This window comes from Capsicum annuum, chromosome 8 (assembly GCF_002878395.1).
Source record: "Capsicum annuum cultivar UCD-10X-F1 chromosome 8, UCD10Xv1.1, whole genome shotgun sequence".
Lineage (NCBI taxonomy): Eukaryota > Viridiplantae > Streptophyta > Magnoliopsida > Solanales > Solanaceae > Capsicum > Capsicum annuum.
The window spans coordinates 132,351,459-132,423,547 of NC_061118.1; the positions used below are offsets into that span (position 1 = coordinate 132,351,459).

At 33.9% G+C, this 72,089-nt stretch overlaps 2 protein-coding genes across 5 annotated transcripts; one reads left to right on the forward strand and one right to left on the reverse strand.

Moving 5' to 3' along the window:
* The first annotated feature begins 17,576 nt into the window (after positions 1 to 17,576).
* On the forward strand, positions 17,577 to 23,869 carry LOC107839088 (probable E3 ubiquitin-protein ligase RZFP34). 4 transcript variants are annotated; one of them, XM_016682440.2, is made up of 12 exons: positions 17,577 to 17,849; positions 20,608 to 20,832; positions 21,024 to 21,111; positions 21,552 to 21,611; positions 21,806 to 21,838; positions 22,039 to 22,116; positions 22,265 to 22,308; positions 22,595 to 22,635; positions 22,749 to 22,831; positions 22,944 to 23,035; positions 23,123 to 23,234; positions 23,322 to 23,869. In XM_016682440.2, exons 2-12 carry the CDS (start codon positions 20,642 to 20,644, stop codon positions 23,433 to 23,435), a joined length of 936 nt encoding a protein of 311 aa, XP_016537926.1. In that variant the 5' UTR covers positions 17,577 to 17,849; positions 20,608 to 20,641; the 3' UTR covers positions 23,436 to 23,869. The 4 variants fall into 4 exon arrangements, with proteins under 4 accessions (XP_016537926.1, XP_016537924.1, XP_047250400.1 ...); XM_016682438.2 differs by having other exon boundaries at positions 17,635 to 17,849; positions 21,024 to 21,123; XM_047394444.1 differs by having other exon boundaries at positions 17,637 to 17,849; positions 20,245 to 20,832; positions 21,024 to 21,123.
* A 1,751-nt stretch (positions 23,870 to 25,620) lies between these two features.
* Positions 25,621 to 28,064, reverse strand: LOC107839089 (FCS-Like Zinc finger 10). Its single transcript, XM_016682443.2, has 3 exons — positions 28,008 to 28,064; positions 26,298 to 27,399; positions 25,621 to 26,215 (listed from the first exon to the last, which is right to left on the reverse strand). The coding sequence occupies exons 2-3, from the start codon at positions 27,359 to 27,361 to the stop codon at positions 26,065 to 26,067; spliced, it is 1,215 nt and encodes a 404-aa protein (XP_016537929.2). The 5' UTR covers positions 27,362 to 27,399; positions 28,008 to 28,064; the 3' UTR covers positions 25,621 to 26,064.
* Between the last annotated feature and the right edge of the window lie 44,025 nt (positions 28,065 to 72,089).

Here is a 72,089-nt window from a genome sequence, read left to right on the forward strand (position 1 = left end):
TTTTCTCCATTTTAAAATAGTTGGTAGGTTTACATTTTGCATAATTCTTAAGAAAAAATAAGTTAGGAGCGTGACTTGACTAATATATTTCATATTAATTTTTTTTAATCTTTATCTATTTACATGCTTCTTAATTCTAGAATAATTAATATTACGGATAAAGTAGAAAAAGAATAATTAATGTTCGTTTGATCTTTTAATCTGATATTTTCTCCGTCTTATTTTAGCTAGTCATCTTACTAAAATTAAATATCACATATTAGTTGATCACTTACTAAATCAGGATAAAATTAATTTATTTTTCTCATTTACCCCTACAATTAATAGTATATGATACTCAAGAGGGATAGGGTGAATTGAGTTTCTTTTTCAAATTTGTTTAACTGCAGTTGACTAAACTGGTGTTTTAGTCGACTTACTTGCAGAACAAGGCTAGTACAACAAATAATAAGACAAGAATAATAAAGTAAAAGCGCAAAGTTTTGACACAATGATTTATACTGATTTGTAATACTCGTGTAGTGCTTACTTTCAATTTTCTTGGATTAGAAGGATTCTGTTTAAAGCAAATTTGATGAAGTAAAGTACATCGAGTAGGTCGATGTTTTGTCCTTAAACTGAAACAAACTTCAGTTCTCTCTCTGGTCACAAACCCAACTTTTTACACTATCTATCCTTTTTTTTTTCACTCGTACCAAATTTTTTATCCATGATTACACTGAATTTGAAAAGACAAGAAGTACTTAGACTATTTACTCAAGTGAAGATGTGCATTGATACTAAAACAGAAAAATCTATAAATAGTCTTATAAGGAGGTCAAAAAGAGTTTCGTTGATTCTTGATTGATTGCTCTACAGGGTAACCCAAGGGATCTAGCTCAACCACACTTAAATTTGATTTGAGTGATATGAGCTAAGATCTTCATAGATTTTGTTGATTGATTGATTGGAGTCTTCACAAAAGGAAGGCGTCTAGCTGGATGATAGAAGTATTGATTCCTTCTTTTTTTTTTTATTGTTAAGAATCTTTCAGGGAATATATGGAGAGACTGATTGAATATTCTTTTTATATGCAACTTTTACCTTTTAAGTATTTCTTGTACAACATTAGTCTTGATTGATCTTTCCTTGTAAGTCTTGATTCTATTCTTGATCTTTCCTCCTTATGTGTTCTGTTGATGTGTTGTTTTCTTGCAATACAAGGAACATTTTTAGAATCATCACTAAAAAAGGTTTTCGATCTAGTGATCTTCTCCTTTTTATGATGACACCAAAATGAGGTTTTAAAAGTGATGAATGCTTCTTGTCTATTTTGATATCTTATGCTAATTTTTACTCTCGTTGGTTTGTTGCTCCCTCTTACTATTAGCTAGATGTTGCATTTTTGAATTTGAATAACTCTGAGATTCCCATTAAATTACAACAATAATTTACTTACAAGTAACATGAGTATACTATATGCAACACATATACAACAGTAAAAAATTATAAAGAAGGAAAATACAATAAAATGCCATAGCATCAAAGTCACTTAGTTAATTATAGTTAAAAAAGACTAACACATAGCTGCAGCATCCCACACTAACATAAAAAGATAAAAAACCAGCAGCATACCATAAAAATATAAAGAGAATATAAGACCACATGGCATCATTCTCCCCTTTCATCATCAAAATAATCTAGAAGAGGGATAGCAAAAAAAGGGACAACAAATTTAACGATTAATAAATAAATATTTTAAAGTATTGACCATTGCTTCAGAAAAGCGATAATAAGATTTTTTCAGTACGTTTTGACAAGGATGAGTAGGATTTTTGAATGGCAACAACAAATTCATTCTGGGATACTTCACTAACGGCAGAGCGATGCCAACTTGATCTAGAACTGCGTTGATGGACTAGACTCATTCTTTCTTCAGTTGTTCTATGTGGATCAACAACTCCCCATCTAATTACATTAGAGTGAGATTTTACCTTCAACATAGTGTCCTGAATTACATCTATCCTTTCCACAATGGTATTAAGGGTTCCTTTTCCTGAATTACATCTAGCCTTTCCACAATGATATTAAGGGTTCCTTTCAATTGTAACTTCTCTTCAATTAAAGAGTCTCTCGATGCCTGCAAACTAGTAATACAAGGGAGTTCATGATACAAGATCAATGGGATCCACTCCTTTGAGATCGGTGTTTCAAGAATTACTTCTACGGATTCAAGACTTGATCATTTTAGGAGGTCAAATACGTGACTGAAGGATATTTTGGAAAAAAGATATATTTGATGATATCCTCCATGAATGAAATGGGTGACAGCACATTTGGATGATAGATTGGGCTTTGAGAGAGTATAGACGTCCAATCCATTATTTTGGGCTTTGGGTCACTTTTAGGCCTAATAGCTTTTAGGGTCACTTTTGACCCATTGTGTAATAAATAGCCCATGGCTATAAATAGCTAGTTTTCTTTCATTTTTAGGCAGTTGTTTAATGATCTGTTGAATACACTTGAGAGTGTTTTGTAGAAACTTGTTGGGAGTTTCTTGATTCGTAAGAAACGTGGGTGCTCGGGAATCCGTTCTCATTTGTGTCCTCATAAGAGGTTGATGTTGTCGGTGATTGATACGAAGGTCTAGGGTTTAGTATACCCTTGATTGTCCTCTCGTTATCGATTTATGTCAATCTATCTATCTTTACCTTATTGTCTTATTTTCCTTTGTTGTCCTTGTTTTCGTATTATTTCCAATTTTGTCTTTTACTTTATCGTTTTATTTCTTTATTTTCTTATTTTTGTGATTTTGTATTTAGTGTATTTCCTTTTTTGTGTGTCGTTTCTATTTTTGTAGTTACGTCTCGTATCAATTTGGGAAGATCCTTCTCCAAATGAAGCAATTTTGGGATGAGACGCAGATTTTCAATTTTTTTTCTATCATACAAAATATATCCCATGCACGAGAATGCCTAGGTATCATAGGTAGAGGAAACACGATATCTGCAGATATTAACACTAATATCCTTCAAAATTGGAATGATTATCATCCTATATGAAAAACTAACAGAGGGGTTAGAATCTTGAGCACTTTCATACATATAATCAATCATCCATTCAGCTCAATTTATCTAAATTTTTGCAGCAGGCCATAAATTACAAATATATCACGAATAGAGAGACGGTTGAGAGAACACTTACATGGCAGTAGATTAGTGATCATGTTGTCAGCTAAAATGTGATGTTCAAAGCACATAGTCGAGGGACCTATGTCATGAGGATTTGATCCTTCTTCAGCAATCACTTGTTTTTTCTCTTCAAGGTTCACTTCAAATTCTTCAGGCCATCTTTCAGAAAAGAACGGAACACAATTAGAAAATTTTGTATCAAATACTTTTTCAAAAAGATATTGACTTACCACAATTCAATTTTCTAAGACTAAGGTTTCTAGTTTATTGTCGTCTTTTGACATGCAAAAGTTACTAAAAAAATATCTTGACAGGAATTTCAATCATCTCATTATCATGGAACAAGAAAAGTAGTTGTAATTTTTAGAAACCAAGGTAAAAATCCACAAAATATTTGCAATCAGTTAGTTAACTGAGATTCTCGATTCTTCTAGCAGCAATAATTCCATCCTGAAATGCGAAGAAACGAGCTTTTTCAGTGGGGCTCCAGAATGACTATATGTCTTTGGGAGCAAATTTTTCAAATTGATCTACTTTAGGTTTCTTGGAGCAGAAAGAGAATTTATCCTTGATTTCAGACAGGGCTGGAGCAATGTTCCTAGAGGAGTCAGAGATTTCTATAGGTACAAAGGGAAAGAAAGGGTTTTTTTTTTTGCTAGTTTGATGAAGGTTTTGAGGAGAGAAAGAGGAAAGATGAATGGTTTTACTAAAAAATGGCTGATTGGTGTGAAGAGTCAGAAAATGAAAAGAAAATATTTATAAAAATGAGATGACACAGTATTTTTGACAATACAAATTAAGAGCCATGGTTAATATATGAAAAGAAAACAATCATGCAAATTTTAAGGAAAGACTCGCACGTAAGAATAAACGGTTTCATATTCGAAGACTATTTATCAACAATTTGAAAAGAAATTATAGAGCAAAAATATCACGAAAAAAATTAAAAAGAATTGCATACCCCAAGATAGTTTCTTAGAAAATAAAATCTTTCTTTTAGCGGGAATTTTGTGAAAATATCAACAAGTTGATTTTTGATATCTATGAATTCAAGAGCAAAATCACCACATTCAACATGATCTCTAATAAAGTGATGTTTGATAACAATATGGTTAGCTCTAGAATGATGCACAGTGTATTTGAAAAGACTAATAATACTCGTATTATCACATAAGATAGGCATATTATCAAAAGTCAGATCATAATCGAGTAATTGGTGTTTGATTTAGAGTAATCGAGTTCCACAATTTCCAAGAGCTAGATATTCAGCCTTAATTGTTGAGAGATTAATGAAAGATTATTTCTTGCTATGCCAAAAAATAAGATATTCACCAAGGATTTGACAAGTCCCGTTGGTACTCTTTCGGTCTGATTTATAACCTGCATAATCAGCATTTGAATAACCATGATATCAAAATTATTAGCATGAGAATACCATACGACGAGTTCCTAAGTCTCTATGAGATATCAAATAATTTTCTTTATTGTAGTAAGATGAGATTCCTTGGGAAAGACCTGGAATCTTGCACATTTGCATATGCTAAACATGATATTGGGGCGACTAGCTGTAAGATAGAGAAGTAAATCAATCATCCTTCGATATAGTTTTTTAAAATCAATCATCCTTCGATATAGTTTTTTATCAACTTCTTTTCCCGCAACATCAATTTTCAAGTATGTTGAGGGGCCCATTGGAGTTCCATAAGCCTTATCTTTCTCCATTTTTTATGATCTCCTTGATGCACTTAATCTGATTGATAAAGGTTCTATCAGTTGACTACTTTATTTAAAGCTCTAGGAAGAATGTGAGTTCTCTCATCATGCTTGTTTTGAATTCTCCCTTCACTAGTTCAACAAAATTCTCACAAAGATAATGTCATCAATATATATTTGGATAATTAGGTAGTCTAAAGAAGATCATTGAAAAATAAAGTATTATAAATTTTACCTCTTTAAAAATTATTTTTAATCAGAAAAGAACTTAGGCACTCATACTAAGCTTTAGGGGCTTTGTTTAAGTCCATACAAGATTTTTGATAATTTGAAAACATAATAAAGACAATAGGAATTTTCAATATCTGGAGGTTGTTTTACAAAAATTCCTTTTTTAATAAAATTATTTAGAAAAATACTTTTAACATCTATTTGAAAAAGTTTGAAATGCTTAAAAAATGCATAAGTTAATAAGATTCGAATCGATTCTGACTTTGATGTCGGAGCAAAGATTTCATCGTAGTCAAAATCTTCTTGTTGAGAGTAGCCTTGAGCAACTAATCTTGCCTTATTTTGTACTACTTTACTATCTTGGTTCAGCTTGTTTCTGAAAATATATTTAGTACCACTTACAGAGATATTTTTGAAACGTTGAACAACGGAATATACCTGACTTTTCTCAAACTGAACCAGTTCTTCTTGCATAACCTTTATCATGATTCATTTTTCAACACCTCATCAATTCTTTTAGATTCAATTTGAGATATGAGAGCAACTAATGCTTGTCTTTCTGAGAGGCTCTAGCCTACATTTTTGCTTTAGGATTTTCAATGATAAATTCATTTGAAAAATTTGTTTTATTTCTTCATTCTCGAGGAATATTTGCAAGTCTAGTAGATTGTTCAACAATTTACTTTTCAACGTTAGTTGACTGTATTAACTCTTTGGTTGAGATTGCCTCATTTTGTGATGAGGTGAAAGGTATGATAATGTCATCTCGGTCATCGCCTGCATCAATATCAGAATTGCTAGTAACTAGATTTACGGGATTAGAGTCATTGACAGAACATGAATAGATTCTTCAATAGACAAGGTTCGTTTTTTAAAAACTCTATAAGATCTACTGGAGGAATAGCCCATAAATATACCTTCATCACTTTGAGGATCAAATTTTTTGAGATTATTCTTATCATTGTTGTGAATAAAACACTTATAACCAAAGAGATGGAGATAGCCTAGATTAGGCTTTTTACCATTCCAAAGTTCATACAGAGTCTTTTTACCATTGCTTTAAATCAAATTTTTCAAACCTTCTTTTCATTAACAAGTTTGTTATACTCATCAATTATTTTCTGAAGATCATCAATAACTAAATCTAGAGAGGTTTGCAAATCTTGGCATTGTGTGCAATTTTAAGTACTTACCTTGCCTGATTCTCCAATGGTCATAAAGCATATGTTGACAGCTTTTCCTGGTTCGTCATCTGAAACATCTTCATCACTCCTGCTTGCATGGACTTTGAATTGGTCTGTCTTTTGGAACTTTTTCTTTTTATACTGAGACAATTTATTTTTAAATGGACCAATTTGCCACAATGATAGCATTTATCGTCAATTTTTGAACTTTTATTGCTCATGTAGCCTTGATGGGATCATTGTTTTCACTGCCTCAAGATATGTCTGACTCCACGATTTATCCAGGCATATTCTTTTTCTTCCTTTTCAGCTTTTTGTTCCTTATTTTCATAATTTGAGACTGCAATATCTCACATTTTTGGGCTAGTCTATGAACCGTCGTTCTTACATGTATAAGCTATAATCCAAGTGATTCGCATGTGAATACAAGTGTCAAAATTTTTATCCTCATGTTTGATTTTCTTTTGAGGTTAAAAATGTTCATAGGAATCACTTAGAGCCAAGTTGAGCTAAGATCATTTGATTCGTCCAAAATTTGATATTCGATTCTATAAGAGTCTACTTTAAATGTGTATAACTTTTTATATACATGGAATTTTATAGCTCAAGACCCATCAAATTATAGATAATAGAATTAGCTTTCCAACGATACCAATTTTGCCAAAATTTGATACCCGAGTAAAAAGTTATGGCATTTTTGATGTGAGGCAGTAAGCCGACGCGATCTCGATGAGTCGCATCGACTGCGCCCCGACACGAAAAACTGAAGCGGATCCAAAGCTGTTTTACATGTTAATTTAGTTCCTAAAAGGTCTAGGGACACTTTGGTCAATTTCCCTCACCCAAATACGACCCTAACACTTAATTGCAACCCCAAAAATATTAGATACATTATTAATCATCTTTTTCTCTCCAACAAAACCCTAGCCTCCTCAAGAACTCCATGAAATTTTCTTTAAGAAAAGAATCAAGAATCAAGTTTCCTAATTCAAGAATGCTTTCAAGATTGTGTTACTCCTTTAAGATTAAAGCTTTAAGGTATATGAGAGTTCATCCATGGGTCGTCTTCCACCCATGGAGCCCAAAAACTCAAATTTCAAGTTTAAAGTTATAATTTTTACATGTTCCCATGAATTTTGTTTATAAATTTTTATGAATCTCAAACTTTAATCATGTTTCCATAAAATTGTGGGTGATATTAAACCTTACATGTTTGAATGGTATTGTTTGTCAAATTTAAACTCTAATCAATGATTTTGGAGGTGAAATCATGCTATTACTACTATTTTTAACTACTCCCGTGCTTAGCCTAAACCATGAATTACAAGTGTTTGATAAAATGCCTGCAAAAATAATTTTGAACAAAAGGCTTACATATCATGTCCTTAGAATTTTAGTTGGATTCCATAGTGGATCCTATATTCAAGATAATTATAAATAATTCCTTATTTTAAGGTCATGTTTTCCACATACTTGATTCTTACATGTTGTGATGAAATACCCATGTCCTATTTCAAGTGAATTTCATATAATTTCCCCAATTTACGGTGTTGGTTATGAAACCATGCTATGCTTCCATGTTTTTAAGATATTTCCATGTCCAAGTATTAATCTCCATGTACTTGATAGAATGCCCATGTGAATTGAATAGGGTAATCATGACATGTTACCATGTGTTCTCATCCATGTACAAGTCCATAACCTCCAAGTGTTTGACAAAATGTCTAAATAAAAGCATTGTTGACAATTGACTATTATTATGCTATTATGATCATTCCATGCTTTACTTTCATGCTATCGAGTCCTGAAGGTATTTAATACCCGATAATTTAGCTGTTTACCTAGAGCCAGTGTTAGTTACAGAATAGTATCAGTCACGTCACGATTAGTAGTACTATAAGTCAATTACAAAACTCAGTAGAACTCAATCAGTTACGGACCTTAGGAAAATCTCAGTAATCTAAGTATTAGTCCAGTTCAGTTCAGACCTCAGTAGTATTTAGTATTCAGTTCAGACCTCAGTCGTTTTCAGTATTCAGTATTCAGTTCAGACCTCAGTAGTATTCAGTATTCAATTCAGACCTCAGTAGTATTTAGTATTTAGTTTAGACCTCTATAGTATTCAATTAGTTAACAGAATTCATTAGTATTTCCATCAGTCGACGAAACTCAGTGAACATAGATCAATTCAGTTAAAAAGTATAAATAGTAATAGTTCAGGAAAGCCTAGTACGAACTAGGAAATCAATTCAGTGTCTATTCAGTTGGGAGTAGGATTCAGCACTGAGTGAATCCAAGGATGAGGGCATATACTGACAGTAGAGGGTGTGACCCTGAGAAGCAATCCTTGTGTTCTAGAACTATATAGCCAGCATAGGATGAGACATCAACATTGACAGTTGAGGGTTGATGAGGTGGATTAACACTGTCAGATGAGGGTCCCACCATTCTTCTTTGGGGACACTGCCATATGAGGGTAATTCACAGCTTGTCCTTACCCATGGCACGGTATTGACACCCTTCTAACTGGGGTTACAGGTTGGACCCCGAACTCAATTAGAAAAGGGACATGTCGGTTAGATGATTACCTTCCACAATCTCAGTTTTAGATCCAGTCTTCAAAATAGAACTCAGATAGTTCTACAGATTCAGGACTGTCAGACACAGTCACTCAGCTCAGTATGAAACTCAGCTAGTTCTACAAGATTAAGACTGTCAAAAATAGTCACTCAGTTAACAATATATCAATCATCAGTAACCCAGTTATCAGTATCTTAGTTATTAGTAATTGCAGCTATCAGTTACTCAGTAATCAAAACTCAGTATTTAGTTCCAGAACAGTCTCAGTGCAGAAATCAGCTCAGTAACTCAGTTCAGATTTAGGTTTGCTTGACCATCGCGTATATTTATCAGTTTTTCAGTTATCAGTATTTTTCTACCTCTATTTGCAGACTATTTCAAAATTATATTATGCGTTTGGTCTTACAACCTAAGATAATACAGTCTTCACGAATTCATGCTCTGTTACCTCATGTTACTCAGTTATTCCCCTTCTCATATGTATAATACTCTACAGTTTTAGTCCAGTTATTCAGACCAAGTACAGTTCAGTTCTACATGCCCAGTATTCAGTTTCAGTTATACTTATATTATTAAAGTAAGTTTTATAGAAACTAAGTGTAGACATTCACCTGCTTATCAGATCATGTTTATTACTCATGTTTTAAAATGTTTTCAGCTTTTAGTTTATTCCAGCCTATTGGTAAGTCTACTTATACTTAGCATAAATATTTTATGATTACGTATGAAATCATTTTTACTTATTGCATTCACCCCTGCATATTCAGTATATTCCATAAGTACTGATCTACATATACGTCTGTGTTGCTATATTTCTCATAATATAGGTACCAATTATAACCCGCACATCACGATCAGACAGTTACAGATTCCAGCTAGTAGGTGATGAGTTCTCCTACTTCGGAAACTCCAGACAATTTATTTTATGTATAATTCATTTACTTTTATGTGTATTGATTGATTAGTGGTAGTTTGAGGCATGCCCCAACTATCTATAGTAGTATAGTAGAGGCTTCACAAATGTCAGTCAGAGTCAGTTATGTAAATTTCAGTTTCATCCTTTAGATTTATCAGATTGTAAAACTTCATCGGTATTGTATCTATTTTAGATCTTTAGTATGACTATGTTTCCGCATAGTAAATAATTATTTATTATGCCATAATTCAGTTGCTTAACAGTATGCCAGTTTATGGGTTAGCTTGGGATCACTTGTGGTTCCAAGCGTCGTGTGACGTTTCGAAATAGGTTTTTAGGGCGGTTACAAACTTGGTATCAGAGCACAGAGTTCAAGTGTCCTAGGGTGTCTATGAAGCCGTGTCTAGTAGAGTCTTGCAAAATGGCACGAAGACATCTGTACTTTTCTTTGAGAGACTATAAGGCATTTAGGAAATATTTCCCTTCTTTCAAGTCTTAGATCGTGCAGTAGAAGTATTATCTAAGAAATTTATGCAGATCCTCATCTTTCTTTATTCACGCTAACTCTACCTTAGTTTTAAGGCGACAGAAATAGTGAAGCTTAAGTCGTTACAGACAGTGTTTCCTCAGCCAATCCTTACGAATAATTTTGGGATTGAATGTTAGCTCAGAAAGTATCCCAGCAGTGCCCTTATGTCCTAAAATTTGAAATATTTCATTCATGTTCATAAAAATTATGCATTAAGCCAAAGTCAGATGTGCTTTCAGATTTCTTCTCAGAATTCCTTTTCAATAGGTGATCTAGAATTAGAATCACGAACCCAGGTGTTTAGCAGTAGTAGGGGTCGGATAGTGTTATTCAGATTAAGCAGATTATTTATTCAAGTGTCTAGTTGTACGAAAGGTGAACCAGTAGGCTTGAACAGTGTATGCAAGAATGAGATTAAGTATGATGGTGTGGATGGGTTTATCATTGATGTGTATTATTATACCCTAGATTCTAGAGTAAAGTGATTGTAGTTCGGTTTAGAGTCTAGTAACATAGCCACAGACTTGAGATAATGGCTTAAAGCTAAGGGGGAGATGATAGAACAAGTAACCAAGTCAGGCCCTCAGATTCTAGTAGTAGTGCCAACGGTGATTCCCAACCTATTCTTATCTCAGTGCGAAGTTTTTCATCCATCACATTATCTGCTCATGCCTAATATGTCAACTCCTTCATCATAGCTCATATTCATACACTTTATAGAAAAACCATGTACGCTTTTAGTTTATAGTATGAGGAGTTCCAATTTTCTAAGCAGTATAAATTATGTTCCATGAAATCATGAACTCCAAACTCAGGTCATGCAGCTTATGATTCACGTACTCATGTTTTATAGTATGATCAGATCCAGATACTCATGCTTCACTTATATGATCAATGAAATTTTGTTTATGTCATGTGTGTCCTCAGTTCAAACCTCTCTGACGAATTCATGTCATTGATACTTCAGTTGAGTATCAAAGTTATTCCTTCATGCTTCAGGTCCTTATGTTCTAACTTTTAGTGACCTCTTCTTATGTCATGATTAGTTAAGATTCTATGTGTATTTTCTTGGGCTAGTGTATGAAAGTTTTAGGGATAGAGGTTTAGAGAAAATAAGAAAGATGCTTTTGTGGTTGTTTGACTACAAGTTCATATGTGGTTATGAAGATAGGCTTGAATGTCATGTTGGTGTACAAGTAAAATATATAGTTCAGTATAAGATTTCAGTATAATTCAGTCCGTGTAGCCAGTAATCCAGTCTAGCAGTCCGACAAATAAGTTCCTATGGTTTTCCATCTTTTCTATTCATGAGGTAATTCATTCATGACCATGCAAGTCATAAATTTAGTTCAGTTCATGCATCAGTTTGAAATGCCAGATATTCATTCATATTTCAGTCTGTAAGTTTTTTTGTGTATTATCTCAGTCTTTCTTTAGTATTTTAGCCAAGTCAGTATCATTCGGGAGACGAAGTATCCGAAGACGGAGATGTAATACCCCAAGTATTCATGTCTTGAATTAGTGTATTATCTTAGTTATTCAGTTATTAGTATTTATGTACCTCTATTTACAAACTATTCAGAATCATATTATGCGCTTGGTGTTGTAACCTAAGATAACACAGTTTTCACAAATTCATGCTCAGTTACCTCATGTTACTCAGTCATTCCTTTTTTCATATGCATAATACTCTACAGTTTCAGTCCAGTTATTCAGACTAAGTACAGTCCAGTTCTACATGCCCAATATTCAGTTTCAGTTATACTTATATCATTAAAGTAAGTTTTATAGAAACTAAGTGTAGAGATTCACCAGATTATTAGATCATGTTTATTACTCATGTTTTAAGATGTTTTCAGCTTTTAGTTTATTCCAGCCTATTGGTGAGTTTACTTACACTTAGCATGCATATTTTACAATTACGTATGAAATTAGTTTTACTTATTGCATTCACTCCTGCATACTCAGTACATTCCAGAAGTACTGATCCACATATACGTTTGTGTGGCTACATTTCTCATAATATAGGTACCAGTTGTAGCCCGTACATCACGATCAGACAATTACAGATTCCAGTTAGCAGGTGATGAGTTCTCCTACTTTGGAAACTCCAGACAATTTAGTTCATATACAATTCATTTACTTTCATGTGTATTGATTAGTGGTAGTTAGAAACATGTCCCAACTATCTATAGTCAGTATAGTAGAGGCTTCATAAATGTCAGTCAGAGTCAGTTATGTAAATTTCAGTTTCATTCTTCAAATTTATCAGATTGTAAAGCTTCATCAGTATTATATATATTTTAGATCTTTAGTATGACTATGTTTTCAAATAGTAAACAGTTATTTATTATTCCATAATTCAGTTGCTTAACAGTATGCCAGTTCATGGGTTAGCTTGGGATCACTTGTGGTTTCAAGCGCCGTGTGACGTCTTGGGACAGATTTTCGGGGCATTACAAAGACATTGAAGGCCACTATTTTTTTATGCTCCTTGACATGCCTTTTTAATGTGATTTTATTCATAAGCCATGAGGTTTTCACGTAACTCACATAAGTTATTTTATCTAGATCTTTATCATCTAGAATGGTAGCTTTAGTCTCCCAGACTTTAGGTAAGCTTTTGAGAAGTTTTCTTACTTACAGCCTATTTGGATAAACCACTCCCAATGATTTAAGTTTAGCAATAATTTTTCTAAATCAATAAAATATTGATTCAATGTTTTCTTCTTCAGTCATTCAAAATAATTTGAACCGTTCACCAAGGCGTTGATTCTGTCTTCCTTAACCTTCGAGGTTCCCTCATATGTGATTTTTAGCTTGTCCCACATTTCCTTTGCAGTTTCACATATTGACATTTTGTTGTATTCAGATCCACTGACTTCACAATAAACAAACTAATAGCTCTTGCATTAGCTTATATTATCTCCCGTTGTTCTTTGGTAATATCAAAGATTTCCAAATCAATCTTATTGCTAGTTGAATCCTTGCTAGTTAAATCTCTTGAAGTGATTTTAGGGATGGATTGTGGTCCTTTCTTAATGATCACCCAAGCTTGAAAGTCATTGGACTAAATGAAGATTTTGAACCTTTCCTTCCAATGAAAGTAATGTTGTTCTATTGAAATATGAAGGTCGATTTGATGAATGTCTGTCTTGCAAGATTCCTCCAGGTATTTATTAGTTAGCCATGAAATCTTTGTCTCACGTGTTATTAGGCGATCGATGGGTGAGGCCTCACTCTGATATCAACTGATACTCAAGAGATGGGGGGTGAATTGAGTCCCTTTTTGAAATCTGTTTAAGTGCAGTCGACTGAATTGGTGTTTTAGTCGACTTACCTGCAAAACAAGGTTAGTGCAACAAATAATAAGACAAGAAAGATAAAGTCAAATTGCAAAGTATTGACACAGTGATTTATACTGATTTGAAATACCTTTGTGGTGCCTAGTTTTGGTTTTCTTAGGTTGCAAGGGTTCCCTTTAGAACAAATTTGATGAATTAAAGTACAGTGAATAGCTTGATGTTTTGTCCTTGAACTGAAACAAACTTCAGTTCTCTCTTTGGTCACAACCTCAACTTGTAACACCATCTATTTCTTCTCTTTTTTTCTTTCACTTGTAGCAAAATTGTTATCTATGATTTCAGTGAATTTGCACTGATAAGAAATACTTAGACTATTTGTTCAAGTGAAGATATATATTGATACTAAAATAGAAGAGCAATCTAAGAGAGAGGTCAAGAATCATTCCTTTGATTCTTAATTGATTGCTCTATAAGGTAACCCAAGGTATTTGGCTCAATAACTCTTGAATTTGATTTGAGTTAGATGAGTTGAGATCTCCATAGATCTTATTGATTGATTGATTGAGGTATTCACAACAGAAAAATGTCTAGCTAGATGATATAAGTGTTGATTCCTTTTTTTTTCTTGTAATTGTTAAGAAACTTTTAGGGATTATATGAAGACACTGATTTGATATTCATTTATATGCAACTTTGGCCTCTTAAGTTTTCCTTGTATGACATTAGTCTTATTTGGTGATTTCTTGTAAGTCTTGATTTTATCCTTGATATTTCTTTCTTGTGTGCTTTGATGATGTGTTATTTTATGCAATAGAAGAAACATTTTTAGAGTCACCGTTAAAACAATTTCGAGCTAACAGTATACATTAAATGTGAATAATTACAATTTCAATGTTTATTCCTACAACCCATGAATATCATTAATATGAGTAAATGATAAAATAATAACATTTATCATTCAATTTATGATTTTTAAGCACTGTGTAAAATAAAATGTGTCCAACTAAAATAAAACAGAGAAAGTAATTATTTTAAGATAAATAGTTTTAGTAAATATAACAACTATTTTGAGATGAAGGAAGTAAGTCATAGTTAAATAAAAGAGTACGATAGTAGGAGCATTACTATTAATATTACTAATAGGAAAACTAATTAAACAATGTCCAACTACTTACTAATCTTCGATCATAATCTTTGATCTTATCTAGGGTTATATCCTCTATCGATAAGGTGTGGATGTATCATCTCTTGTCTAATCACTTCTCCCAATACTTCTTTTACGTACCTTCACCTCTCCTAAAATCAACCATAGACAATCTCTCATATCTTCTCACTGATGAGGCACACATGCATCTTCTCAATTTCGTCTCTCTTGTCTTGTCTATGATGGAGACATTCTCATATTATCATGTATATATTTTTTTGCATCTCTCTTAATGTGCCAAACACGCCCACCTCAACATCCTCCACACACAAAAAAGGCTTTAACATATGTGCTCCTTTAAACTTATTAAGATATTTTATTTAGATATTCGATCTAAGTTACGGTTTCATTGAACACCTCAATTTTGTGTTTCAATTATAAACTTTCAATTTAATTTTGAAAAAGAAATTGTGTGTATTTTCATTCGCTTGTTAACAATTTAAGTAACCACATACTTAAATATAGCATCTCCATTAATTATATACATCAATTTTAAGTAAAAAAATAAATGAGATTTTATAGCTTATTGAGACGAATATTTGTAATTATGAAAAATGATGTTTTATGTGGTTAAATTGACACGTCTTATATACACATAATTTTTTTAAAAAATTGAATAAAAAATATCTCATTAAAACAATACTTAGGAATTAACGAGTTCAATTGAAACAATCCAGTTTGAAGGTTAATTGTCAAAATGAAATATTTTGACAAGTATAAAAGCGAGTTATATATTACTTTCTTCGTCCATTTTTGTTTGTCCACTATTAACGTGTCACATGTCTTAAAAATAACAAAGAACACGATTAATTTTACTATTATATTACTTTAAAATATATAAATTTGCCTAAATTTAATACTCTATAGAGAATTTTTTTTTTTTTGAATATATTTATATTTTACTATATATAAGAGAGAGTATCAATTTTTGGTAGTTCTCACAAGGCTATTATATTAATTTAATTAATTTCTTAATTGTATGATATTGTGACATTTGGTCGATATAGATGAAGTTACTTCGTCTTCTTTCTTGCTATAATATATGGACCTTTGCACTTGGGGCATGTGTCATAATATGAGAAACTATTATTAAGTTTTTTTCTTGTAATTTTAATTGTTTGATTGACTTTTTTAACAAAAAAAATTGGGGGCAGAACTGGAAAAGGTATGAAAGAGATTACAAAGCGAAAAACAAACATTTGCCAACAAAGTGAAGTTTAGATAGCCAATCAACTAAACTATTCAAATTTTCATATTATTTAACTAATCGATAAATGATTTTTAGAATCTTCCATTATAACGATTTGTTTCTTATACTTTCATATTATTAGTTAAGTCAGTTGCAAAATATAAACATCAAATATCTTATAATTACTTTTATTTATTAAATGACTTGTATTGCATGTTTTATGAAGTAAAGATCAATACTTTAATTTCTTTCTTTACTATTCACAAGACCAAAAAACTTTAATTTGACTATCTTTTATTATTTTTTAATCAAAATTAATTATTTAACTAATTTTTGTAAATGAAAATAGACTTTATAAAATTAATATTTTATATAAGCTTTTATTTAAAGTAGCTTAAGAAAAAAATATATATTTTAATCGTAGAGAACTTTCTTCTGCGACATGAATAGTCCTACTCATAAGACCAAAAAGCCTAAATTTGACTATCTTTTGTTATTTTCTAATCCAAATTAATTATTTAATTAAAATTTATAAATGAAAATGGCCTTAATGAAGTTAATATTTTATATGAGCTTTTATTTAAAGTAGCTTAAGAAAAAAAATATTTTGACCATAGAGAGCTTTCTTGCATGAATAACTCATCACTTTTTTCTTCTTTCTTAGTATTTATATTTAATAATTTATTTTTCATAAGAAAGAATTTTGTACAGATACTGTGGAGATGAAGAAGAGGAAAAAAATGAGGGGGTTAAAATTAATTATTGGATGAGGTTATATTTTATTTTTATCAAATCGAATATAATTTTGATGTAGTATTTCTTAATTATTTTTTATGCATTGAATAAAATTTTTTGTGGACAATTTTATCCATTGTTTTTGAAAATATCAAACATACTTCATATACTAAAAACTAAAATGATTGATAAAGTAAAAAATTAAATAATGAAATAAATAAAGATCAAATATTTTTTAAAATATCTTTTTGATCAATTGAGAATCAATATTTTGAAGCTTAAACTATAGAGAGAATCAACTGATTCTCGATGTTTATTTCAGTGCGTGAGTCTAATTTTTTTTTCTTAATTTAATATAAAATTATGCTTAAAGCATCACATTTAACTAGCATAAATTCTTCGCACACAAAATTATAAATAAAATTATGCATGTTCCATAACACATAAAAAGACTTGAGCAAAATAATCAATTCATTTGATGACTTTCCCGTTCACTTCCAGATGAACTTGGATTGAATTAAGAAATTAGAAAAAAAAATTAATTATATATTCATAAATTAATTTAATTATATTTTTAAATTTTTATAATTTTATAAGTTATAATTATTTTATATATTTTAAATTATATTATTTATAAAATATTAAATTATTTGAATTTGAATCCAAGATTAACACGGATCTTACAAAATTAGTTGAATAGAATTATGACGGACGAAATAGAATATGTCAAAAATAAAAATATAAAGAAAGAGAGAGAGTGCAGTGGATAGATATTTTGAGACGTGTATAGGGGTGAAATGGTTATTAGCAGAATTGAAAAGGATAGGTGAATGGCCAGCTTTCACAGATCTCTCTCACCACGTCATTCCGCACCACAGCTTTCAAGTTGTTCGAAGTCTCTGGATAACCCACCCCTCGCCCACCTACAAAAACAACTACCATTCAAAGCCTTACCAGAAACAAAATACGTACTCCATATTTTCTTCTGCATAAATCTCTCTGCTTGCATTTGTCTGCATACATATTCGGACTTACCATTTGCAGGTCGGAGAATTTGATCGGAGCAAGTTGCGATCGACGATCCGAGTTGAAAGTTCGTTATCCTAAGTGTCCTGTGTTAGCTTTCTTTTATATTCCCTTTTGGTTTTTGCTCCATAATCCCCCCCCCCCCCCCTCCCTATTGAATTTCCTTATTATAGGTATGCAGGTCATATGAATTTTCGCGCTATTGTATAGTATTATATTGGAAGTATTGTCAGGCCTATACTGGCGCCTTTCCATATTGATTTGTGTTTTTTTTCCTACTTTTAGAACTTGAGTTACTATTCGTTGCATTTCGTTCTCTATTGTCTCAAATGATTGTGTCGGTGCATTTATAGGTTTTGTGTGCTTAGATGAATTAGGATGGATTTGCCTTTGTTTGTATGAGGAGAGATACTTTTTGCGGAGTTTATAGAAATTGTGTTGGTTGTGCTCTGATCTAGGTTCCATTTTCGGTGGAATCTATAAGAATTGTGCTTATTGTGCTATTGAGAATTTGAAATTGTCTTTGTGCCTTAAGATCATGGATGATTGGTTTTTGTGTTGTTGTGTTACAACTGGTTGCCTTCCAAATGGCTCTGGTGAATTTGTTGTTTATGTAGTGTATAGATCCTTGTGGAATGCTGTGTTATGAGATGTTGATGAGCTTTCCAGCTTTGTGGTTACATTAACCGTATCTGCAATTTTTGATTCATTGAGTATGGATAATCCTCAATTTCGGGCATTTGTCTCTGTTGATGGATTGGCTGAGATGTTCGTTTTTGAGTGTTTGAGCAGAAGATCTCCGTAGGAACGATTCACAATCAATTTAGCTTCCTTTGGATGTTGAGGAAATTAAAGATCTCCGTCGGAACGATTCACAACCAATTTAGCTTCCTTTGGATGTTGAGGAAATTATCTAATTTTACTCGTGGCCTTGGCAAAATTATTGTTAAATATATTGGTGCCCATAGTTTTGAGATATGGGGTACCTTGAACTTGTGTCTTGAGTGTTTGAGCAGAAGATCTCCGTAGGAACGATTCACAACCAATTTAGCTTCCTTTGGATGTTGAGGAAATTATCTAATTTTACTCGTGGCCTTGGCAAAATTATTGTTAAATATATTGGTGCCCACAGTTTTGAGATATGGGGTACCTTGAACTTGTGTCCGAGTGGTTTAGTTAAGAATGGAGGCCGGCGTTGGAAAGTGTTTCAACTTTCAATTGTATACGATGGTTAATTTCGTGAACACCTGCCTAGATGGGAAGAAGTTGGGCTTGTACTGAATGTGATCAGAACAGCTGGGAGGCTGTTTTAGCACAACTTTAGCTGGCTTGTAGGTCTTTAGATCTGCTCTGCTTATTATGTGCGATTTTAGTACATACGATCAGCTGGGAGGCTGTTTTAGCACAACTTTAGCTGGCTTGTAGGTCTTTAGATCTGCTCTGCTTATTATGTGTGATTTTAGTACATACGATCATTGATGTTTTGTGACAGTATGTAAATTGCAGCTATCAATTAAAATTCCAATGAGAAATTAAGTGTTTGGAATTGTAAGATCACGTGGAAAAAATTGATGAAGAATTTCTTTCTTGCACTGTTCCTTTTGTCCTGAAGACTGGGACAATAAACACAAGCATTTCTAAGTATGTATCTGGTTAATCTGAAGTTGCAAAGCCGGTGTTTGAATCAAATGGAAGTAGTAGTCGTGAATCCTTCTCTTTGGACATCTATCTCAATCTTCTGTTCAGTTTGTTAATCACTCTGTTTCCTTTTTCTATTTTGCGTTCAACTTTTGATACTGGTATCCGTTGAGGCTATTGGTATTTGTAGTTTTCACTTTTCCTTTAGTAGGCTGACTTAGGATTGTGAGTTTCAACTTTCAAGTGCCTTCCAGGCCTTCTGGTTTGTTTTATCTTCCAACCGATCTAATCTTGGTCTCCTGAAGGAGATCATCTAGTATGTGTGGTGGTAGCTGTTCTTGACTGATGGTAATGATGTTGTACACTTTACCCATTTCCGTATGAGAGGTAGATTGTTGGACCGTGGAAAATAAGATATTGTGGCACGTCGCTTTTTATTTGCAACTTCAGTTTTTGTGAATTTTAGTAAAATGTTAGGCATGTGCAATGATGAGGCCTTTCATTAACAAAGATAAGCCTCAGGGCAAAAAGCTGAATTAAAACAAAGGGAAAAGAAAGACCAGAGAGTATGGACCACTTGGATGTTTTGACCCAATGGATAACATTTTCCTTTCTAACTATGAAAGAATCTAACTAACTGTTAGGAATGTATAAAATTCTTCTTCAGGGTAAGATTCCCTTGTTGAAGTGGCATGTGCAGAATCTCAGACAGAGGTAGGGTTGTCTGTGATGGACAACAAATAATTCATCCCTGCAGTCCCACACTTTTCCCAATATTTTTCTCTCAGGACGGGTTTGATTGTTGTCCATTGCTTTTACGTTAGGTTGGACTATCCTTCATCAGTATCTCTTTAAATGGAGTTCTCCAAGAATGAAGTCATCATGCAATCATTATTATCTACTGCTGGACGCTTTGGAGCTCCACAATGCTTCACGATAGTTCTAGTTTGGGTTCCTTTTGAACCTACTTGTGGATTCTTGTAGATCAACTTATTTTGATGAATTCTCATGGTGGAGTTTGCTGATTGGAGCTCTCAGCCTTTGTTGGAATTTGTTGTTGCTGGTTTCAATTGGTGTTCATGTGCGACAACACAACATTGTCTGGGGTGTTTTGCCCATTCGGAGGGGCAAGTAGACCTGCCTTTGTAGGTTTAGGATTTTTCCCTTAAACTGTTTCCTGAATGCAGGGCTTGTAGTTGTTAAATTCATCCATAAGGCTCAATGGGAGACGTAGTAATTGAGCATTCAGGGACGCCACGTTGTGAGGCCTTAAACTTGCAAAATTTTACAACATCTGAGAATGATGCTGATCTGGTTCAGAGTTTCCATGGGGGCTACTTGCCTGAGGATGGTACATGTGTAGAAAAATCCACTTCTACTGAAGCCCTTGACAGAGGATACTTGGAATATGGGTATGTTCTCCGACTCTTTCATGATGGTAAACTTATGTCTATTTTGTACAATCATTCTTGGTTGATCTTTGATCACGTATTCTGTTGTAATACTGAAGGTGTAGATACATATCATAATATATGTTTGCTACACCTCATACATAGTGGATGTTATGATCATCAATTAATCTCTGATGTGTTTTTTTCCCCAGCTGTTCACACTATCGGCGTAGATGTCGCATTAGAGCCCCATGCTGCAATGAGATATTTGACTGCAGGCATTGTCATAATGAAGCTAAGGTAAGACCTGAGGTAAATACATTATCTCATCACAAAAAAATAAAAAGGAAGGATGAGGGGGTAAGAGCTGATAAATGATGGGAGTCATAATTTGGGCAATAGACAAGCTAATTGGTGATGGAAGCTTACACTTACGAATAAGTATAATATGTCTTGTCTGTGGCTAAAGAGGTGCATAATATGCTACATAAGTAAGATTCCAGTTAATAAGATGCCTGCATCCAGTGGTATATGCAAAATTGTTTGAATGTGTGCAATTCTTTTCTTTAACCTTTTGATTGCAAGGCACCTTGGTTTACACCTCATAGAATCCATTGTGGGCAGCTACGGGTCATTTAGATTTTACCTTATCAGCAAAGATTCTAATTTTGTTCGCAATGATTACTCATCTTCCATGCTTGGCTGTTAAAAACTTTACTGCCATATTTGCTTGTCTACAGAACAATATCAGCCTTGATCAGAAACTACGACATGAGATTCCTCGTCACAAGGTGGAAAGGGTAATGCTCCTGACTGGGACTGTTGTACTACTTTGCAGATAACTTTTCCCTATATAGGGTTCTCTTCCATTCCCTCATTTTCATCAGCTAGCTTCACCTTCTCTTCACTTAATTTTGTATGGAATCTGAACATGATGCATCTGAACATGATGCGTAAGAAAATATATATTCTCATTCGTTGTGGTTCTTTGCAGGTTATATGCGCACTTTGTGATACTGAACAAGAGGTGAGTGGTGGTTATGTCATTCCTTCTTTACACACTTTTATATGGTCATGATCTAAAGTATTTTTGCAATTGAGCAACACAAGACTCTTGCTTGAGCATGTTACACTTCATTGGGCAAGAACTGAGTTCTCTTGGTTTTGAAGTTTTCTATTCTAGCTATAAGCAGTTTGCGTTCTGACCAGTTATCACTCCTCTACCAGGTTCGTCAAGTTTGTATTAATTGCGGCGTGTGCATGGGGAGATATTTCTGTGAAACCTGTAAGCTATTTGATGATGATGTAAGTTGAAACTCTACTCACTTTAGTTTTTCACGTGAGGATGGTTGATACATACATTGAATTCAAGGAGTGGATAGTAACAGGAAATGCAGCTGTAAGTAAAATATTTAATGTGCTGACCAACCTCTGCCCATTTTTCATGTTGCAGATATCCAAGAGACAGTATCACTGCAATGGTTGTGGCATTTGCAGGTATTGTTACTTTGCTGAAATTCCACTGCCTTCCCCATTCTGCTTATCCTTTTGTCGTCCTTCCTCTTTCTCTTTGTCTGTCATTTCTGTTGAGGCTCTGGTAGAGAGAGAAAGCAACTTAAGAAAAGGAAATGACACCATAACACCTTTGCTAACAGCTTCCACTTGCAATAAGCATTCAGTTCCAATTCATCTGAACATTCATTCTTGCCCTGTATGTTTGATGTCTAAGCTCTGCATGAATTTTGATGTTGGTGTTTTATTTTGATTATTTTCTTATTTCTAGGATTGGTGGAGCGGAGAACTTCTTCCACTGTTCCAAATGCAGTAAGTCTCAGTCGTCCCTTTGTTTATCATATACTCCCATCCTATGCATGCCGTACACTCCATTCGGTTTAGGAATTTCTTCTCTCTTACTGGCTGATGGTTGTGGGGTACAGGATGTTGTTATTCAGTTCTCTTGAAGAATGGTCACCCCTGTGTTGAGGGGGCAATGCATCATGACTGTCCTGTTTGTTTTGAGGTATGCATTGCGCATAAAACTTCTCTTCAGTTTCTTTTACCCTCATTTAAACCTTTACTGTGATCAGCATTTTGTTCCAACCGAATGAATTGAGAATGGTGGTTATATGCAGTATCTCTTTGAGTCAGTAAATGATGTAACAGTCCTGCCCTGTGGACACACTATTCACAAGAACTGCTTGAAGGAGATGCAGGAACACTACCAGTAAGTTAGTGTTATTTTTAATTGTTCTTTAGTTTCCACATGTGAGGGTTGCCCATACGACTGAACTGAGCTTTATCTTTGCAACAGATATGCTTGTCCACTCTGCTCTAAGTCGGTATGTGATATGTCAAAGGTGTGGGAGAAATTTGACCTGGAGATTGCCTCAACACCGATGCCCGAATCCTATCAAGACAAGAAGGTGAGTACATTTTCTGAACTGCTCTTAGTGCTGCGTCAATGTGCCGTACGAGCGTTAAAAAGTAACTGAAATTTGTGATAATTGCAGGTTTGGATCCTTTGTAATGATTGTGGAATTACCTCAGAAGTGCAATTTCACTTTGTGGCCCAGAAGTGTTCATGTTGCAGATCTTACAACACCCGCCAAACAAGAGGCAGATAGAGGGATCAAATATCAAAAGTCGGTCTGGCTTTTATGTGAAAATGATCCCACAGCCGAAGTGGGTGGAGTGGTAATTCAGAGTGGGAAGACATTGAGCTTTTTAAAGCTAAGCTTGCAGAAGAAACACTGGAAGGAGAAAGGGTTCTAATACGATCTTGCTTGTAGCTCTTGTGGGGTTATTTTGTGTTCGCGTTCTTCATTTTATTCACACTGTTGTATGTGTGGCTAGCCTAGGTGTTTTGGCTCAGTGTTTTGTTGGCATGTCTGATGTCTGTAGCTTGCTTGTAAAAATGTTGCAAGTCAGGTGGCTGAGAGAGACTTGATGAGTTGTGTGATATTGTAATGTTAAGGGTCATTCTTAATAATAGTGTCATTCTTAATAATAGTATCATTCTTAATAATAGCATCTAAGGCATAGATGGGGTTGGCTTTCATATCTTGGTTCTTCAACTTCTCTTTCGCTGGATTTAACACTCCTTGGTCCCTACTTTCTTTAAGAGTAGTTTGTTTTTGTTTCTCCAGCTGTTTGGTATAGCTATAGGCCAAGTAATGCAAACGTACTTTTTCACCTTACTCTTCGTTTGTTAAAACCTATTTTGGCTTGTATCCGTCTCGGAAAGGGGCATCCTTGATTTATCAGCAGAGAAGAGTGCAAAAATTCTCATGAACTTTCCCCTATAGCTCACTTGATAAAAGCATCGCTATCACAAACTCTAGTCACTTACTATCCTTACGCTGGAAAATTAACAGACAATCCTAGTGTTGATTGTAACAATATGGGTTAGTGGGTATTGGGTGAAATATGGATCATAAAAAATAAAATAAAAATCAAAAGGAAAAAGTTTCTTCCGTTAAGTTTTTAAACTTTTTCGGACTTCCAGTTAGTTTGGAATACTTTGCACAGGTTAATGACATTGTTGTCCCAAAAAAAATTCCAAATGACTTTAGTGGGATATTTGTAATAGTTGAATGATAATTTGAGTTTTGCTCTAGGTATTTGCATTAAAACGAAATACCTTAACAAAACATTTGAAGCTACTCCAGAGTAAAAATTATGAAGGGCACCTCGTCTAAATTACCCCATGTATTCTTAGATAGCAAGATATTAAAAGAGGGAGAAAAACGGTAGTGCCTTTCAATTTTCTAACGTGCTGTACATTCTTTCTTCATGTTTTTGGACTAAAGTGACAGATGAAAAGAACACTTGACTGACGAGAGGAGCGACCCTTATCTGCGCTTACTTTCACCCAACCCAAGTTACTTAAATTGGTAACATCACAAAAAGGTAAAAGGGAAAAGGAAACATAGACAAGATACAGCAAGAAGAAACCAGGTATAAAGGGGCCTGGTGACTTACTTCACATACACTACAGTATAGCACATGGCCTCAACATTCTCTCAATCTCCCAAACAGTGTTCTCATGGTAACAATATTAAACCCAAAGGGGCCTCTCAAAAGTGAGGGTGTTTCGAGTAGTTAAGAGTACTGGAACACGTGTGTGCTTATGGCTATATAGTGTCAGTGTTGTTTGCAAGTCACATCAGCGCAGACGCAACATTGTGTCATGGTAGTGTTAGCTATGGGAGACTTTGAGCAATGCATCTATGTGAAAGATCGACATCTGATCATGTAACACGAGAACATACCATGTCCTGAACAGAAGCACAACTGGGGTAGTTCAACCTAAAGAAAAGGAATGGATCTACAAAGCACTACAATTTTAACTATGCCTCAAACCCAAACAAGTCAAGATCTACTCCATGAATCTTCACTATTGACATTGCTCCATTTAAGCTCATCTTAAATAGAAAAGAAAACTAGAAGGTATTAGAAGTTTTGTATTTTCTACTGGTGAATCTTTACAAAACAACAAGATTCCTAGAAACCATAGGGTCTAGATTCAAGAAAAAGATGGGCATTTGAGGATCAAAGAAATGAGCTAGGATGAAACAATTAGTTGAGTTTGAAGAACAATAAAAGCAGAAACCTCAAGAATCTATGCTATCTTCACCTGACTTTAAAAGACCAAATCAACATTTACTAGCATAGGCGAAGCCTGAATCACAATCAAGAAAGCTTGTGACCAACACATTTTACATAAGCAGACAGCCACATTCTGATAGCAGCAAGAAATGAGAACACATGTAATGCATATTGTGATACTGGGATAAGTTGCTCGTCATATAAACCATAGTTACAAAATATTTTTATTCATCCCAACACCGGTGTCTTGGTCTACACCTGTAGAAGTCATGAAACATTTATATTCATCAACTTCGCCAGGTAATATTAGCAGGTGAGAAACCAAAAATGGGGGAGCCACTAGGATGCGCTACAACCCTTTTACTTTAGGTTTTTTTTTTTTTTTGAGATTATTCTCCGCTATTACATATCAAATTCAGAACTATGTAAAGCAAATTTTGCTGTTTGTGACCATTAACCACTAAGACCATGAGAAAGGAAAGACAGTTCACACAAGTAGCAATACATGCTCTGATCATCCATGGCTGCACAAAGATGCACAAAAACAGCTCTTAGGAAACAGATGACCAGGTGTCTCGTTGTTAACCAGTATGGTGGTTTCGTCAATCATGGGCTTAGTAGCTACAGCAGTGCAATTCCGGCATCCTATGTAGCAATGAACAAGCCGGTGTCCAAAACTTCATCACTGCTGTTTGGCTCAATAGTGCTTTCAGAACCATTATTGACTTTCTCCATTTCCTCATCAATTAAAATCTCCTCGGAACGACAATCCAAGCTGCAAAAAGCTTTCTCACCTCTGCAAAACATAATACGAGTTTTTAATATTAAAATCATCGAAGTCATTAAACTAGTTATTAATGCAGTGAATCTTAACAGACCTGTACATGTAAATATCCTCTCCATCGAGCTTCTTCTTGCAAGAGTAACAGAAGCGCAAAAAATCACTTGAAGGAAATGAAGTGACGACCTCTGAGCTCTCCGCCGCCTCAGGCAACACAGTTCTCTCATTCTCATTAGCATTCTTACAAAAATTGGGCAACTCATTGTTGTGACATTCTAAAATGCAGTCACAAAAAATATGAGTTACTTTGGCGTTGGGTCCATGGGTTCTCACACAGGTATAATCCTCAGAAAGTTCAATATCACTTGCCGAAATAGAACCAACTAAGCTAGTGTTAGAGCCAACAGATGTTGGTATATCACTCAATTTAGCACCACCTGCTGGATTGCCCAATTTTGAGCAACCTCTAACACATTTAGTACGTGAAACCACCGAACTTATTCCATTTTCAAAACCAACAGTTGCAGTACGGTTCGCCAAGCTTGGGAAACGTGAACTACACCTTCCAGAGTCAAGAGAACAAGAACGAAAATTTCTCGATAACTCATGATCCGACAGGGCTTCTCCAATTCCAAACACAACATCAGAATTACCCTTTTCAAGATTCGAGCTTTTAGCCAAAGTATGAGGATAAACCGATATATCCTTAGGGAGTGACTTAGGTTCCTCAAGAGAACCAACAACACAGCTTTTAAAATCATGTGTTTTGTTCCTCATTTGTGTACCAAAAATAATAGTTTTACTGTCTGATGATCGAAGAACTTTCCCAGATTGTTTCATTTCATCATCAAGAGAATCTACAATGCCAAGGCCTACTTTAGTAGTACAACCCCAAGTTTTGTTAACCCCCTCACTCCTTAAGGGGTTGCCTAAATTTGAAAAGACTCTAAAATCCAGTGGAGAAGTAGGACTTCTCACTGAATCAGATTCTGAACCCTTGGGATTAAGCCCAACAAACACACCAGGAACATTGAAAAAGGAACAATTTTTATGTTTCCTAACCAAAACATCAGATTGAAAATAGGAATCTGAGATACCATCAGATGTCAAATGCCCCATGTGTTGAACTTTCTGGTGTGATCTGGACCTCTTCCTCAACATTATCCTTAAACCCTCAGCCCCTAAAGATCCACCAACACCTGCATCAAGATTAGATATTTTTTCTTAATAAAAAAACAATTTAAAATTCAAGAATGTAAAATTTATATATCTAAAAAGAAAAGAAACAACCCCAACTGAGAAAATCCATCATACATCTAAAGAACATCTACATTAAAGCTCGCATTATCAAGAATCCACAAGACCCAAAATAAATTATTAAAGAGATTTTTTTTTCCAGAGAAAATAAATAGTCAGAAATAAGAAAAATGAGTCAAAATCAAAGAACACCAAAGAGTCAACAGGAGAAAGACCTCAAAATGTAGATTAGGGCCAGAATAAAAGTTATTTTTTTTAAAAAAAAAAAAAAGGAGAAAAAATTATAAAAACATTTGAACTACAATAAATAAATATCCAAAAGCAAGAAATAAAAATCAACATTGACATCTCTAATCAACTACAAAACAAGAAAAATGATTGAATCCACATAAACCCCATTTCAGGATTCAAAAACTTTGGGTCATGCAAAGCACAAAAATCATCAAAAATGAAAGTGGGGTTTTATTTTTCTTGATGGGTTTTCATTTTTGTTTAAAAAAAAAATCCTTTTTTACTTTCAAGGGGATACACACATAAGAGGGAAAACCACCTGGTAGATTAGTTTCCAGAAGCTTCAAAAATGGAGAGAAGAAAGAAAGAAAGAAGAACTATAAATGCAAAGAGCTCTCTCCCTTTCTCTCACAGTTGTGTGTGTGTGTGTGTTGGCTTCTTCAGTACATCTTTTTCTCTCTCCTTTTTTCTCTTTCTGTTTCTCTCACATTGCATCAAAATCAGCAACAGAGAGAGCTTCTCAAATACACTTCCATTTTCTCTTTCTGTGTAGAAAAATGTTTTGGAAATACAGAATACAACACAAATGCCTGTATAAATACAGTGGATGTAGTGTGAATGGATATATGTACTAGTGTGAAATGTATTCCCTACATTTTTCCAGCCAAATTCATTGTTTTCATTATTTTGGGGGATAGCAAAATATTTTTTTAATTAAAAAATATCTCAAATTAATTGTAGTTTTTAATTATTTTCAAGATATTTATGATTACTTTGGTTAAAAATAAGCTATTTAAAGATCATAATAATCAAAATATGTCAAATGAATTATTTTTTTTGACTAATATCAAGATATTTATGATTTTTTTAGCTGAAATAAATTATCTAAAGATTATAATAATTGAAATATTTGTAAAGAATATGTCAAATTAATTATAGTCTTTGGTTAAATATCAGAATATTTATGATTCATTTGGTTGGAAATAGTTATTCGGAGATAGTAATGATCGGAATGCTTAAGAAGAACATATAAAATTAATTGTAATATTTTAGTTAATATGAATACGTTTATAATTAGTTTGGTTGGAAACAAGTTATCTAAAGATCATACTGATAGCATTATAATATATAATTAAATAATGATGAATTAAATTAAGTAAAAATAATATAATGTAAATATGTAGTATTTTTATTGTTTGACCTCTACAAGTAAGAGAACTTTTTACACAAATGTTTATAAAACTAGAGGTGTGTGGCTCGTGTTATCACGAGTCCAACGTAAAAAAATGTATTAAGTATATTTATTTTCTATTACATAAAAATAGGTGATTTCGACCCCTTATATAATTATAAAAAAAAATTCATCTACTTTCACTTAATTACATACCATGCTTCAATATATAATGATTCCATTATTTCATCATAGTGGTTTAAATATTTAATATCTATTAATTTATATTAATTAACTATAACTACATATTGGAAGTAATTTTTTTTATTTATTTAATTGGATATCATGTTCAAAACTAATTTGTTACCACAAATTACAATAATTAATAATTTAAAATATTTAAAAGACATAAAAATTTAATTGACTTTCATTATTTTAACAATGCCACATAAATTGAGATAAAAGAAAAAATACTGCAAATCATAATAATTAACAACCTAAAATATTTAAAAGATATATAAAAATTTTAGTTGACTTTGAAAACTGTATCGAAGCCACATAAATTGAAACACAAGGAGTAAATATATTATTTGATAATTATGTAAAAATTATTATAAATTACGATAATTAACAAGTTAAAATTTTTTTTAAAAATAGATAAAAGTTTTATTCAACTCTCAAAATTTTATCGGTGCCGCATAAATCATGACAAAATAAAAAATTATCTTAATTAATTGCAACTAAATATTTAAAGTAAATCAATTTTATTATTTTAATTGACTTTTATATAGAAAATTAATCTTTTTATTTATTTATTTTAGTAAATTTAAATTTTAAAATTATTTTTTTCTTATATAGAAATAATAATATTTAAACTTAACTTTAAATTTTTAAAGTACAGAATTAATAAATTTAATTTAATAAAATAATTTTTAATGCATATTTTCTTAGAATTTGTGTTGGGTCAATATGTATCAAGTTAAAAAGAAATAAAGAAAAATATATAGTAAAATTTTATTATTGTGAAAGATAAATATAATGCACTATCCAATAATATTTAATAATATCATATATTGCATATGCAAAATATAGCATCATATATTTAATTAAAATACTACTCTGGTGAGTTATCGATGATTACTATCATATAAAATTATATTAATTTTTATAGTAATAACATAATCAACCGCTTTTAATTAATTATTATGAGTCATCTAGGTATTAAGAAAATAAATAATATTTAATAAAAATTAAAATAGATATAAAATGCGAAATTAACTCTTGACGTTTTAAATTAAATTGTCGTCTTTCAAACAATGATTTTACTATATCACCACTTATTATAAGTCATTTATGTATTAGAAAATTAAGAATAACAAAATGATATGTCAACATAAAATATTTGATTGACTATCAAAGTTGTATTAGTGCCACATAAATTGGGACAAAAGAAGATATAAAGCAACATATATTATTTGAAAATGAAATAAAAAGTACTGTAAATAGCAATAATTAACAATAAAATTTTTAAAAGCTGACTGATTTCTGCTTCAGCCGCTTCAATCGTGATTTTAATATATCATCCGTAATTAATTATTATAAGTCACTTATGTATTAGAAAATTAATAACATTGAATCCATGATTTCCCTATATCACCTATAATTAATTATTATAAGTTATTTATGTATTAAAAATAAATAATCTTTAATTAAAAAATATAAAATAAATATTTATGACATGTCTGATTAAGTTGGTTCAATCGTGATTTTATTATATCGCTCCTAATTAATTATTATAAGTCATTTATATATTAAAAATTAATAATATTTAATAAAAAAAAGTAAAATAGAAGTTTATGACATGTCTGCTTCAACCATAGTTTTACTAAATATCACCCCTAATTAATTATTATAAGTCATTTAAATATTAAAAAATTAATAATATTTAATAAAAATAAAATAGATATAAAAATGATAAATTAACTATTGATATTTTAAATTAACTTGACGTCTTATATGAGGTCCACTTAAATTTTTCACAAGTATTTCTTATAGTAATTTCGCTATGTCGCTTCTAATTAGTTGTTGTAAGTCATTTAAGACATTTATGCTTCGCTGCTTCAGTCGCGATTTTACCATATCACTCCTAATTAATTATTATGGTCATTTAAGCATTGTGCCACATAAGTTGAAATAGAAAAAATCTTATAAATCACAATGATAAAAAATTTAAATTATTTAAAAAATATAATTGGCTATCGTCGACACAAAACTCTGGACAAGGAGAGTAGCATATATTATTCAAAAATTACATAAAAAGTATTATAAATTACAATAGTTAACAACTTAAAATATCTAAAAATAATTTAATATGCTATATATTTCAAAAAAATTACATGAAAAATACTAGAAATTACAATAATTAACAACTTAAAAAATTTAAAAGATATAAAATATTTGGTCGACTCTTGAAATTATATTTGTGTCACTGAAATTGGAATAGAAGAAAAGTATTATAAATCACAATAATTTAAAACTTAAATTATTTTTAAAATATCAATGCCACCAAAATTTGGACTAGAAAAGTAATGTATATTAATTTCAAAATTACATAAAAAATATTATAAATTACAATAGTTAACAACTTAAATTATCTAAATACATATTAAAATAACTTATGTTAAACCCATGCTAGATTCCGGATGAATCCTAGAAAACATATGCAATTCTTTTATTAAAATTTTTTATTTAAATATATCAAGATTGAAAAGATAAATAAATATCTTAATGTTGGGCCCGTGCTTACACGGGCCACGCTCCTCTAATACATATATAGAGACACACACACATATTATATACATATATTAGCAAAACGTCAAGGAGCAAAGTGTTACAAAATGATTAGGTACATTTTATTTACATAAGATTGACATTTAATGCATCCTCAAATTTAGCTCCACAAACATAAGACTGAATCTGTTACATAAATGGATAATGTAAAATTAATGTTAGACAGGGTGTATTAAACTGAAAAAATAATTACTAATTGGTGTGGATAGAAACTTCACAATAACATCAAAATCTAAGAATGATAAAGAATTCACAAAGCTTTTTATGCATTCAAATGGACAACTCTTCCCATTCAACCAATCATATTAGTACTACTAAACATTGTTGGTATCTTCAATGCGCTATATGGAAATAAAAAGAACAAAATACCTACTTGTGTTTTCTTTTAAATAGATTTACAGTAAACTGGAATAAAATAACAACAACATAGCCAACACAATCTTAAAAGTGAAGTATGGGAAGAAATCATACCACGTGATGACTGTAAAACACCAATTACATGAAAAAGTGATCTAATTACAAGATAAATTGCATTGTGAAGCCACGATAAGGGTTGAGTTGATTAGTCCAAAGAGGTAGTACAAGTATTATCATAGTCCTTTTATGTACATTGTATCAATACGTTGTTATATCAGCTACAACTACTTACAGGTTTGAAACTCAAAGTCCAACATAAAAAAGCACGAGAACACAGTAGTTATGAGTTATGCATTATGGAACACCGGAAGAATAGATAAAGTTACAGAGATAGCATCCAACTACTGCATGACTAAAATTGATCCAATAAATTTTCAGATTAATTTTAGTAGAAATTAAATAAAAAATATTTAATTACGAATGTCAAAACAGTCAACAGTTATTTATTCTCAATATTAACACTAATTTTATTATTGATAACCGTGATGTTTGGACGAACTTTCAATATTAACACTAACTTCAACCAAATTAATTTTGACTTTTATCCAACACTTAAATTCAATAAATAAACTGAATTACATTAAATTATACTCCCCGCTAACATACTATTCTAACCAACTAATCAAAAAAATGACCAACAAAAAACAAGAATGATATGTACTATTGAAAATTTGGTTTGCTTTCCTTCTAATTGTCAGTCAATCTTTTTCTTGATTAGAATTTGTCAGATTGAGATTTAATTTGTTAGATAAAAATAATAAGTGAAAACAAACCTGCACACAAAAGAATAGAAAGAGTAGTCTTCTTCTATATACAAAAGGCATACATTACGTGTTAGATATATTCTATAGGATGTAGCAAAAAATGGCTTCAATTTTGTGATCTTTGAATGCAAAAGCTTCTTGAGTCCTATTTAGCATTGTCTTGAGAGACTACAGTTTTCATAACCTGCTCATTTCACTCTTCACTTCAGAGGCTTCATTTGACTTAATCCCCTCTTATTTATTTTTTTTCAAAATTTATTGGATATCTGGATTGTACTTTCTTTCATTTATTTTTTTCTCCCTTTCCTTCGTATTCATCTTCATGTATCTCTAGTTTTTATAGTTCCCCAATATTTATTTATTTTTTGATCATTTTCTTCAGTATTACCACTACCATCTTTATTATTTTTTATTTTAAATATAAACTTGTTAGCTGGATCACTGAATATAAATGAATGACACAGACAATTAGTTTACAATAATCTGATTAAATGAATGATACTCAAAATATTCAGTCATTATTTGAAATTTGTATATTCAGAGTGCTAGGCATTCAAGTTCAAATAGAACTTATTAAAAAGGTACATGTGAAATTTTTTTGAGGAAACACCAGTGATATTATGTTCACAAACAAATATTATTTACCTTTTCACAACAAATATTATAGACTTTATCTGAAGCGGGATGCACATTATTTCGACAACTTCATCAGCTATAAGTGTCATTACAGATTCACTGTCGTCTGTCATAGTAACTTCAAATTAACATCTATTATAAAAATGATCATGAAAACATTCATTAAATAAATAAGAATCTTAGATTATAAGTACAATGTGAAAAACTTTGAATTATTTGTTATACTTTGAAATAAAATTTGTAAATCAACGATAAATTGCACAGTAAAATGCTCTGCATGAATGAATTCTGATGAATACACACTTGCAATTTGAGCAATTCATAATAAAGAACTGTTGGCTTTTATTTGATAGCGAAAGTGCAACTTTTATGTAAATTATTTGACCCTAAGAGATTCAAAACAGTAAAAATTTTATTTTGTAATTTAAAATTTTATAAAAATTTGGTAAATGACATATGAAATTTATTGTTCTCTTACCGAGGATTGTTGTTGTGTATCAATGATGAATATGATCTTATATTGAAGGAAAATGAATTGAAGAGATCATATTGCAGTTGTAGTCTTTCTTTTGTAGTTGATCAACAATTGTTCATTTTCTCTGGTCTTAGAAGTAACAAATATAAAGAAAGCATTAAATTTTTTTTTATAGATTCATGTTGTGTGTGAGTGAGTTTTTTTTTTTCCAAAAAATATACCATGCTCTGAGCATAGCAACTCGTGGGTACGGAGGATTGATCTGAATCATTGTGCCGATCAGTTTTAATTTTATAGTTTAGTGTTTGTTAAGGATACTAAATATTTATATATGTGTTTACCTGATCTTGATTTTGAAATCTTTCTCACAAAAATGATCTAAAATTGATAAAGTATTTTTCAATTTTACTTCCATCATGATCAATAAAGATTGCCTAGAGAGTGAGTGATAGATTTTTTCCTACATAAAATGAGGAAAAAATATTTAGTGTTGTTATTATATGCAAAATGATTACAAATGAGAGTTCTGACAGTTGGTGTTAGATTGGAGCTATCAGTCATCGTTGCTCTTAATTGCCAATCAAAAAAGGGTTAGGACAGATTCTATAGTTTCAACATAAAGGTGTTTTCAATAATCAAGTGTGATTAGAAGGATACATTATCAAATATGAATTCAGCTTGTAGATAATAATTTATAAATTTTTATGCAATTATAAAACCATTAATGAGGTAGAGAATAGAATCGAAAGGTATGATAACGAAAAGATTGAGCAATGAATACAACTACTTGAGCCTGAAATTTCAAAAATGATAAAATTGTCCTTTTTGGCATTATGATCCTCATAAAAAACACAGGTGACAATCCAAATTCAAGTCAGCCACTCTACAAAAATCAAAGCTTTTCTTCTTTCACTGTACTTTGCTTATGGTTAATAATATAAATCCCGTCTTCTTCTATTTCACTTTATATGTATCACAAAAAATAAATAAATTCAAACAAGTAGCAATTTTCTCATTTCATCAATCAAAAAAGAAATCAATCTCACATTCACTTGTGCGACTACATACACTATGTATGTTATTATTATTGTTATAATGTGTAATCTGCCCAGAAAGCTTTTGATATTGAATTTTAGTATCTAGTTAGGATTCAATTTTTGATTTTCACTTTTTGTACCTTTTAGTTTTAAGTAATAGTACATTGGAATTCATGCTTACAACCACTTTCGTGTGGAAAAGTAAATTTATCTTAGTGAAAAGAAAAAGATTTTGCAGATCATTAAATGTTTAAATATATACAAATATAATCTCATGAATACTACAACAAATCATTATCAAAATTCTTTCTCAAATAATTAATTAATAGTAGTATTAGCACAAATCTATGCCAGTTCGACAATATTTTTGTTTGAATATAGAAGTAAATTACCATCATAAAAATTTAAATTCGTAGGCTTTTAAATCTCAAAATTCAGGTCAAGTCAGAAACCACAACCCCATATCCCTATTCCATAAATTTCATCTAGAACAAACTTTTTCAAGTAAAAAGTTAACTTTTTTCCTTCCTTAAATTAAGTCAATCAGAAATAACAATCCCACCACATCTAAAGCCAATAACACTACTTTTAATACACTAAGAAAGTAAGACGACTTCACGAGAAGAGTAAGTAAAATAAAAATAGTAAAATTTTGTATTTTCTAATTTTTCAATATAAGAAAGTCCTGAATTTTAGATTATTTATAGCGTATGTTGGCGAATCAACATTCAACACGATAACGAACATATCTTATAAATAAAACACATAAATAAATAGATAAACATATAAGTGAAGACACTTTAGAATAATAACTATAAAAAATATAAGGAGTTAAATATAGGTATATCGAATTCATAGATTTTAGATAGACGATCAAGATTGTTAAATGATGTGAGAGCAAGTTGGGTTGGAGGTGGCAGAAAGATTTCAAGATAATTTACTTCTTCTATAGGTTCAATAATGATACCTCCATCTATTATCCAAGTAAAGTCATTAATTGATTTTTCGTATGTGTCATTTGGTTTCTTAACAGTTGCGATAACACCAAGTACCTGTAAAAGGGGTGGAGCAGATCTGCAAAATGGTTTGTATCATCGCCGAAGCTAATTGTAATACCCCATATATTTTTAAGTTAGAAAATGAACCGTTATTCCTATACATGAAACCTCCTATTCTGTGATTCATATTGAGGTACATGAATTAGGATGATTATCCTAGTGATAATAGAGATTATGATGTGTTAAGCATGCTCATAAGAGTCACTTAGAGTAAGCCAAGCTAAGAACTTTTGAATCCACCAAGTTTTCGTGTGTGATTTCACATAGGTCATCTTTGAACAAGAATAACTTGGTTTATAGGTGGTATTTTGGCATATTTATACCCTCCAAATTGTATATAATTGAATAAGCTTTCCGTCGATACCAAATTCGTCTAAAACGGACATTTGATGAAGAAGTTATGGCGATTTAAAGTTTCCGCAGCGTCATTTCAGTCAGTAGCACATCGCGCCGTAAGCCAAAATGACGTTTGTCAATTTTTAGTGTATCTCCGTAATTCCACCACATCGCGGTGAGTTTTCAGGTCACAAACGGGGGGCAGCGCGATATCTCTGCGTCGCGTCGAGGGTCCAAATCGGGTAATTTTTACAGAAATTAAATGACACTTCTAGAGGCGTATTTGGGTCATCTTTCCACCCCTATATATTCCATAAACACGGAATTAAGCCCTTATTTCACTAAAACATACTCTTTCTCTCAAAATCCTCTCAAGAACACATTAGCATTTTCAATTGGGGATTCAAGTTCAAGCAAATTTCTCCATTAATCATCAAGAATCTTCCATCTAAGGTATGCGTAGTATTCATCTATGGATCCATTTCATTCATAGAGCTCAAGAACCATATTTTAAATATTATATTGTGATTGTCTTTTTGTGATATGACCATGTACACATTGATGTTTGTTGTTTAAGTTTCAAGATGATATCTAAAGTTGTGTTCATGAAGTATATGTGTTCGTTAGTTGAAATCCATGAACTTTATGTGGTTTAAAATGGAAAAATTCATGAAAACATAACTAAGCTAAAAGAATGCATGCAAAATGTTTGATAAAATGCTTAAGGTGATAAGATTCGTGTCCCATGATTTAATAGTGCTTAAATGACAAGTCTATACTCTATGCTTTATGATTTCACATGAATTCCACGTGATTGATATGCGTCGTTGTTGTGATATGGATTGAGCGTGATATTGAAGCTATGCAAGTGTACACATGTTGTATGAATTTCCCTTCTATACGTAAGATGTTGAGAACTATGCTTAGCGTGAAATCCCCTACTTATGATATGGAGAATTGTGGACTCCATTTTTATGATCAAGTCAATTATGTGTGTCAGTTTCCTTCCATCGAGTCCTGGGGGTACTAGTACCCAAAAAATATAGCTGTGTGCCTAGAGTCATGTCACGTTATCATGATAATCTCATTCAAGCCATGATCTATAGAACTCAGTCAGTTATGTGACTCAGGAAATCTCAGAAATCTCTTGATCTCAATAAATTCTCAGATAGTAGTACTATTCCATCAGTCAACTGAAGTCAGTTACTCAGTCCATGTATAACCAGTTAAATCATGTTCAGTCTCTTTAGATTGGAGTAGAAGTTAGCACCGAGTGAACCCAAGGATGGGAACTCACCTGCAAGTTTAGGGCGTGATTCTTAGTAGTCATCCTTTTGTTCCAGAACTACGTAGCCAGTGTAGGTTGAGACATCTTAACCTGCCAGATTAGGGTTGATGAGGTGACTTAACCTGTCAGTTTAGGGTTTCCACCGTTCTCATTCGAGTACCTTCCAGCAAAGTGTCACTCACAGTTGTCCTTACCAGCGGCGCAGTATTGACACCCGTCCAGTCGGGGCAGAGATTGGACCCCAACCTAGCTATATGCGTTATTGGGGCATATCGGTTAAGCAACTACCTCCCATAGTTTCAATCCCAGTCTCAGTAAAAGAACTCAGGTAGTTCCATCAGATTTAGGACTGTCAGACACAGTCATCCATGTTATAAAAATTTCAGTATCAGTCATGTTAGATAACAGTAAACCATGTATTAGCGTACAGATCCAGATATCATTTTTTCATAATTTTAGTTACTATGTATGCATGTTTGTACTCTTACGTTCATATCAGTCAGTCAGTTAGCATTGTTCATGCATGTAAACCCTTTTGCATTTAGCCTACCTCACTCGTCAGTTAGCATTGTTCATGCATGTAAACCCTTTTGCATTTAGCCCACCTCACTCGTATATTCAGTACTCCCATTCGTACTGATACATTTATGATATGGTGCTTTCTTTCAGGTTACGCTATAGGTTCAGAGACACGAGTTCCAGATCAGCAGTAGCATTCCAGTTGCAGAGTTGCAGTGAGTCCTCATCCATTTGAGGACGATATTATTTTATTTCATTCATTATTTCAGTTCAGTTTTGCTAGACGGAGTTAGTTGGAGACATGTTCCTTCAACTCTTTATTTCAGACAACATTTAGAGGCTTTCAGATTTAGTTCAGATTTTAGAATCAGCTTTCAGTTGTTTTAGGTATTTGTTACCCTATATGGATGTTATTATTTATCAGATATTCTATTCAGTTGAACCTTATGGCCTATTGTTCATGTTTTCCACATTCTATAAGTATATTATGCAGTGTACAGGTACAAATATCAGTTATAGGTTAGCTTGTGGTCCTCGGGGTCATAAGCACCGTGTAGCATTCCGATTCAGCAAATCGGGGCGTTACACTAATGCATTGAACTTGAGTTTCCTGTGAAAAGTATAAATCAAAAATGACAATATCTTGCAGAAATATGAGACACAAGATTAAATTACACGTTTCTTGACAATAAAATTGCACCTAATAAATAAATCAAAACTAAAAGCAATTGTACCTCTTCATCTTGGAGGAGCAACAACTGATATTTTTTTTTCTATTTTGGATCTCTCTTGGACATATTTTGTCCAATCTCATGACACACGAAACACTCTCTATAAGTCACATCACGCTGAGAAGGCTCTGAAAAATAAGAATAACCTCCCTGCCTTAAAGAACCAAAACTCAAGCACCTACCAACAAAATCTAAACCATAACTATGTGGAGCCAAGTTACCTTAGAAAAATCCTTTTCAAAATGATTTTTGACTCTTTCAAAATTAGTTTGCGAACAGATATTCGGTAAAGGAATTCTGTTGACCGAGGGGAAGGTGTTAGGATCCCCTCATACCCATGGTTCAACCACAGTCGCTCCATAGAGTTTATCAGCTAACATGACACTATAGAATGCATAAACCAAACAAAACACACAAACCAAGCAAAGAAATCAAACAAAATTCAAAACTAAAATAATGTCCAGTCTAAATTATACAGTCCCTAAAAATGTGGAAATATAAATCTTATTCTAAACTAATCCTAGACTATGCTCTACCTGATACCTCGGGCCTTCATCACGAACGTCCTCTGTGTACAAGATACTTTGGGGTATTCCCCGATGAATAAGTACAAATAGCCTCGGGGCATTACTCGGCTAAATGAATACATATTCCAAATGCGAGAAAGACAAACCATTCCACAAATATTTGAGATTATCCAACAATTCACAATTCCTACATTTGCCTACCCGACCTATTGTTTGCCTACCTATTTCACCCCATCATAATATTATTACATTTAACAAACATCAATACTTACTCTAAATTAAACAATCATCAATGCATCAGAATAACCAATATTCACCTTTATTAATTTTTTGATTCCTGCCCCACTTTTATTCTCAAATTACTGATTTCAAATCTCAAATGAGATATTATTTCATCACACCATACATAATCAATGGAACCAACAATGAATCAACACCAAGCAATTATTCACCACTAACAAAGATCAAACAACACACAAACATTCAATTCATAACATCGAGTATTATAAACAAAAAATAAAGAGTAAAGATTAGAAATAGACCTCAATTTAAAGCTTTTAAAATTGATGTATTATTATAATTAAATCCGATAGAATTCATGTCTGAAACTTTGAGTCAAACCTAAATCATCAACTAACAGAACTGGATATACCCTTTGCTCTTTTCTCCCAAAACCAAATCAAAATTCAAAAAAAAAAAGAAAAGACCCACACTAATGTCATATAATAGAGGTGGATTTGGTTAAAGTGGATGAGATTTTCCATTTAGGATCTGAGTTTTAGCAATTTTCGGCGAGTCAATATCAGAATCAACAAACAGGGGTTGGGTTTAGCTGGTTCTTGTTGGTTCCAGTCGTTAGTGACACTATCAACCGGTGGGTCTCACCAGAATAGTAACAAATATGATCGGCTATGGCAAACCCAGTGGATCTTCGATGAGAAAATGGTGAAACCCATTTATTTCTCCTTCTTTCTCTCGATTTTACTATCCCTCTCTTCGATCTCCCTCACTTCTGATCTGTGCATGTGTATCGTGAGTGTGTGTGTGCCTATTTTGCCTTTGTGAGATGTTTGTAGATAAAAATGTGTTTGTGTATGGTGTATTCACTATATATAGGTATTTGATGAAGAAAAGAAAAAATGGCCTCCCTTATCAGTGATATTGTGTGTGTATATGTTAATCATGAAGTTCTGTGTGTTTAATGGAAGCTGTGTATTATGAATTGTGGTGTTGTGTTTGGTGTATTTAATTGTGGAGGGTGAATGATTAAGAAAAAATAGAGTTTGGTATATTTTACTGTGTGTTTGTGCCTCTCCCGTGAGTGAGAATTATTTTTTCTGTATATAGGTCTCTCCAAAATGTGATAATAGTGTAAGGGGTAGGGGTATATGGTAGGGGTGGTGAGGTTAGGGTAAGGGTAGGGGTGTGAGGTGTCAAAATTTGATCGGAAGGGGTTGTTAGTTTGTTGTAGTTTTTATTATGTGGAAATTATCACATAGGTGAAGGTACATGGTAAGACGGGGGGTAAAATGGTAAAAACTGATTTTGGAGGGACAAAATTACGTGTCTATATCATGCACCCTTTGGATGTAAACACAAAGTGTTTTCTGCCAAAGAAGTAGACAACAAGATAGAATTTTGTCCCGAGTATTGTTCAAAAGAAAGAAACAAAAGGAAGAAGGGCAATCGAGTCTTGATATTGTGCATTCTACCTGTCTCAAGTTATGTGAAAGTTAAGTCACAGGTATCTCAAAGGGTTGGAAGGAGAAGGACTATACGGACTTGGAGAGTCGAGTGAGGTCCTGTCGAGGTTTTGGTCTGCGACCCTATTATTACATCAAAAAAGTAAAATTAAAAATTAAAACATAAATGAAATTTCAAAAATCCTATCTATGCAGCTTCTTTTAGACTTTGACTTAAGTTTCATCACCCTATTCTTTAGGCGGACTCCTGTCATGCAATTTCTTCAACTTTTTGCTTGGCTTTCAATTTCTTCACCCTGTTCTCTAGGTGGGCTCTTGACTTGCAATTTTTTCATTCTGTTGACTTTTAATTTCTTCACTCTGTTCTTCAAGCGATCTTCCAACTTTCAATTTCATCACCCTGATCTTCAAGACTTGCAATTTCCTCACTCTATTTTCCGTGCAAGCTCCCGACTTTCATTTTCATCATCCTGTTCTTCAGGCAGGCTTTGGACTTGTGATTTCCTCACTCTGTTCTCCGAGCGAGCTCTCGATTTTCAATTTCATCACCCTGTTCTTCAGGCGGCTCCTAACTTGTAATTTCATCACTCTGTTCTCTGGGCGAGCTCCCGACTTTCAATTTTATTACCTCATTCTTTAGGTGGGCTCGTGACTTGCAATTTTCTCACTCCATTCTCCAGAAGAGCTCCCAACTTTTAATTTCATTGCTTAATTCTTCAGGCGGGCTCCTAACTTGCAGTTTCCTCACTCTGTTCTTTAGGCGAGCTCTCGACTTTCAATTTCATCACCCTATTCTTTAGGTGGGCTCCTAACTTGGAATTTTTCTCACTCTGTTCTCTGGGCGATCTCCCGATTTTTAATTTCATCACCTATTATTCAGGCGGTCTCCTGACTTGTGATTTTGTCACTCTGTTCTCCGAGCGAGCTCTAGACTTTTAATTTCATCACCCTATTCTTCAGGCGGGCTCCTGACTTTCAATTCATTACCCTATTTTTCAGGTGGGCTCCTGACTTTCGATTTCATCACCTTGCTCTTCAGGCGGGCTCCTGACTTGTAATTTCATCACCTTATTCTTCAGGCGGGCTCCTAACTTTCAATTTTATCACTCTTTTCTTCAGTTGATCTCCTGAATTTTAATTTTATCACCCTGTTCTTCAAGAGGGCTCCTGACTTGCAATTTCATCACCCTATTCTTTAGGCGGGCTTCTGACTTGTAATTTCCTCACTCTATTCTCTGGGAGAGCTCCCAACTTTCAATTTCATTACCCTATTCTTCGGGAAGGCTCCCGAGTTACAATTTCATCACTTTATTCTCTGGGTGAGCTCTCGACTTTCAATTTCATCACCCTATTCTTTGGGCAGGCTCCCGACTTGCAATTTCATCACTTTATTCTTTGAGCGGGCTCTCGAGTTGTAGTTTCATCACCCTATTCTTTGGGCGAGCTCTCGACTTTCAATTCCAATTCTCTGTTCTCTAAGAGGGCTCCCTAACTTTCAATTTCATTACCCCGTTCTTCAGGCAGGCTCCTGACTTGCCATTTTATCAACTTGTTCTTCAGGCAGGCTCCTGACTTGCAATTTCATCACCCTGTTCTTCAGGCAGGCTCCTAACTTACAATTTCATCACCCTGTTCTTCAGGTAGGCTTCTTACTTGCCATTTCATCACCCTGTTCTTTAGGCGGGCTCTTGACTTGCAATTTCATCACCCTATTTTTTAGGCGGGCTCCTAACTTTTAATTTCATCACCCTGTTCTTCAGGTGGGCTCCTGACTTTTTATTTTTATCACCCTGTTCTCCAGGTGCGCTCTTGTTCCTTAAAATAAAGTCTTATTTTAGAAGGAGGGTCCTAAAGTGAAGTTCCTAATAACAGTAATTAAATTTTCTTTTTTCCCCAGTTTATCATCAAAAGCTTTTGCGAGTGTCAAGCCCAATCACAACTACTTGCAACAATGCATAACATAAAGATGAATCAATGATTCTGATTAACAAATGCATCTTTTGAGGGTAAAATTGAATGACTGAAACCAACAAGTCCCTCTCTTAAGAGTAAAAGTGAAAGATTCTTACTAAAAATGCATCTTTTTGGATTAAAGGCTCGAATTAGGAAGTAAACCTCCTAGCATGAGACATGAAAGACCCAAATTAGAGAATGTGTCTCTTACAGGTACGGGATGATAAGTTTTACCACAATTGTGATTACCAAACCTATACAACAACACTGCTCTTGCATTTGCAGAAATGGGGAATTGCATCTCTAGATAATCGCACTTTGAAGACTTTGATTTAAAGGTAGCAACTCTTCCTGTATCATACAAAGAAAACTTATGAGTTTAAAACAAGCTGGTTTGCTTGCAGATTTGGATTTTGAGGCGATTTCTCTTGCACTGGTCCCATTAAAATCTTGCTTCTAGTCATTAACATTTTTCATTTCCTTGTTACATCACTGACCCAAACTTAGATTATTAACAGTGACTCTGAAATAAATATAGTATTTTTTCTTTTCCATGCTCCTCAGATAAACCTTTTGAACCTTGGTATTTCCATAAGTTCCTAGACTTGTCTGTTGACAATGCTTTCTGCATGCCTTATTTTAACTCACAATCATATCTCTTTTCATATGTTGGCCTTTTGTCTTGCTTTGTGCAATTGAAGAAGTTAGTAGCTAGTTTTGAAATCTTTTCTCACTTGTTTTGACATAGACAAGACTTAGTGACATGAGAAAAATGACAATGATTTTTTTATTTGGATAAATGACTCAAGAAAATAAAAAAAAAGATGATAAAAATAAAGAAAAGACAATGAATGTCCCAATTAAAAAAGAGAATAGAAGAATTTATCTGAAAGTGACAGTTAACTCTAATGATTACGACATGCATTTTGGATTAAGATGCCTGAAATTTTCATCCAAACTTTCCACCAATTGTTGTTGAGTTAATGACCTTGAAATTGAGTTATTTTATTGGACCAATTGCATTTGGAGACTTCATTCAGCTAGTGGCGTCTCTAAGGGTTTTTGCCAACAAGCCCCTCTCATTTTGTTTCTCTCAGCTCAACATTTCCCTATGGTGTCCGTGAGGGTTTTCAGTAATGAGACTGTCATTTTTATTTCTCTCAGCTCACCATCGCCTTATGGTGCCCATGAGGGTTTTTACTAATAAGGCTCTCTCATTTTATTTCTCTCAACTTACCATCGTCTTACGGTGCCCAAAAGGGTTTTCACCAATAAGGCTCTGTCATTTTTATTTCTCTCATGATTCCTTATGCTGAGGAAGACGAGTAGTTCCCAAAATGCGTCATCATATCCATTGCATTCTTAGCCTTAACATTCTCAAAGGTAGATCTGAAGGTCTTTCTTTGGTTGTAACTTGGATTTTGGGTAAGGTTAGAAAGAAAAGATGGTATGAGGCCCAAACGACACTTGAAGTAGGATAGGACTTACAACTTTTGGAATCGACTCAAACAACGAGGATTAACTCATGCCCCAGTTTCTTTTAACCAAGCAATTCTAAATTATTTATTTGGTTGGACTGAGCCCAGAGTAGGGTAACCTATGTATCTCACCCTTTAGAAGGAGAATCAGGTCACATATAGTTCTGACAACTTGTACTTTTGCTTGACTCTAATTTATTTTCTTTTTTTTCATTAACTCTTTTATCTTGGAGAATTTTTCTGACTCTATTTTTCTTGACATTCTTCTCTTTTCTTTCTTTGACACATTTTTCTATATTTTTTCTCTTTTTTTGATTCTATTCTTTACTCGACACTTTTATTTTGAGCTTTGTTGACTCTATCTTGATTCCAAATGAGGGATATGAAAGGAAATAACACTAAAGCTCAAATAGGGTAAACAAAGGATGACGCAATGTTTGGATTGTGGAATGAAATGCCTTCGTTATATCAATCCTTGAAAATGCTAGTACATATCATACAATATGAAGTGAAAGATGAAGATCATTTGTGACACTTTAAAAATACTAACTTTAACTGAGCATGCTTGCCACTTCTCCTTCTACACTTGCCAAACATACAATTCCACCTTCGTTTTCCAACACTCACATCAAATGACTCATGCTTTCGTAGAGATGATAATCTTTTTATTTCTCTTGATATAAGGATCGCGCGTCCACTATTTGACCTAATTGAGATATGATTATTAAGTTATGACCAAGTTATTCTTGTGATTCTCAAAATAATTGCCTTAATTTTGAAAGAAGGCTTCAACGTGGTCATCAAATGTCTCAACACTTTACCAATTTCTCAGATGCCCCCTTTTCTAACTTTAACCCTCTAATTCAAAGTTTATGCTTAAACTAGATTTTAAGATCTAGCTGAAAATTCTGCAAGCATGTCATATCACTATAACCAACATAAAATATACTATGTAAAGAAAACAAACAAACACATATTTAAAACACAAAAGAAAAAAGGACACTCCATTTAGTTAAAATAAAAGATAGAAGGGTTTGAACATAAACGACAAAGGGACAAAACAAGATAAATACCAAACACAACCCTTAAATAATTTAGATAACAAAAAAGAAAATAAAACAAACTACCAGACCTCTTCCTATTAGGGAGTGGGGTGACTTCTCAATTGCTCCGCCTGACATCTTAGCCACTGGTTTGCGTATCAGCATGACTAGAGCTTCCACCACTGTCAGACACATTCCATTCAATAAATAAGTTTTGGATCCCCATGCTTACCTCATTGCTTCCCAGATATTATGCAGTACCACGTGCTGGAGAAGAACTCTGTGGGACGGTTGAGGTGCCAATGCTTTACACCACAATCATTTTTCCTTGAATCATTCTCTCTATTTATTTTTTCAAAGTATGAAAATCTTCAATACTGTGACCCTGATCATCAGAATAATATGTACAGCATATATTAGGATTAATATTTCTTAAATGCAGGTCAGGAATATACCCAAGGAGAGAAGTAATTATGCTCCATTGTAATGATCTTTGGAACAGACTAGCATATCATTCTCCAATTGGAATAAAACTATCCCTAGGCTTCTGCCTCTTCTCATTGTTTGACTTGGATCAAACATCAGACCTAGAAGGGCTTTGATATATTTGTGTAGTTGGAAGGTGACTCTGAGGCATTGGTGCACACCATTGTGAGTAAGAGGAGAGTTGAACATATGGTTGGGTGCAGTATACTAGATATAAAGGTGGGGAGATGGAGTATAATGGATTTTGGGAGTGATTATATGGATCTTGGAAATAAACTTGGGCCTCATACCGAGGATAACAGCGACGTGGTCTTCTTAGGTGTGCCCGTCGTCAAACTACAATAGCAGTTGCATCTTTCTCATTCTTCTTCCCTCCAGTTTCCCTTTATTGATTGCAATATTGGCCCAAATGTTTCACGAATTCCTCATGTCCATATTTCTCCTTAAATTTTGGCATCTCAAGGATTGGAGAAAGGTTAACACTTTAAGACATGCCCCAGTTTTTGTATGAAACATCTTATTTACCTGCAGGTCCTAAGAAAATATTCATAGTACTTTTCGCACTCTTCCTCTTTGCAATCATTTCTATAACTCTTCTGGCATGCTAGATTTCTTGTTAAGAAATTTTGGTAGCCCAATTAACATTGATGTGGGCTTCGAAGTATAGCAATGATCATTAAGAGTATTGAACATGGGTCCACTAGCAGATTTGGGCGGCACAACTATTGGATTAATAGCCAAAGTAGAAGCCTCAGTAGATCGTTGAGCAATAAAATCACAGATAGTGCGTGGTGTTGTACATGTAGTAGGCTTATACTGAGGAGCTAGAGGAGTAGTAGTAAGAGTATTGGGATGCAGATGACATGGAATAAACTTTGAGGCATGTTGCGGTGCATCAACAACAATAGGAAACTGACTTTGCAATTCTAATGGAAAACTTAATATATTTACAAGGTCAATAGTGGGGAATGGAGAAGGAGGCAGCCCACTGTCCCAAGCTCAATACATCTCCATTATTTGTTGTCTTAGTCTCAAATTCCCTTCCTTTAAACTCTCATTTTCCTGACTCTTTGTTTGATCAATGAGGTAACTCTCTATATTCTTTTTGAACACTGTTAAACCTTCTTTAGATTTGGTGTGATGTGGAAGACCCCCCAAAATGCCACAAACCAACCACCTTAAACTAACTGAACAAGAGATAAAAAAACGTGTTAGAGTTCAACACTTTCTCAAAATCTTTTTTTATTGTTCTTGAAAAGATCATCGAACCCAAAAAGGGCGCCTATATATCTCACTCTCTCGGGAGGAGAATCAGATGTACATAGTTCATGAAGTTTGGCCACAAAAGGGCCAATGAAGCTCTCTTTCTTTTTCTTGAAACTTTTGAAGAAAAGAAAGTAATAAAGTGTCAAAATAATTGACGAATTTTTTTTTTCATTTTTTAGGTTTAAATCCCTATACAAAATGAAATCTATAATTACCAGAAAAATCTTTTGGATTTTTGATTTTTAATTTCATACGACAAAGTAAGTTGAAGCTATTAAAGAAATTTTTTTTTTTGTGGTTTTCTTTTAGAGATGTATATGACATCTACTCTAAATTAAGAGTGAATAAAATCTTTTTGAATTTTCCAGATTCCTATACAAAATGAAACCTATGATTACCAAAGAAAAATCATTTTAGGTTTTCAATTTTTAATTTCATACGAAAATGAAACTTGAACCTATTAAAGGAAAATTATTTGTAGTTTTTTTAAAAGATTTATATGAAACACCTACTCTAAATGAAGAGAGAATAAAATATTTTTGAATATTTTAAATAAGATCACCGAACCCTAGAAGGGCTGCCTACGTATCTCACTCCCGAAAGAGGAGAATCAGGTGTGCATAGTTCGTCCAGATTGGACAATTTAGAATTAAATAACGAACTGAACCTTGACTTGAGAGACACGACCAAAAACAGACGATGAAAAATGTTAATAAAATCTTTTTGAGTTTTCAGTTTGACACTTCACATAAAAATGACACCAACAGCTATGAAAGAAAAATCTCCTTTGGTATTTTCCTATATGAAATGTACAAAACTTCTACCATCTTTTTTTGAATTTTTCTTTTATAAAAAGATGCTATTGAGAAAAATATTTTTGGAGTTTCGAATTTGTGAATCCTTACTAAAGAAACAAAAAAAATCCTTTCTATGTTTTTGATTTTTTTAAAAAATGAGTGCAAAACATAAACAATCTTTTTTAATTTGTGTATTGTGGAAAACAAAAGCCATAAAGAACTCTAAAAAATATGAAACTCTATTTTTATTCACCTCTTCTTTTCTTTTCTTTTCATTTTTTCAATATTTTCTTGCCTACGCACTTTACTTCTAACACATTCTTTCCCCAAATCAATTCGTCAAGTAGCCCCGTCACCCTAAAAAATAGAGCATTTAGAACGTAGGGATGATTTTAATGTGAGTCTCCTATAAAGGACCAAGTGAGTCCCGCTAGGTCTCAATATGATGTAGATAAGCATGACCTAAAGGCTGACCTATGATAGGGTCCACTAGTAAGGCTGTTCGGGGGAGCGTATGTTCGATAGTGGCTGTGATAGCTTTCCACCTAATCCATACGTCCGATGGCTCCCCTCCTAAAATAAGAGTGACTCAACTAGATTTCATGTACACGACGTGTACTTCGGGACTTGTGGCAAAAGAAATGACTCGGGTAATGCAAATGATGCCAGATATAAAGCGGTAACACATAAAGAAAGATTGTAAACAAAGAAAATGTAGGTAATCAACAATGATAAGACAATAACACAAAAAAATGTGTATACACCTATAGTGTCAAATTAAGCCTATATAACTCAAAAAGAAGCTTGAATTATGAAAATATCCCCAGCAGAGTCGTCAGAATTATCACACCCCCTTTTTTTACCAAAAAGATTCGATTTTATGTTTCAAAAGGATTTTTATTATCAAGTGATAAAAAATAAATATTTGTTTCGAAAAAGGACTCATTTCACTATTAAATTCAAAGTTGAGACTTGGCATAGTCGGGTGTGCCAAGTCACCTTAGAAAAATCCTCTTCAAAATGATTTTTGACTCTTTCAAAACTAGTTTGTGAATAGAGATTCCGACTAAGGAATTCTGTTGACCAATAGGAAGGTGTTAGGCTCCCCTCGAACCTGTGGTTCAACCAGGGTCACTCTGTAGAGTATATCGGCTAACATGACACTATAGAATGCATAAACCAAACAAAACACACAAACCAAGTAAACAAACAAATCAAACAAAATTTAAAACCAAAATAATGTCCGGTCCAAATTATACAATCACCAAAAAAAATGTGGAAATGTAAATCCTATTCTAAACTAATCCTAGACTATGCTCTACCCGATGCCTCGAGCCTTCATCACGAATGTCCTCCACGTACAATATACATCGGGGCATTCTCCGATGAATAAGTACAAATGGCCACGGGGCATTCCCCGGCTAAATGAATACATATTCAAAATGGAAAAAAGACAAACCATTCCACAAACATTTCAAATTATCAAAAAATTCACAATTCCTAAATTTTCCTACCCGACCTACTATTTGCCTACCAATTTCAAACCATCATGATATTATTGTGTTTAACAAACATCAATCTTACTCTGAATTAAACAATCATCAACGCATCAGAATAACCGATATTCACCTTTATTAATTTTTCAATTCTCGCCCCACTTTTATTCTCAAATTACCAATTTCAAATTTCAAATGAGATATTATTTCATCACACCATACATAATCAACAAAAATAACAATAAATCAACACCAAGCAACTATTGACCACTAACAAGGGTCAAGCAACACACAAATGATCAATTCATAACATCGAGTATTATAAATAAGGAAACAAAGAGTAAAGTTTAGAAATGGACCTTAATTTGGAGCTTTCAAAATTGATGTATTATTTGAATTAAATCTGATAGAATCCACGTACGAAACCTCGAGTTGAACCTAAATCACGAACTAACTGAACTGGATATATCGTTTGCTCTTGTCACTTAAAACCGAACCAAAATCTGAAAAAAAAGACCCACATTGATGTCATATGTTATGAGTCTGTTTAATTTTTGTTTGATTTATTTCACTAGAAATAAAGGTGGATTTGGTCAGAGTGGATGAGATTTTCTATTTGGGATCTGAGTTATAGCAATTTCCGATAAGTTAACATTGGAATCGACAAATAGCAATCGAGTTTGGCTGGTTCTTATTGGTTCTGGTCGTTGGTGATGTCATCTGCTGATGGGTCTCACCGAAACAGTAACAAATACGACCGGCTACGGCAAACTTGGTGGATCTCTAATGAGAAAATGGTCAAACCCATCTATTTATCCTTCTCTCTCTCAATTTCACTATCTCTCTCTTCGATCTCCCTCACTTCTGATCTCTGTATATGTAACATGATTGTGTGTGTGCCCATTTTACCTCTATGAGATATGTGTAGATAGAAATTATGTTTATGTATGGTGTATTCTCTGTATATGGGTATGTGATGAATAAAATAAAAAGTGGCCTTCCTTCTTAGTGATATTGTATGTGTATATAGTAATCATGAAGTTCTGTGTGTTCCATGGAAATAGTGTATCGCAAATTATAGCATTGTGTATTGGTGTATGTAATTGTGGAGGTTGAATGATTAAGAAAAAATGGAGCTTGGTATATTTCATTGTGTGTGTTTGTACCTCTCCCGTGAGTGAGAATTATTTTTTGGTATATGGGTCTCTCCAAAATGTGATAAAGGGGTAAGGGGTAGGGGTAGTTAGGTGAGGATATGTAAAAATTTGATTGGGAAGGGTTGTTAGTTTGTTGGATTTGTTATTGTGTGGAAATTATCACATAGGTGAAGATACGTGGTAATACGGGGGGTAAAATAGTAAAAAAAATTATTTTAGAGGGTCTAAATTACGTGTCTACATCATGCCCCTTTTGGATATAAACACAAAGTGTTTTCAGCCAAATAAGTAGACAACGAGACAGAATTTTGTCCCGAGTATTATTCATAAGAAAGAAACAAAGGGATGAAGGGCAATCGAGTCTTGATTTTGGGCATTCTACCTGTATCAAGTTATGTGAGAGTCAAGTCACAAGTATCTCAAAGGGTTGGAAGGACAAGGACTATACCGAGTTAGAGAGTCGAGTGAGGTCCTATCAATGTTTCGGTCCGCGGCTTTGTCATTATATCAAAAAATTAAAATTACAAGTTAAAACATAAATAAAATTACAGAAATCCTATCTATGCAGCTTTTTTAGGACTTTTGACTTGAGTTTCATTACCCTATTCTTCAGGCGGGCACCTGATTTGTAATTTCTTCAACTTTTTGCTTGACTTTCAATTTCTTCACCTTGTTCTCTAGGTAGGCTCCTGACTTACTATTTTTTCAATTTATTGATGTTCAACTTCTTCACTTTTTTGCTTGACTTTCAATCTCTTAAACTTGTTGCTTGACTTTCAATTTCATCACCCTACTCTTCGGGTGGGCTCTCGAGTTGTAATTTCTTCACTCTATTCTTCGGGCAGTCTCTCGACTTTCAATTTCATCACCCTGTTCTTCAGGCGGGCTCCTGACTTGCAATTTCTTAAATCTATTTTCCAGGCGAGCTCCCAACATTCAATTTTATCATCCTATTCTTCAAGCAGGCTCCTGACTTACAATTTCCTCACTTTGTTCTCCGAGTGAGCTCCCGACTTTTAATTTTATTACCCTGTTCTTTAAGCGGGCTCCTGGCTTGCAATTTCATCACTCTGTTCTCTGTGCAAGCTCTCGACTTTTAATTTTATCACCATATTCTTTAGGCAGGTTCCTGACTTACAATTTCCTCACTCTTTTCACCAGGCGAGCTCCCGACTTTCAATTTCATTACCTTGTTCTTTAGGCGGGCTTCTAACTTTCAATTTTCTCACTCTGTTCTCCGGGCGAGCCCCCGAATTTTGATTTTATCACCCTATTCTTCAGGTGGACTACTGTCTTGCAATTTTATTACTCTATTCTCCAGGTGAGCTCCTAACTTTTAATTTTATCACCCCGTTCTTCAGGCGGACTCCTGGCTTGAAATTTCATCACCTTTTTCTCTGGTATATCTCTCGACTTTCAATTTCATCACCCTATTCTCCAGGTAGGCTCCCGAGTTGCAATTTCTTTACTCTGTTCTCCGGGCAAGCTCCCAACTTTAAATTTCATCACCCTGTTCTTCAGGCGAGCTCCTAAAATCAAAATCAAAACTTGAACAAAAATTATCCCAAATAAAGATTATGATAAAGAAAGATTCTATATTTCAGAAAAATAAAGTCTCACTTTCTAGGAGGGTCCTAAAGTGAAGTTCCAAATAACATGATTTACTTTTAATTTTTGCCCCAGTTTTCATCAAAAGCTTTTGTGGGTGTCAAACCTAATCACAACTACTTGCAAGAGTGCATAATGCAAAGATGAATCAAGATACTGATCAACAAATACCCCTTTTGATGGTAAAATTAAATAACTGAGACCAAATAAATCCCTTACTTAAGAATGAAAGTGAAAGGTTCTTGCTAAAATTGCATCTTTTAGAATTAACGGTTCAAATTTCGAAGTACACCTCCTAGCCTTGCATTTGCAGAAATGAGGAATCGCACCCCAAGATGTTTGCGCTTTAAAGCCTTTGCTTTAAAGGTAGCAACTGTTCTTATTTCATACAAACAAAACTTGTGAGTTTAAATAAGGTAGTTGGCTTGCGGCTTTGGCCTTGAAGGCGATTTCTCTTGCATTCTTCTTGCTGCACCATTGACCCAAACTCAAATTATCAAAAGTGAACCATAAACAAGTACCATCTCCATTTTGCTATGTCTCTTAGATAAATCTCTCGAACCTTGATTTTTCCTTGATTTCCCAAACATGTTTCTGACAAAACTTCCTACTTGTAATGTTTTGACTTACAATCATATTTCTTTCATGTGCTAATCTTTTGTTTTGCTTTGTGCAATTGAAGAAGTTGGTAGCAAGTTTTGAGATCTTTTCTCACTTGTATTGACATGGACTTGACTCAAAGACAAGAGAAAAATGACAATAATTTTATTTGGATAACTGACTCAAGAAAATAAAATAAAAATGAAGAGAATAAATAAAAGACCATGAATGTGTCCATTGAAAAAGAGAAAAGAAGAATTTGTCCGAAAATGATAGTTAATTTTAATGATTATGACATACATTTTGAATTAAGCTGCCTGATCTTTCCAACCAAACTTTCTATCAATTTTTCTCGAGTTAATGACCCTAAAAATGAGTTACTTCCTTGGTACAATTGTATTCGGAGACCTCATTTGGCCAGTGGCACCTTGTAGGGTTTTCTCCAACAAGCCTCTCTCATTTTTTTTTCTCAACTCATCATTGTCTTATGGTGTTCGTGAGGGTTTTTCACCAATAAGACTACTTTTCATTTCTCTCAACTCACAGTCGTCTTACAGTGCCCGTGGGGGTTTCACTGATAAGACTCTCTTTTTTTTATCATTCTGAACTTATCATTATCTTACGGTGCCCGTGAGGGTTTTCACCAATAAGACTCTCTCATTTTTATTTTTCTCCTGATTCCTTATGCTGAGGAAAATGAGTAGTTCCCAAAATATGTCATCATATCCATTGCATGCTAATACTTAACATTTTCAAATATTGATCTGAAGGTCTTTCTTTGGTTGTAACTTGACTTTTGTATAAGGTTTAGAAAGAACGGATGACATGAAGCCCAAACGACACTTGAAGTAGTGTAAGAATTACAACTTCTGGAATCGACTCAAACAATGAGGATTTTAACTAATGTCCAATTTCTTTTGGCTGGGTGACTCTAAATTGTTCATTTGATTGGACCGAGTCCAGAGTTAGGAAGCCTACATATCTCACCCCTGAGAGAGGAGAATCAGGTCTCACGTAGTTTCAAAAACTTATTCTTTTGCTTGATTTGGATTTTTTTTCTTTTTTTATTGACTCATTTCTCTTTGGGATAGCAGAATGAAATGCCTCCGGCATATCAATCCTTGAAAATGCAAGTGCATATCACGCAATGTGAAAGTGAAAGATGGAGATCATTCATGATATTCTTACAGCACTAACTTTAACTGTATTTGTACATCACTACTCTTGCACTTTGTTCAACATACAACTCAACTTTTGTTGTACATTTCTCATGCTAAATGACTCATGATTTTGTGGAGCTGATTTTCCTTCTGTTCCTTTTGACACAGGATCGCACATTCATTATTTATCTAATTGAGATATGTCTTTCAATTGATGACCAATATATTCTTGTGATTCTCAAAATAATTGCCTTGATTTTTAAAGAAGGCTTCAAATTGATCATCAAATGCCTCAACACTCTATCTATTTTCTTAGATACTCTCTTTCTCTAACTTTATCCCTCTGATTCAATGTTTCATGATTAAGCTAGATTTTAAGATCTGGCTGAAAATTCTGCAAGCCCGTCATATTACTAAAATCAACATAAATTGTATTGTATAAAGTAGACAAACAACTTAAAATAAGACAAAAGTCAAAAGGGACACTATATTTTGCTAAAAAGAAAGATAGAAAGGTTTAAACATAAATGACAAAGACATAAATCAAGATGGATTCCGAATTACAACCGTAAAAAAATTCAGAAAACAAAAAGAAAAACAAGACTAGATACCAAAACCGCTTTCTAGTAAGGGGAGGAGTGTCTTCCCTATTGCGGAGCTTGACATTTAGCCACTGATTTGAACATCATGACGAGAGCTTTTATCACCGTCAAACATATTTCCCTCTATAAATAATTTTTTGATCCTCATGCTCAACTCATTAATTCCCACGTATTGCGTATCACCATGTGTTGGTGAAGGATTCTGTGTAACGCTCGAGATGTTAACGTTTTGCACTAAAATCACTTTTTCTTAAATCATCTTTTCTATTTCTCTTTTCAAAGTATGACAATCTTCAGTACTGTGACCCTGAACATCAGAATGATATGCACACCATACATTAGGGTCAAAATTTCTTGAATATGGATCAGGTGTATACCCAAGGAGAAGAGTAATCATGCCCCACTGTCTTAATCTCTGGAACAAACTAGCATAGGATTCCCTTATAAGAGTGAAATTATCCTTTTTCTTCCTCTTCTTTGTAAACTATGGCCTTGGTTGAAACTTAGATTTGGAGTTACCTTGGTAAATATGCGGAGGCCGAGGACAATGTTGAGAGATCTATGCTTTCCATTATGGATAAGATGACAGGTGAGTACACAATTGTGCATTGTTCAAAGGATATTAAGGAAGTGGGATGGAATATCTTGGATTTTGGTATTATAAACCTTGTTGTAGGAGAGTATGTGGATATAATATTTAAGTTTAAGATTGAGGCTGATAGTATTGGTGAGTTGGACCTCTCGAGCTCTGCTTTGGCCCTGGCATGATGATAGGTATATTTTCCTTCTTCTTTCCTTCAGTTTCCCTTAATTAATTGCAGTATCATCCCAAATATTTCACAGAATCCTCATGTCCATCATGCTCCTTAAATTTCAATATCTCAAAGCTTTGAGGAAGGTTGACACTTGAAGACATGCCCCAGTCTTTATATGAAACATATTCTTTACCCGCGAGTCCTAGGGAACTTTTCATGGAATTTTCTGCACTCTTCATTCCAACCATTTTCTCTTGCTCTTCTGCTATCTCAGACTTTTTGGTAAGAAATTTTGGTGATTCAGTTAATTTAAAAGTAGGCTCAGGATCATAGCAATTATCATCAAGAGTATTGAACATGGGTTCACTAGCGGCATGGAAAATCATAACCGTTGGGCGGATAGCCAAAGTGAAAGCCTCAGTAAAGGGTTGGACAGTAAAATCACAGTTGGTATATGGTTTTATGAATGTAGTAGGATTATACTGAGGAGCTAGAGAAGGAGTGGTGGAAGTATTGGGATGCAGCTGACGTGGCATGAATTTCAAGGCATGTTGTGGTGCGTCAACAACAATATGAAATTGACATTGCAATTATGATGGAAAACTCAAGATATTTTTGGGGTCAATATTGGGTAATGGAGGAAGAGGCATCCCACTGGCCCAAGCTCGATACATTTCCATCATTTGTTGTCTTAGTCTCAAATTCTCTTCCTTTAAACTCTCATTTCCTTAACTCTTTGTTTGATCCATGAGGCCACTCTCTATATCCTTGTTGGACACAGCTAAACCTTTCTTAGCTTTGGTGTGATGTGGAGGACCCACCATAATACCACAAACCAACCACCTTAAACTAACTTAACAAGAGATAACAAAGGTGTTAGAATGAAACACTTTTTCAAAACTCTTTTTCTCTATTTTTTTTTGGAAAAAATCATTGAACCCAAAAAGGGCACCTACGTATCTCACTCTCGAAAGAGGAGAATCAAGTGTGCGTAGTTCATGAAGTTTTGGCATAACATGGCCGATCAAAATCTCTTTCTTTTTCATTTTCTTGAAACTTTAAGAAGAAAAGAAAATAATAAGTTGTCAAAAAATTGACGAAACTCTTTTTGAATTTTTTCAATTTAAAAATTCCTATACAAAATAAAACCTATGATTATCAAAGAAAAATCTTTTTGGATTTTTGATTTTGAATTTTATATGAAAATGAATCTTGAAACTATTAAAGGAAAATCTTTTTGTAGTTTTATTTGATAGATGTATATGAAACACCTAACTCTAAATGAAGAGAAGAAAATCTTTTGAATTTTTAATTTTGAATTTCAACCCAAAATGAAATCTAAGACTATTAAGGAAAATCTTTTTGTATTTTTCTTTTCAAGACATATATGAAACACCTACTCTAAATGAAGAGTGAAGAATATTTTTTTGGATTTTTAAATAAGATCACCGAACCCTAGAAGGGCTGCCTACGTATCTCACTCCCGAAAGAGGAGAATCAAGTATGGGTAGTTCTTCAAAATTGGACAATTAAATATTAAATAATCGACTGAACCTTGACTTGAGAGACACCACCACAAATAAACGATAAAAACATCAATAAATTTTTTTTGAGTTTTTAATTTGACACTTCAAATAAAACTGACTCCAACAACTATGAAAGAATCTTTTGTTTTGATATTTTCATTATATGAAATGTTCAAAATTTCTATCATTTTTGAATTTTTTTTTTATAAAAAGTTCCTATTAAAAAAAATCTTTTTGAAATTTTCGAATTATGAATGCTTACTAAAGAAACAAAAGAAATTTTTTTGATTTTTTTTGTTTTTTTAGAAAATGAGTGCAAAAGGAAAAACACTTTTGGATTTTTTGGATTATGAAAACTAAAAGCCATAAAGACTCTAAAAAACTGTGAAAATCTTTTTTTTTCCTTGCCTAAACACATGCTTCTTTAATTCTAGCACATGCTTTCCCCAAACTAGTCCGTTGAATGACCCTACTATCCTTAAAGATATAACAATTAGCACATAAGGATGCTTTAGGGGTGAGTCTCCTACAATGGACCTAGTGGATCCCACTAGGTCTCAATATAATATTGATAAGCATGACATCAAGGCTGACCTACGTTGGGGTCTACTAACAAGGCTGTTCGGGGGAGCGTATAGTTGATAGTGGTTGTGACAGCTTTCCACCCACTCTATACGTCCGATGGATCCCCCTTCTAAAATAAGGATAACTCAATTAGAGTTCGTGTACACGGCGTGCGCTCCGGGACTTATTGAGAAAGAAATGACTCAAGTTATGCAAATGATATCACATATAAAGCGGTAACACATAAAGAAAATTAATAGGCAAAGAGCACGTAGGCATCCAACAATGAAAAAGCAATAACACAAAAAAAATATTTATACACCTATACTGTCAAACTAAGCCGATAGAACTCAAAAAATAAGCTCGAATTCTGAAAACTCCCCAGCAAAGTCGTCGGAGCTGTCACACCCCCATTTTACCTAAAAAATTCAATTGTAAGTTTCAAAAGAGTTTTTATTATTAAGTGACAAAAACTAAAAATTTGTTTCAAAAAAGTATTCATTTCACAATTAAATTCAAAGTTTCCACTTGGCATAGTCGGGAATGCCAAGTCACCTTAGAAAAATCCTTTTGAAAATGATTTTTGACTCTTTCAAAACTAGTTTGCGAATAGAGATTCTGGCTAAGGAATTTTGTTGACCGAGGGGAAGGTGTTAGGCACCTCTTGAACCCGTGGTTGAACCATGGTCGCTTCGTAGAGTATATCGGCAAGATGAAACTATAGAATTCATAAACCAAACAAAACACACAAACCAAGCAAACAAACAAATCAAACAAAATTCAAAACAAAAATAATGTCCAGTCTGAATTACATAGTCCCAAAAAATGCGGAAATATAAATACTATTCTAAACTAATCCTAGACTATGCTCTACCTGATACGTCAGGCCTTCATCACGAACGTCCTCTGCATACAAGATATTTTAGGGCATTCCCTGATGAATAAGTACAAATGGCCTCAGGGCATTCTCTGGCTAAATAAATACAAATTCCAAATGCGATAAAGACAAATCATTTCACAAACATTTCAAATTATCCAATAATTCACAATTCCTAAATTTGCCTACTCGACCTACTGTTTGCCTAAAGATTTCAACCCATCATAATATTATTGCATTTAACAAACATCAATAATTACTCTGAATTAAACAATCATCAACGCATCAGAATAACTAATATTCACCTTTATCAATTTTTTAATTCCCACCCCACTTTTATTCACAAATTAACAATTTCAAATATCAAATGAGATATCATTTCATCACACAATAATGAATCAACACCAATCAACTATTCACCACCAACAAAAATCAAACAACACACAAACGTTCAATTCATAACATCGAGTATTATAAATAAGGAAATAAAGTGTAATGATTAGAAATGGACCTCAATTTGGAGCTTTCAAAATTGATGTATTATTTGAAGTAAATCCAATATAATCCACATCTGAAACCTTGAGTCGAACCTAAATCACGAACTAATCGAACTGGATATACCCTTTGCTTTTTTCACCCAAAATCAAACCAAAATCCAAGAAAAAAGGAAAGACCTACACTAATGTCGTATGTTACGGATCTTTTTAATTATTTTCTAGTGTACTTCACTTGAAATAGAGGTGGATTTGGTTGGGGTGGATGTGATTTTCTGTTTAGGATTTGAACTGTAGCATTTTTCGACGAGTTAACATCGGAATAAAAAATAACGGTCTAGTTTGGCTGGTTCTTGTTGGTTCTAGTCGTTGGTGATGTCATCTGCCGGCGAGTCTCACCAGATTAGTAATAAATACAACTGGGTATGGCAAACCCGGTGGATCTCCTACGATAAAATGGTCAAACCCATTTATTTCTCTTTTTCTCTCTCAATTTTACTATCCCTCTCTCTGATTTCCCTCATTTTTAATCTGTACATGCGTATCATAAGTGTGTGTATGCCTATTTTGCCTCTGTGAGGTATGTGTAGATAGAAATTATGTTTGTGTATGGTGTATTCTATGTATATGAGTATGTGATGGAGAACAGAAAAATGTCCTTTTTTATCAGTGCTATTGTGTGTGTATATGTTAATCATGAAGTTTTGTGCGTTCCATGGAAGTTGTGTATCATGAATTATAGTGTTTTGTATTGGTGTATGTAATTGTGGGGGATGAATTATTAAGAAAAAATAGAGTTTGGTATATTTCACTCTGTGTGTTTGTGCCTCTCCCGTGAGTAAGAATTATTTTTTTTGTATATGGGTCTCTCCAAAACATTATAAAGGGCTAAGGGGTAAGGGGGTATGGGGTAGGAGTGGTGAGATAAGGATTGAGGTAGGGTTTTGAGGTGTCAAAATTTGATAGGGAGCGGTTGTTATTTTGTTAGATTTGTTATTGTGTGGAAACTATCACATAGGTAAATGTACGTGGTAAGACGAGGGCTAAAATGATAAAAAAAAATTATTTTGAAGGGATAAAATTACGTGTCTACAGTAACTAGGAAAATAGTTTGCAGAAATATGTTTCAAGAAAGTAAACGCAATAGGAGCACAGGGTTTGACTTCCAAAGCTTATAAGTCGGATTTAAAGGAGGAAGAAAACTATTTGGATCATCAGTTGGTAGGTTTTTGAGCCCAAGGTCAAGGAAATCAAGGTCAGAACTATTATGATAGATACAGAGGCCGTAGTAAAGATTAAGACACCAACTGGAGAAATAAGGATAACTATAGAGAGAAGGGAGATTGGTACATTCAGCCTGGAAAATGAGATACAGAATCAAGAATGGAGGAGATGTTGACTAAGTTGTTAAAGGGTCAAGAAAATTAGGAGAATAACCTTAAGGAGATTACGACTAACATTTCAGAGTTGACCTAGAAGGTTGAATCTCATGCCACTGCTATCAAGTATTTGGAGCAATAATTCAATCAGTTGTCAGCAACACTGAAACAGAGGCATCCAGGTACCTTTCCGAGCAACACTGTGTAAAATCCAAAAAATGATGGTAATTTTATTGCTAATTCCACAAGGAGTGGTATGACTACTATGGATCATGAATTACCTATTGTGGAAGCACTAAGACATGATGAAGCTATTATTGATGAGATATTTATTGTAGATCCAGAAAAGGCAATAGGTGATAATGTTAAAGATGGTGATGACAAAGGTAAGGGTCGGGTTGTTGAGCTGGAAATAAGACAAATTCCAAGACCACCCCCACCTTTTCCTCAAAGATTAAAGTATAAGAGAGAGTAAAGGAAGTTCAAGCGATTCATTGATATGTTAAAAGAGTTGATCTTGAACATCTCTCTTTTTGAGGTGTTGAAGCATATGCCAAGTTTATAAAGCAATTGGTTACAAAGAAGAAAAGGGCTACGATTGAGGATGTTGATAGGTTGTACTACTATACTGCAGTCACGATTGGGTCTCTAGCTCAGAAAAAGGGTGATACCAAAGTATTCATGATACCTTGCACTATTGGGTCATCCTAGTTTGCAAAAGCCTTATGTGACTTAGGAACCAACATTAATTTGATTCCACTGGTTGTATTCAAGCAATTGGGATTGAGCCCTCCTAAACCGACTGTAATAAGGATGTTGGTGGTTGACCACACTATGAAGAGACCTGTGGGCATTTCTTATGATTTGATTCTGGATTATAAGGTTGACGCCGAGATGCCAATCATATTGGGGAGACCATTCCTGGCCACAGGTAGAGTGATGGTTAACATAGAGAAGGGGGACCTGAAGTTCAGAGTCAATGGTGAGAAGGTCATATTCAATATTTGATAAACAACTAAGTAGCCAATCAACATAAGGATGGTGTCAGTGATTAATTGTATTAATGAACCAGGAGGGTGTTCTTAAGGGAATCTTGATGAATTCTAAGTAATCAAGATACCCACATTATGCTGCAACGTTAAATCAAGTGTTGTATGGGAGGCAACCCATGGTCTTGTTGGTTAAGTTTGAGTAACCAACACAGCCATATTATGCCGCGATGTTAATTCAAGCATTGGGTGGAAGGCAACCCACTATATTAGTGTTCACTTTTTTTTTTTTTTGTGGGTTTATAGATTACGGACTTATCCAGAATACGATAGAATTGCTACATTCATAACTTTTCAGGTAAAAGGAATTTGTGACCAACCCATCAGGGTCACAAGTCCTACTCAGGCTAGGTAATATTGAGCGATAATCAAAAAGATGAAATTTTGAGGATGATAATGGAAAGTTCTGGACTTTGACACATAATCATACTTTCAAAGTTGTATATTCAAGTTAAGGAACCAAAAGTAGTTGGGTAAAAATCAAAATGCAAAGTCCAAAAAATAGGAAATTGGGCTAAAATTTTAGGCCCACTTACGCCCTGCACATGTGGACCGCATATGGTATATGCACCTACTGGCAGATCGCATATGATAGCCGCAAGTGACCTAGTTGCAGGCCTGATTTTTAATTAATATTTTGGGCTGATCAATGCTTAAACAAGACCTAATTTGCCCTCCTGCTATTTAAACACAATTTGACTCATTCTAACCCATTCAAATCCTCAAAATCTCATTTGTACTCTTTAAATCCAAACTTCCCTCTCAAAGTATAACCTTATCCCACACTTAGAAAAAGGCTAAATTGAAACTTATTTGGGGTACCAGCTTGTCGTACTATACTAAAAACAAGTTCAATCTTGGGTTTTTATCTATTTCTTCTTTGTTCACTTCCAAATTCTCAAAGAAAAGGTAACTTTCTTGGCTCACAATAGTAATATCTAGATTTAAATATTGAACAAGCAAGTTGATATGTGTATTTCCATGAAAAATAAATGGAAACAAGCATGCTTGCGTATAGGAGCCTTGAAGTAGCCTAAAATCTTGATGTAGGGCTTTGTTTTTAATTAAATTCTAATGTCATGCCCAAAATGAAAGTTGAACCTTAGTAAGTAGTGGAATATTGGGCATGCTAGTTTATATTGAAAATTATGATTCTTGGTATATGTGTACACATTGGACAAATTCAGACTGCTAATAGGTTATAGGGGTGTGAAAATTGAGGAAAATTTTGAAATTTTTGAATTTTGAATTTTGCTTCAACTTTTGCAATTCCTCTTTTTTATTGGAAACTAATATTTGGTTTTCAGGAATAGATGGCACCTAAATATGCAAATAAGAAGATTGATACATCGAGGAGACATGATGAGTCCCCCGAGCCCAGTGGCTCGATAGAAGAGTACCCTCTTTTGAAGCTTAGAGCAGCTACAGTCAGGGTGACACATAGAGTGACTAGAGGCCAGGTGTGCCAGGCAGCTAAGACTATTATTTGGGCACTATAGGAAAGCCATTGATTGAGCACTCACGGTAGGGGAAAAGTCCAACCTTCACCTGGCCTAGGTCTCGAACTGAGGCTATTTAGGCTGTCCAAGCTGCTCAGGTAGTTCTAACCCTACCAAGGATGAAGTCAGCCCTGAGATCATCCACACACTCTCCTTTACCATGTGATGATGATGATGATGATGTGGAAAATTCTAAGTCAGTTCCACAGGGTGTAGCTCAAGACCCCCAGTCTAAAGAAGGGTTACAGGATTCATCAAAGGTTGCAGATCATGAGGAGTTATCAATAGTACCACAATCTGAGGTAGGTACACTAGTTCATGCATATCCATCAGGTGTACCCTAGTTTGAGGAGGGTACAGAAAAGGTTTTCCATGAGGTGTCCATTCCAGATGAGGGGGCACCAGTACAGCAGGGACAGAGTTTTGCCCCTACACATGCCTCGGAGGCACCTCTTGATAAGAAAGACCTGAGGTGGTGTGTGGAGGGAATGCAGATGAATTTTTATATAGACAGTCATATCTCAGAGACCAGATGTCCTAAGGGGCTTAATTTTTAATAGTACGAGATTGATATATCTGGGTTGAGTAGAGTACCACAGTTGTGGGCTGACTTTGATCATTATCAGTTGGAGTGAATAACTAGTCCACTCGATTCTTACAGCAAGACTTTTGTATGAGAGTTTATGCATCATATTGTGTCATAGTAGTAATTTTTATGCTCAAATTTATTGGTCTAATGAGACATATGGAGTAGCCACAACTTGAGCAGACCCTTGTGAGAAGGGTTAAGGTTGACATTTCAGTTACGACTATCCGTCGAGTTATTTTTGGTCCAAAATATATCACTCTAACATCCACAGCTGAGTGTAACTACAGATTGAGATTTCCATATGACAAACATATTATAAGGGAGGCAGAGTATAAATGTGAGAGAGTTAAGATGGCTAGGTTGATAGTCATCTACATTAAACCTTTGAATGATGAGACCCCATGGATCGAGGGACATGGTGTGATAAAGAAGGCCGCATTGACGTTTGTTGCTAAGGTTTAGTGGTTTATCATCAGATATAGATTATTCCCAATTGCTTCAAACAATGTATTAACTTTGGAGGGAGCCATCCTTATTGCTAGTATGATGGTTGGGTATGAGATTAACTTTGCAACTATCCTCCGGCATGAGATTCAAGATAGAGACTTTAGGTAGGTGATGAATTTTCCATTTACTTGCCATATTCAAAGATTATATAATGAGGTAGGTATACCAGAGATACCGAGAGTCGATGAGATAGTACTTGTGACAGCCACTTCACAAATAAATACTATAAAAGATCCAGCATGCCTTGCCCTTTGTAGGAGACCTAGTGGACTTTCCACAGTACCTAGAGTCCATATGAGGGCCCTTTAGTTTCCTAGAGCATAGTGATGTGCATGGATGTGATGTGGGAGTTAGCATTGATCTTGATATGGGAGATCAGAGAAAGGCCCCTGATTTGAGTACTCAAGGTGATGGGACACCAGCCATTTCTTCATCATCCCTGACTTCCAGTTCAGAGATGGTGGGTGCTTCTTTATTTCTGTCTCTCCCATTGACTATAGCTTTTGCTAGAGGTATGACTTTGGTATCTCGTGAGTTCTTCCAAATCTTAGTGGATAGTCAAAGAGCCACTGATGAACGGTTATGTAACACCCTGCATTCTTGGCCGAAACTTTGAACCATCGTTCCTACGTGTGTAAACTTTAATCCTATGATTTGTATATGAATACATATGTCATGATCATTATCCTATAGTGTGAAGTGCTTTCGATCTAAGTGTTCATAGGAATCACTTAAAGTGAAGTTGAGCTAAGAGCCTTTGATTCAGCCAAATATTTGTATTCGATTCTATAAGGGTCTACTTTGAACTTGTATAACTTTTGATATATGTGGAATTTTTCAGCTAAAGACCCACCAAATGATATATAATTGAGTTATATTTCCAATGATACCAATTTCGCCTTAATCCGACACTGTCTTTTTCATGAGAGGCATTAAGGGCAGGCGATAAGCATGCGCTGTGAGAGTTTTTCCCCCGAAATAAGGCACACATTGAAGGGGATACTCCCACATACTAGAGGGAATTCCATAGAGTCTATTACTTCACCATTTTAGCTCCTTAAGGGTTATGGGGTACTTTGGTCCTTTGCCCTCAATCCAAAACGTCCAAAGCACAGATTATAACACCAAAAAGGTCATTATTTTCCTATTATCCTCAAATAAACTCACGTAAAAATCTTCTCCTTTCCCAAGAATAATAATTCAAGATTTTTCTCTTAAGAACACAAGGATTAAAGCTTCAATTTTAAGATTTCTTCAAGAATCCTTTCAATTAAGGTATGTAGGGATTATGAACAAGGATATTCTTTCATCCTTGTGCCCAAAACTTATTTTAAAGTTATATGATTTTCAAATTAGGGTTCATACCCAAACTATCTTGTATTGAGATTATGATATTATCATGTGATTGAAGAATTAAAGTGCTTATGTGTTCTCATCTATTTATGTTTTGACTTAAAGATTCTCTATTATGATTTGTATATCATGAGATTGATTTAAACATTGATTAAAGATTTTAAATTGAGTTTTAAACATGATATTGTATTACAAGTTATATGAAAGAAAGTATAAGATTCAATACTTGAGTTTGAGCACTAAGTTTACAAGAAAAGTTTGAATCTTTTGATTCCAAAATAAGGCTTCAAATCCACAATCATTTATCATCCTTATGATACAAAGAAAAGATTGATCTTTTGATATTAAGATAAGATATGGAATCCACATTTGTTCATCTTGATTATGATTTAAAGTAGAGAAAAGCATAACCGGTTTTCATTCTATAAACCCTTTTGCTATTTTAAGGTGGATTTCCTAAAGCATGGGCATATAAGTGATATAGGAGTAGTATTTAGCACTGAGTTGGGTATGAGTCTGAGGTCACATGCCCCAGAACCACATTTCTTCATAGGTTAAGTCCCAATATGGGTTAAGTATAGTGATCACTCAAGTTAAGGTTCTATTTCTATGGCAAGGGTAGATCAACTCTCCTCAACATGGGTTGGACGTTGGATTCCATGATAGCTCACATGGTTTATGTCGGTTAGAAGAACCTCCCTAAAAAGAGTTAAAAGGAAAGCTTTTAGAACTAAGTGTTATGGCTCTCAAAGTTTATCCTTACGCTTAATTACTCATTTTTATGATTTTGCAATCTTTGTTTTATTTAAGCTCAAGATGAGTCATTTACACCTAGCATGCATCATTTGAAAGTTTATATAAATATTCAGTTATTGTTTTACTTATGCATTCACCCCCACTTACTCTATACATTCCAGAAGTACTAACCCATATATATGTCCATGTGCTACATTTTCTCATAATGTAGGTACCAGTTGTAGCACATCATAATCAGACAACTTGCAGTTTCTAGTTAGCAGATGATAAGTTCTTTTTATTCGAGGACTCAAGTTAACTATAGTCTTAGTGTCATTCTTTTATTCAGTCATATTGATTATGGATAGCTGGGGGTCATGTCCTGGCTACCTATAGTCAGTATTAGTAGAGGCTTCATAGACGGTCATTTAGAGTTGATGTATTAATTTTAAGTTTAGTTTTGTATAACCAAAGTATGTTTTGAACGACCTTATATTGAATATATTTAGCAAAGCCATTCCTTCCACTTATTTCCTTTAGATTTATGTAACATATTTAGTAGGTCACGAGTTATGCAAGTATCATGGGTTAGCTTAGGATCACTTGTGGTTCTAAGTATCGTGTGACGTTCAGGGGGTAGTCTTAGGGTATCACAGGTTATGAGCTGTTAAGATCAAAGTGGCTACTCTATATGGGCAGATTCGGCTAAGCATCAGGACTAGACTAGAGATGACTGAGGCTAGATGGGATGCCGCACACAGAGTTGTTATGTTAAATTTACATGTTGATTTACAAGCATGTATTGATGCTTTTGAGAGATGTATTACAACTCGATTTGTAGGAATTAAGACGCCAAATAAAAAGGATATAGACACCTTATGAGCAGAGGTACGCTCTCTCATAGAGAGCCTATGATAGTCACTCCTCCAGTCATACCCTAAATGGTTTAGATATCACCTCTACATGGGCCCAAATACTTTGATTTATTTGTGGGGGGTGAGGAAGAGGTCCCAATTGGTGGGACCAAGATAGGACACGTGGGGGATCCGTAGGATCCCAATCATCCATATGACTAGGCATCGAAAAAGTCTAGACATGATTTGATAGACCCTGTAGTTGTTGAAAGGTAGAAGTACTCTGAAATAGCAGTGGGTGCATCTTCTAGTAATGCACCGCCACCACCACTGCCTCTGCCATTAGATATAACCCCATCTGGGTATGATCATCACACAGATGCTTAGTGCATCCCAAGTATGTCCTTATTCCCTTTGTTTTATATTATTTAAGTGCATTAAGGATAGTACACAATTTTTAGTTAGAGATGGGGTATACCATAGTCACTACAAGTTTTTTTGTCATGCTTCTTTTCATGTCGCCCACAGTATGGTTGTAAAACTGACATGTCTCGGGTAAATTTTGTGTCATATTGTGTTTTCTTCGTATTGTGTTGTGTTTTTGTTTAATTAGGAGATTTTTAAGTATTGACGATGGTTGTTATGTTCTTGATTGATTTTTGAGAAAAATTATACCACTCCAAAATTTTAGAACTGTGTGAATATATATATATGTGAGAATTATAGAGCTTGTTATGGCATTAGGAATAGGGACATAATAATCACTTGCTAACAATTGCATGAACTAAATAAGTTGTAGCTTGTAATATTGACTCTGTGCCATGTGTGTGTTAACTTTAGAACTTCTCTAGTTAGTCTTGTTTAGGTTGTAGAAGAGTCGGTTAGGAAAGGATCATAGGCCATTTTTTTATTTTAGTCCACTTTTAGCCTAAATGACCTTCCCAATTTGAAATAGTATCCCTTGATCCTTGTTTCAAGCCTTATAGCATGTTTTCCTATTTTCTCTATCATTTTCCCATCTATGTTGCAATAACCTATTTTTACTCATTCTGGTTTAGACATTGTACACCTTAATTCAGGCAAATTGCCTAAGTTAACGGTGGTTATCATAGAGATGTGTGATGTAAAGCAAGTATGTAGAAGGGTAGAATGAGAGAAAAAGTTAATAGGACTGGGTGTGGTAGCAAAAGGAAAAAAAGAAAAAAATTGTGAAAAAGTGAAAAAGAAAGAATAAAAAACCACACCCAACCTGAATGTGAAATAAAGAAAAAAAATAAGGATAGAATAAAAAGAAAAATGGTTAATAAGTGGACCCCCAAAGTTAGTGTGGTGCCAAGGAGGCTTAGTCACTTAATATCCCCATATGTACCATACCAACCCCCAAGCCTACATTACAAGCCTAATAAAATCCTATAGTAACCCTAATTTGACTGTCTAAAAATTAAGGTAAAGAAAATAAGATCAAATCTATGGTATTTAATGTGCATTGATTTGAACTTCTCTTCTAAGTGTGAGTGTCTTTTGACTGTCCCAACATTGACATGCACTATTTCATATGAGTGAGTGGGACTTCTTTATTGTTAGAGCACATGAGTCATATTGCCAGTTGCTTACTTGTTTTAGGTAGTGTAACTTGCATATACATGCATGATTGTTTGATGCTAATGTAATGTCATACCTTGATACCATTGTGTCATATTGTTGTACTTCATATTTATATGTGGTTAGTTTTAAAAAGTTGACATAGGAAAGGTATTGTGATTTGAACTTAAAGTGGTGATTGACTGCCTTGAATAACTTAGATTCTCCTAGTTAAGCGTCCTATTTTGTTTTGCTTAGTTTGGTTATGTTGTGATTCTTGAGGACATGCAAACGTTCTAAGTTGAGTGTGTTGATGTGCTATAAAAAATATAGCACTTTCGATGCTTAAAATAATGAAAATATGAAAGTTTCTTAGGTTGTTTTGTTAGATATGATGTGTTTGGGTATGTTTTGTAGGAAACTAGGTTTTGGATTCTAAGTTTGAGAAAAATATGAAAAATGGAGTTTTTGGCTACTTACTTGATTATTTTTGAGAATTAGTGGCACTTACCTGATTTACGTGTCCAAAGCATGTACTAAAACTTGAAGTTCGGAAGCTTGGTTGCAAGAAGTGGAAAGCCTGACACTTATTTATGTCTACATGTAGACCGTATATAGCACATGCGGTCTGTATAAGACTAAGGTAAGTACCAGAATTGAAGATCCAAAGAGTGTAAGAGCTGTTGAAGAACTTTTGGCACTTACCTATGTCTACATATGGACTGTATGTAGTACATGCAGACCTCATATAGGTAAGGTAAGTACCAAAAGTCCAAAATCCTGAGAATAAATAGTGAAGGAAATTTTTTTGGCATTTACTTGGGTCCACATGCGGACCGCATGTGGCAATGTGTCCACTGCCAGACCACATGTGGTCATAGGTAAGTGGCCACCAACCCTTTTTGTCCTTTTTTATTTGGCTTTGATTTTTAGGGTTTCCTCATGTACTATAAGGACACTTTATGTGTTTTTATAATACCCCGTATGCTTTTAAGATAGAAATCAAACCTTTGTTTTACAAGTGTAAGCTCTAGGCTCGTGATTCATACTTGAATCCCTATCTCATGATCATTAACCTAGTGAGAATAAAGATTATGAGGTGGGAAAGATATTCATAAGTGTCACTTAGAGCAAAGTGAGCTAAGAGCCTTTGATTCGGCCAATGTTTGGTGTTTGATTTCATAAGAGTCATCTTTGAACGAGAATAACTTTAGGTATATGTGTAATTTATCATATTAATACCCACCAAATTGTAGATAATTGAATTAGCTTTGCAACGATACCAATTTTGCCTTAATTCGATACCCAAGTGAAAAGTTATGGCTTTGCAAAGGGGTGTATGTCACCTAACAATCACAAACGTTCACTGGAATGGGTCTGCCATAGGGTGTGCGCCGGTTTGCAAACCTTAAGATTTGCCATAGGTTGTGCGACGCAAACCTTAAGGTTTGCCATGGGTTATGCATCGTAAACCCTATGGCCAAGCGGCGTAGACACTTCATTTTTGAGTTATTCTGAGGGCAACTAAGTCATTTGATACTACTTAAATGTCCCTAAACATAACTACGCGATATTAATAGGTATTAAACACATTTTAACCCTATTAACATTATAATTTCATCATATAAAACACAAGAGGGGAAAAATAACTAGGGTTTGCACAATCAAGCTTAAAGGTCCAATCTTTTCACAAAATCCATTGTTAAGGTATGTTAGATATTCATCCATGGGTCATATTCACCCATGGAGTCGAAGAATCCATTTTCAAGTTTAAATTTTTTATCTTTACATGTTATTAAGAATTATATCCATGAACTTTCATGAATCTCGACACTATATCGTGCTTAGAAATTATTTTCAATGGAATTTGTCCATCATATGTTAGAATGGTGATTTTTGCATGTCATATCCTTAGCCCATGAATTTTAGTAGTGAAATTATGTTATTATCTCATGTTTAACTATTCTGATGCTTTAACTCTTAAGCCCTATGAGTTTGATGAAATGCCTAAATGATTGGATTTTGAACAATGACTACTTGTTACATGTTTACAATGAATTACCTCATGAAACTCTTTCATGAATTTCAATCATGTATTATGTTTTCAAGAGTTCTGATAGAAATAACCCTTACACATTTGAAAGTTGAAGTATGTTTATCTATACCTTGGTAATTTGGTTTCAAGTTATGATTTCAATTATTTTCATGTGGAATGCATTATAGTATGCCTTAAATATTTTGGTTTCCATATCATGTTCATGCGAATTCAGAATAAAACCCTCAGTTTATGATTTGGTCATATGATCGTGCTATTTTATAATTTTTAAAATCAGCCCCATGTTAGAGTCTTGACCCCCATATGTTTGATGAGATGCTTAAGTGAATAATTGTGAGCAATGATTTCCTTCCATGGTTTCAAAGCTTTCATGTGTCCCTATTTTTATTGTTATCAAGTCCTGGGGGTTACGAATACCCAAAATTTAGCTATTTACTTAGTCTCAGTTTTTTAGAATGGTTTCAGACACGCATAAACATTTTAGTTCAGTTAGTTATCATGTCAGTAAAACTTAGACAAGTTCAGTAATTTGATTCAGTTTCTTCTTTAGTTAAACTTAATTCAGATCCATAATCATTGTCAGTTCAGTTGTGAGTAGGATTCAGCACCGAGCGAACCCAGGGATGGGGCATTCCTACTAGTATTGAGTTTGACCCTTATTAGCAATCTCTGAGTTACAGAACTACGTACACAACGTAGGTTGAGATGTCTTCCTGCTAGTTTAGGGTTGACACATAGCTCATGATTCTTTCTTTTAGTTTAGGTTTGATAAGATGTCTCTTTGTTAGTTTAGGGTTGACACAGCCATTGTTAGTACCCATGGCATGGTACAGATTTGGGGCATGTCGGTTAGATGATACCTCCTACAATTTCAGTTTTAGTATTTAGTCCAGAGCTTAGTTCAGTTTTGCTTGACCGTTGCATACAGTTTATCAGTTATTTAGTTATCAGATTTTAGTATTTTAATTTACGAACTATTTCAGAATTATGTTATATGCTTGGTCATGCATTCTCATATTTTATAGCATTTATACATTCATATCATTTATTTAGTTACCTCATGCTACTTATTCAGTCGGTTATTACTCGTGCATATAACCCATGCATAATAGCCTAACCTCATCTATCATATCAGTACATTCAAAGTACTAACTGCATACTCGTTTCTTGTGCTATGATGTCTTATATCATAAGTTTAGATACTCAAGTTCCTGACCACACTTAGACATTCCAATGCATCAGCAGCAGCAGCAGTGGTGAGTCCTCATATTTCGAGGACCGGTTATGTTTATTTCAGTGTTTTCAGTTCAGTATTCAATTGGAGTTAGTTGGGGCATGTCCTATCAACTCTGATTCAGTCAGTTTTAGAGGCTTTTGGACACTTTAGATATTCAATCAGTTTGTCATTACTTTTATCAATTTTTT

Coding starts and splice junctions, on each gene's coding strand:
- LOC107839088 (XM_016682438.2), top strand. CDS start 20,642: ATGGGAGACGTAGTAATTGAGCATTCAGGGACGCCACGTTGTGAGGCC. Junction 20,833..21,023: donor AGAGGATACTTGGAATATGG/GTATGTTCTCCG, acceptor TTTTTTCCCCAG/CTGTTCACACTATCGGCGTA. Junction 23,036..23,122: donor GAGATGCAGGAACACTACCA/GTAAGTTAGTGT, acceptor TCTTTGCAACAG/ATATGCTTGTCCACTCTGCT.
- LOC107839089 (XM_016682443.2), bottom strand. CDS start 27,361: ATGTTGAGGAAGAGGTCCAGATCACACCAGAAAGTTCAACACATGGGG. Junction 26,216..26,297: donor GAGGATATTTACATGTACAG/GTCTGTTAAGAT, acceptor TATGTTTTGCAG/AGGTGAGAAAGCTTTTTGCA.